The sequence below is a fragment of the Medicago sativa genome, chromosome 8 (genome assembly GCF_051527215.1).
Source record: "Medicago sativa cultivar Bolivia chromosome 8, Bolivia_mono, whole genome shotgun sequence".
NCBI lineage: Eukaryota > Viridiplantae > Streptophyta > Magnoliopsida > Fabales > Fabaceae > Medicago > Medicago sativa.
Genome location: NC_140756.1, coordinates 28,023,388 through 28,084,347, shown reverse-complemented (window position 1 = coordinate 28,084,347; position 60,960 = coordinate 28,023,388). Strand labels below are relative to the sequence as shown.

The following is a 60,960-nucleotide window of genomic DNA, read 5'->3' as shown; positions in this document are numbered from 1 at the left end:
TATAAATGTTAGACAGTCTGACATAACCCTAATCCCGCCCTTTTTGGTGGGTCTGAATAATTTTAGTGTAATCATTGAATCGGAAATCAAAATATTTAAATTTTTAATAAAATAATTTCATTTTTTTGGAATCCATAAAGAGTGTTCCAGTGCACTCGTTAACAAGACCCTACAAATCTTAATATCTTAATCTTAATATATATAAATGTTAGACAGTCTGACATAACCCTAATCCCGCCCTTTTTGGTGGGTCTGAATAATTTTAATGTAAAAAAGGTTTTCCAAGGATTTGAACCGGGCACCATATGGCTGCACTATACAAGTTTCACCACTAAGCCACCTCCATTTTGATTGAAATATTATTGCTCCTAGAATTGATATACCGTACTAAAGCATTTTTTTTTAAAGCCACAAATACCCTAGAAGTTCCTTTTCTTATAGCAATTTCATTTCATTATTAACGGTTCTTTTATTGATGATCGTTCATTATCATTATCATTATTATTATTATTATTATTATTATTATTATTATTATTATTATTATTATTATTATTATTATTATTTTCCTTTTTCTTCTCATTTTTATAGATTTAACAGTCATCGCGGTTAGGATCCATTTCTTGGTGTATGCTTACTACGTGTAGTGATATTAAAGTTGCATTTTTAAAATTGTTGATAATTTGACTGATTCATATGATAATTTTATCACTTGAAACTTCACTTTTTAGTGTAATTTTGTTGGCCTCTTTGTTTCTCATATATTATATTACTTGCAGTTATTTATTCTGACTTTTTATTTGCAAAAAATACTACACTTGATTATAACATTACTTTGTTTTCTCCCTTTGACTTTTCAAACATGTTTACTATTTTTAATTTGCTTATTTTAGTTGTTCTTTTAACATGAATGTAATTGAATATAAAGGTTGAGAAATAACAAATTCAGGAACACAGTAATATTATTTGATAAGAAAATAAAGTTAATATAGCTTAAATTGGTATAAGTTTTGCATTTTTTGTTGCTTTTTGCAGTTATTTTATAACATATTATTGAATATATAATCAGTATGATATTTATATACGAAATTCTACAAAAATCCGTGCATCCCACGGGTTTAGAGTCTAGTAATTATTATTCTCAAACCGAGGGAAGTGTTTCTCAATCATGACCCCGAGAAATTTTATCTTCAAGTCACGTGTCTTCCGGAATCCATGCGGGGTTCACACCACACGTCGAGATCATGCACACAACGCAAGTATAGATGTCAACTTCAACAACGTTAAAAATTCATCATCCCAAGTCTACTATACATGCACTAGCACCACGTGAGGTATTAATTAATGTCCACTTAATTAATTAATTTTTTATAGAATTAATTTCCACTTAATTAAGCAACATTAAAATGCTCACATCTCATAACTCTCACAAACACAAACACAAACTCACACTAAGCAAATTAAGACCAAATTAAGATGAACATGTTGTTCTTAGTCATGTTTTATTTCATATCAATTCTATTACTAAGTCTTTTTCTTCTCATCTCAATTATAACACTCACAACATTCCTAGGACAATCCATTGGAAATCCAAAATATCCACCAGTAAAAGGTACAGTTTTCCACCAACTCATCAATTTCAAAACACTCTTCCATTACTTCACAAAAATAGCTCAAACCAATCCAACATTTAGGCTTCTTGCTCCTAAGAAATCCAAGATTTACACATGTGACACACGAAATGTTGAACATATACTCAAAACCCAATTCCATAAATACTCCAAAGGAAAGTTTAACCATGATACTATATTTGATCTTTTGGGTGATGGGATTTTTGCTGTTGATGGTGCTAAATGGAGGCACCAAAGGAAACTTTCTAGTTTGGAGTTTTCTACAAGAGTTCTTAGAGATTTTAGCTGCAATGTTTTCAGAAGGAATGCTGTTAAGTTAGTTAGAGTTGTCTTGGGGTTTTCAAATGCAGGATTGGCCTTTGATATTCAAGTAAGAAATATTTTGCTCCATTACCCTCAATTTTGACTTCTACCTCCATTAATTCCATAAAATTAAAATTTGTGGACCGGAATATATATATATATATATATATATATATATATATATATATATATTTGTGGCTTACCCAAGTCTAAACCCTTATATATATATATATATATATATATATATATATATATATATATATATATATATATATATATATATATATATTTGTGGCTTACCCAAGTCTAAACCCTTATATCAATCATATATGATGACCGGAGTATAAATATTAGGTTCTTGCTAACAAGTGCCCTAAGAACATCTAAAATGAAACGCTTCATTTTTTGGTATTTAAATATGTCTCGCATGTACATTTCACTTATTTATAATTTTTGCATAGTAATAAGCGCTTGTTCTCTCCAACCCATCATTACACACAAAATTCTTAAATAAGACCCACCAATAACTTTATATCATCTATCAATAACTCTTTATCATCCTATTTCAATATTTCAATATTTAAATATATGGGCCTCACAAAGAAAGGGGGAGTCGTATATGAGACACTCTTATAATACTCCCTCCGTTCCTTTTTAAGTGTTACTTTTGGAGAATTTTTTTGTTATTTTACTATAATAACCTTATTTATTTAATATCTCATTACATATATTTCTTCTCTCCACATAGTTCAATGCAACATTAAATGTTATTTTACTAATATTACCCTTAGGGGGCGTTTGTTTCATGGTATAAAAAATCAAACCCAGGAATGATTTTCCCAGGAACAACATTCCCGGGAATAAATTCTTCGAAAAAGTGTTTGGATAGTACTTTAAATTCCCAGGAAACTTTTAATCTAAATTCTTAAAAATAAATATTATATTTTATTTACAATATATTCTCGTCAGCACAGATGTTCTAAATTTTTTTTTTGACGTAAACATAGATGTTCTAATTCTTAATATGCATATGTGATTAATTTATTTCATTCGATTATTACAAAAATATATATATATATATATATATATATATATATATATTGAAGAACACTATAAAAAATTAATAAAATAAAAATACTATATAAAAATCTTGCTTTTTATTATTTTCTTTGTGAAGATATAGGTGGCCATAAAATAAAAAAAGCACGATAATAATTAAAAAAAGAATGGAACGGTTAATATAGTAGTGGGATAGCACACAACCGCCGGGAATACAAGTTTCCAATGCTTATTAGAGGGGAATAGGATGTGAGGCTCCATGGGTAAAAAAACTTTCCTGGTAATAAGTTTTTCCTGGGAACAATTTAGTATTCCCTTGTAACAAACAAAGGAATTATTTATTCCAGCCTTTGATTCCCAGGAATATGTTTAGTATCCGTCAAACAAACGCCCCCTTATTTATTATTGTGGAGAGAGAAGTATATGTAATGAGATATTAAATAAATAAGGTTATTATAGTAAAAATAGAAATTATTGTATCAAAAGTAGCATCATTTATTGATTGTCTTGGTTTGTGTAAAATGTAAAATGTGACAATTAAAAAGGAACGGATGTAGTACCCTTTTAGATGTCTCCACAATGGGGTACCTACGAGGTACCAATGCTTAATGGCATGAGACATCCCCGTTATTGATGGTCTAAATGCATTGTTTAAGGAATCACAAAAAAAAATTGTCTTCAAAATACAAGCCAAACATTTGTAAAAGTCATAAGTGCACAATTTCTAATACAAAAGTTACTACTTTTAGATGCTTAAACAATACCTTAAGGACACTTGTTAGCATTTTCCTATATATTAACCATATATGTAGTCCACACTTTGAGATCTCAAGATCTAGATGTAAATAACATGCTGTCCATACACATATAAGAAAATAGTTTTCCCCATTATATTGTTAATTTCTAAATCAATGACTATCAACATTTTATATTGTGAAGTGGACACTAATTAATTACTGCAAGTATATAGGAAATGCCAAAAGTATGCTTTGTTATTTTACTATGGTGCAATACGGAGCAATATATGAATGCAATTTTTTTTATTTAATTTCTTTTGTAGGACATAGTAATGAAATGCACTTTGGACTCCATATTCAAAGTTGGGTTTGGAGTGGAATTGAATTGCTTAGAGAAATCAAGCAAAGAAGCAAATATCTTCATGAAGGCCTTTAATGATTCAAATGCTTTTGTATTCAAACGCTATTTGGACCCCTTGTGGAAGTTGAAAAGGGTTCTTAACTTTGGATCAGAAGCTCCCCTTAAGAAGAATATCAAAATAATTGATGATTTTGTTCATAGTCTAATTAAGACCAGAAGGGGACTTTTATCAGTGCAAAAGGATTTTGTAAGTTCCATAATTTCCATTATATGTGTGATTTGAATTGATTCTATTCCATTTAGATAATGTATTAACTCCTATGAAACACTAACACTCCTAATTTTAAGAGTGTCTACATTTTCGACACCGATACTCGACACTTTAAACACCTGTTCTAATTAAAAAATTTATTTTATTCTTTCTTTAGACACACCTCCTACATTTTTTTGACACAATTTTGGTGAGGTGTGTGCGCTCACACATACGGTCTTCATCTCCGTCTTAGCACTCATTTATTGGTTATTTCGAATTTCTATATGTGTAATTGTGCAATATTTTGGACATAAACAGTATCTACGTGTCCGTGTCATTCCATGTTTTATACAAGATAATCTCTTTGTAACAATAAAGTATGTGTTGGTTAATTTCTTATCAGAATGATAAAGAGGACATACTTTCAAGGTTTTTGCTAGAAAGTGAAAAGGACCCTTCAAATATGACAGATCAATATTTGAGGGATATAATTCTGAACTTTATGATTGCTGGAAAAGACACAAGTGCCAACACTTTGTCATGGTTCTTCTACATGCTCTGCAAGAACCCTCTTATACAAGAAAAAGTTGCACAAGAAGTGATAAATGTTACTTCTACAAGCCAAGAAAGCAACCTCAATTTAGATGAATTTGTCACAAATATTTCAGATGCTACCCTTGACAAAATGCATTATGTCCATGCAGCACTAACAGAGACATTAAGGCTATATCCTGCTGTACCAATGGTGAGTCCTAAAAAAACTGCTTGAATAAATCTATTAGGTTTATGTTCCTATTAATTAAGTTCAAGCATTTAGGGTTTTTGATCTCTTCTAATAACTATCATATCTTAATGAATGGTTTTTTGGTTGTGTGTGATACAAGTCTGGTAGGACAGCAGAAGAAGATGACATCCTTCCTGATGGATACATAGTGAATAAGGGGGAGACAGTTTATTACTTGTCCTATGCTATGGGAAGAATGCCTTACATTTGGGGGGATGATGCTGAAGAATTCCTACCTGAAAGATGGCTCAAGGATGGAATCTTTCAACCTGAATCTTCATTCAAATTCATATCTTTCCATGTTAGTGTCACTATTCTTCAATTTAGGATAAGATATCTTAATTGTTTTATACAAAAATCTTATAAGTTTCTAGTTATATTAATATCGAGGATTCAAACCCTAGATTTCCTTGTTGACACTATTTAAACGGGATATCGGTTATGTGTAGTCACAACCTCATGATGGCACGAAGTCTCTCACATTTAGGCCATCCAATCGAGATCGAACTGTCCAAATTTTAAATTCATTGTTTTAGATTTAAATAAAGTCAAAATTTACATTGAAATTTGGACTGTCTGACATCATGTTCAAATGTGACTGATTGAGTATAATCACACTGACATAATTCAAGTCGTTTTGATATGCTTAAATTACAAAATGAGCTACATACCAATACCTTTAAGTTTAAGATCAATTCTTACACTTCTAAGTGGCATTTAAATATTTTTGATATTTGCAGGCTGGTCCACGTATATGCTTAGGAAAGGACTTTGCTTATAGGCAAATGAAAATAGTGTCAATGGCACTACTTCGTTTTTTTCGGTTTAAACTGGCAAATGAAACAAATGACGTGACGTATAGAACCATGTTCACACTTCACATTGACCAGGGCCTTCCTCTCTATGCTACTCCAAGGTGTGATGTAGCTGAATAAACTTACGTATTTGGAAGTGCTTGGAATTCCTGAAATTTAACTTGCGTGTAGTTGACAATTTGCTTCTTAATTGAAGCTGATGTAACATTATGAGTTAGATATTATTAAGATTGAATGAGACTTTTTTTTTTTTTTTTTTTTTTTTTTTTTTTTTTTTTAAGGTCTAAATACAAGTTGCTACATCAATAACTAAATGGTGATTAGCTAAGAATATGACTTCTCGTAGCGATCTCATTTTTTTGTCTCCAACTAAATTCAACCTTAATGTTTTTAAAAAATGAGTTACAACATTCTACTCATCAATTATTGCTCCAAACTCATAGATGTCATTGTTTCCTTTGTTATAGTAATCTACAACATTCTTTGCATCCAACTCAAAATCCACATCTATAAGTTGTAGGTCATATACCCCATGAATGAGACGATATTGGTTTGGCTCACAATATATATTAAATAAAACTATATGATAATTTAATGCTATATGCTTAAATGCACTTTTGATACGTTATTTTGTCTAAATAAAGTTTTAATCTCCCATTTTCAAAAGTGAGTTTAAGGTCCTTATGTTTCAACTTTCAGAATTTTCCACACCACCCAATATTGAGATTTTTTTTTACGTAGCATCGTCATTAACGCGATAATGAAGTGAATTGTCTATTTTTTTTACATGACAATGATGTGGCATCATGTTTTATATTCAAGATTGAATGAGCCGAAAAAAAGAGAATATAGTTTGAAGGGACAAGGAAAAGGTTTTTGGTTAAACTTGGAATTTATTTTTTGAAAATAAAAATATGTCATACAAGGAGAATTACCAACAGGGAAGAGGTATGCTCCTAGAATTGGAGGGAGAAGACCACCAAAGAACTATTAAAAAATATTCTTAAATATATACTATTTCTGATTTCAAATGATTAAATATCTGTTATACTGATTTATTTTGAAAATAAAAAATTATAATTTATTAGGCTGAATGCTTTAACCTCGATTCATTCACTTATATGTGTGATTTTCAATGACTTCTTATTTCGTCTATTTACAAAAGAACACATTTTTACACTTTATCCAAAAGAACAAATTAATACACAAAACGTAATTTACTACTAATATTTATAAGCATTATCTACACATTAATTGTATTGTTAAATATTTTTTACTTCATTGCAATTTTGGTCCCTCTGTTTTCGCTCTTACACAGTTGTTCCACATTTTAAAAACTTGGACGATTAAATTTAGAAAAAAAAAAAGCTTTTTAAATCTAACTTTCTCTAACCTAATTGTGTCTACATCTCCACAACTACAACACTATACGACAGTTGTAGAGGGTTCAATTCCGCAAAACTTAGAGTCACCACCATCAAGAAATTGGTACCATTGGATTCTAAAGATCCGGCAGTTTGTGTATTTTCAAAATGATAAAAATGTGTCTAAAACTAAATTTTTGGAAAACAGTTGTGATTGGTTAAAAAACTGATTTATGTCGGTTACTATAAGTTTCCTTGTAATTGAATTATTATGAAGATAAACATTTGGAGTTGTTAGCAGCTTAAATGTTTCAAGGCCTTGAATACAATTTTTATTTTTATTTTACTGTTTTTTCTTTTAGAATGTAATGCATTTGAACTGATGCTACTAAAATGATGTCAAACACTCATACCTATATATCACACTTCATTCTTCGGCTTCTGCTTAATTTTTCATTTCTATTTTTGACATGATTACAATCAATAGATATGTATATGCTCAGATAGTATATGTAACATAACATGACATGTAATAGTAGCAAAACCAAAGCAAAGGTGGTAGATAACGGTGCGTTAGAAATTTTCAGAAAACTCCTACTATCACAACGTAACAATTTTGTTTTGAAAGGAACACAACATAACTTTTATATAACTCCTTTCTAAAAAAAAAAATTATATAACTCCTAATTAATTTTAAATGATGTTTGTTCAAAAAAAATTTAAATGATGGTACGTTAGAAATTTTCAGAAAACGGTTGTTCGAATATTTTGTTTTGTTTAAAAAACATAAGTAAATGATGTTTACCCTTCAAAAAAAAAGTAAATGATGTTTACAAAATAACCTTTTATTTAAAAAAAATAAAAATTGTTTGTCGAAAGTGATTTTTTATTCCAAATAGAAAAGTGATTTTATGAATTTACTAGATATAACATAAAATTTTAATAGTGGAAAACCTTCAACTATAATTACAACCAGCCTTGCTAGAAATATAATTTTTTTTTCAACCCGTCAATTTCACCAACCATAAACGCACTAGTGTGGAATTGAAACTTGTAATCACCCTCCAACAAATGACAACACTAGCGTTGTTCTTGATAAGCTTCGTCTTCTTCTCCTTCATTCTTTCAGTCGAGTCATTCGATTTTTTCGTGTTCACTCAAAAATGGCCAGTAACCTATTGTAAACCTCCAATTACTTGTAAACCAAAGCTTCCGCATAGGTTTACAATACAAGGTATGTGGCCATCTAACGCGAATTCTTCTTCTCCAAAATTTTGCAATCAAGAAAGTGTAACCGAAGAGATGGTAAGTTTATATTAAACAATTTTTTTTTGTCTCCCTTCATTAAATAAAATTATTTGTTTCCTTATATTCTTAATATTTTTCCACAGGTTGAAACATTATTGTATGAACTTGATTTTCAATGGCCCAATTTAAAAACGGGTGAAAGTAATTTAGCACTTTGGAATCGTGAATGGAGAAAACATGGAACTTGCTCAAACTTTAAGCAATATCCATATTTCGAACTTGTGGTACTAAAGAAACAAGATGTTCATCTTCTTAAGAGATTTGGATGGCATGGTATTGAGCCAAGTCAAATTAATTTATATGATACAATGTTTATTTTTAATATCACAAGTGACATTTTTAATATTACAAGACCTCAACTTATATGTAGTGGTAGTAAAATACCTGAATTAAAAGAAGTACGATTGTGTATGGATGTAGAAGGAGAGGGTTATATCGATTGTCCAGAACAATATAAAACTAAAGGTTGTGGTAAAATTTTAAGATGGCCTCTAGCATGACATGATGATGTGATGATGATAATAATAATAATATTTGCTAAATAGAAAAAAAAGAACAAAAACTCGATTTTAGTATTGCTCTTTTTTTTTTGTTGTACCTTTTAATGCTCTTATTTTTATCACAGTGGGTCAAACTGACCAGAGGATTGTTTGTCCCTAAGGGTTGTTTGTCTAAATGGTCAATTTTTATGAGTACTAACAATACATCAAGACAATGATAATTTGTAATTAAACATTATTCATTTATAAACACATTTTTTTTAATAAAATGGAATCTATCTTCAAGAGTTTTGTAAAGATATCAATTCATTGATGGTCTGTAACAATGAATTTTATATCAAAAATTCATTTTTTGAACATAATCTTCAATAAAACGGTGTTTAATTTCAATATGGTTATCTCTGAAATGTAAGATAGAATTTATAGATAAACAAATTGCAACAATATTATTTGCAACAATATTATTATAGAAGATATGAATATTTTTTTTATTTTTATAAGAAGCAGAAGATAGGAATATTACTTTTACTTAACTGATAGTCTTCAAATTTATGCTTCATCCAAAGTAACTAATGGTTTTAGTGGATTCTAGGTCAAAAAAATGCAAAGCATGGAAAAAAGAAATGACTACTGCTTTTTTCCATTAATTAGAGTTATAATTGAAAAAAGTAACTAATATTGATTCTAGGTCAAAATAAACTTCTTCACATAATAAGTGAGTCATTTGTAAAATAAAAATAAAAATTATCTTAAAATAATTGACTTATTTCACTTTTCTAAAAAGTAACTAATGGTTTTTTGTGGTTGAACGCTGCTGAGATCCAAATTGATGTTCTTGCCTCTGGTGTTGTTGATGAAGAAAAAAAGATCAAATGAAGAGGATGAGGAAGAAGGAGGGGTATTTTTGTCTTTTCGAAGTGGTCTAATAAGAGGATAGGGTAGTTTTGTCCATTCACAAGTCATTTTGCTGACTCACCCACCCAACTGACCAATCAACAGTGCCATGTAATCTGATTAATTGGGATGAGGGACTAAATTTTAAATGATTAAATTTTGCAGTGGTGAAATAAAATAATTAGCAAATTCAAGGACCAAATTTTAAATAACACCTATTTGCAGGGACTAAACATATATAAAAGCTTTTTTTTAAAATCATTAATTGTCTCGCTTTTAATGATAAATAAGTTCAATATATTAAATTATTTTTATTAATTATAATTCCGCAAGATGCCACCTTAATCGATAAAGACATTACAATATATAGTTGAATGAGTGTACAATTTTAGGATCAATACAAAAACTTTAGAGTCAATACATTACAAGCAACCTTTGACTCTGCAATAACACTAACTTCTTCCCTAAACCCGCAAGTCATCACCTTCACCATCCCATTTCCGTCCATCATGGATTTTCTATCAAATCCTTATCTTTTTGCAGCTTTGTCTGCATCTTTAACTCTTTTGATAGTTCAATTTCTGTTCAGAAAATTGAACTACAAAAGCAATAACATGAAGAAGAAGTATCATCCTGTTGCTGGCACTGTATTCAATCAGATGATGAACTTCAACAGACTTCATCATTATATGACTGATCTTGCAAGGAAGTACAAAACATACAGGCTACTTAACCCTTTCAGAAGTGAAGTTTATACTTCAGAACCAAGTAATGTTGAGTATATACTCAAAACCAATTTTGAAAACTATGGAAAGGTATATATATGTTCTTTATTAAATGGCTAGTAGATTTTCATTGATTTTTACTTTTATGGTTGATGAATGAACATTTTAGTTTTATAAATTTGTATCTTTGATTCTATAGATAAGAGTCTGGTTTATTTTTTATTTTTTTTTTTGAGAGAAGAGTCTGGTTTATTTGTTCACATGTTTGTATGAAAGAGTTGAGCTGTCACTTGTCTCAATGGTGGGGGTTGGGATTTCCTAGGGTCCAAATAATTGACTTGGATCCTCTACAGCTGCATTACGGTGCTGCAGCTTTAGGGACCGTTGGATTTAAAGTGAAAAAACTTTTTAAATCTAACCGTGCCTACATGTCCAAGACTGCAACATTATGCGGCAGCTGTAGAGGGTTCAATTTCCCGAAAATCAAAGTTACCGCCATCAAGAAATCTGTACTGTTGGATTTAAAGGATCCGATGGTTCGTGTTTAGAGTTTGTATTTTCAATCTGATTTACTAAAGTTGAAATTGAATCGTCTGATCTTGATCCAACGATGTCTAACTTTTGACTGCATTAACTTTCAGCTTTTTTTACTGCAGTGAATTTGGGTCCTCTACAATAGATTGGATTCAAGTATTTGACTTTAAAGTAGGTTTTTAATTTTTGATAAATTGTTGGATGACTTAGATCTATTGTTATGCTGACTGCTGAGGGATATGGTTTTCTGATGCCATGTGTACAAAATTTGAACAGAAAATATAATTATTAAAGAGGATTTTTCTGTTGTTCAAAATGATGGATATGTGTCTAATACTAAATTTTTGGAAAATAGTTGTGATTGGTAAAAATAACTGATTTATTTTGGTTAGTATAAGATTAATCCTTATACTGAGTTATCATGAAGATAAACATTTGGACCTTGCTAGCAGCTTAAATGTTTCAAGGCATTGAATAGAATTTTTTTTTCTACTGTTTTTCTTTTGGAATGTAATGCATTTGAACTGATACACTTAGATTTTTGTCATGATTACAATCAATAGATATGAAAAGGTACACCAAAAAGGTTTCATTCGTAGAAGGATGAAGTATGGCTTAATTGCTTAAAATTTCTATGTATGCAGGGATTGTACAACTACCAAAATTTGAAGGATTTACTAGGAGATGGAATTTTCGCCGTTGATGGCGAGAAATGGCGTGAACAAAGGAAGATATCAAGTCATGAATTCTCCACGAAGATGTTACGGGACTTCAGTACTTCAATATTCAGAAAGAATGCTGCAAAAGTTGCAAATATAGTGTCTGAAGCTGCAACTTCTAATTCTATGTTAGAAATCCAAGTGAGTAAATATATTCTTTGAAAAATACTATCTGTTCCTACCTCAAGTCCGATGCACCGACAAACAGACCTTTTATCCTCTTAGCTTCGACTGACGGTTGTTGTTTCGATACACCAGAAATTCCCATATTTGTTGGGAATCAATACTAAGGGTATAGTTTATGAACACCCAAACTCTTCTATCCACTGAGGCATTTTAGCTAAGGACAATACTTTGAGGGCGCTTACACTCATAACCAAAGCGGACAATTCCTCAGAAAAGAATTACATCGGACTTGAGGCTGGAACACTATCATATTGCCTTCTTTTATCTGATTGGCTAGCATGTAAACTAATAACTTGATCCAATAATCTATTTAGGATCTTTTAATGAAATCAACCTTGGATTCAATTTTCCAAGTTGCATTCGGAACTGAACTTAACAGCATGTGTGGATCAAGTGAGGAAGGAAAGAACTTCGCCAATGCTTTTGATACTGCAAGTGCGTTAACGCTTTATCGTTATGTTGATATCTTCTGGAAGATAAAGAAGTTTCTCAATATTGGATCAGAGGCAACATTAAGGAAAAACACTGAAGTCTTGAATGAATTTGTCGTTAAGCTAATCAACACTAGAAGTCAACAAATGAAGAATTCAAAGAGTGACTCTATTGTAAGTCTACGATATACAACTATGAAAGTTGATTTCTGATTACTAAGAATATGCATATTTATGTGTGTCGTGTAATTTTTTCTTCTCTTTACATGAACAATGTAGAGAAAGAGTGGAGATATTCTATCAAGGTTTCTGCAAGTGAAGGAATATGATACAACATACTTAAGAGATATAATTCTGAACTTTGTTATTGCTGGGAAAGACACAACGGCCGCCACACTTTCTTGGTTCATGTATATGCTATGCAAGTATCCTGCAGTACAAGAAAAAGCTTCAGAAGAAGTGAGAGAAGCAACAAACACAAAAACTGTTAGCAGCTGCAGTGAGTTTGTGTCATGTGTAACAGATGTAGCTCTTGAAAAGATGAATTATCTCCATGCAACACTCACGGAGACTCTCAGACTTTATCCTGCAGTTCCTGTGGTAAGGCTACTTTTGAATTTGATCTTACTCTCATGCTTGTATAATAGGTCAGAGATGAATCACTTAGAGTATCAATGTTATCATCAAGATTCTTTTTATGCAGGATGCGAAAATTTGCTTTGCTGATGACACATTACCAGATGGATATAGTGTAAAAAAAGGAGACATGGTGTCATACCAACCTTATGCAATGGGGAGGATGAAATTCATATGGGGTGATGATGCAGAGGAATTTAGACCTGAAAGATGGCTTGATGAAAATGGCATTTTTCAGCCAGAAAGCCCTTTCAAGTTTACGGCTTTTCAGGTTAGTAGAATTTTTCTCTAGACATGTAACATTTATTTATCATCATCTCATTACAATAAGCGGTCACATCCCTATAACTTTGTTTGGCATGCCACAACTGTGACTTTAGGCAGAAAATATGAGAGGAGTTTGGAATGTCAGAACACGTGTCTCTGACAGCTTTCCAGACTTCCTATGCAGATGGTAAGAACATGAAATACTTTCTAATTTCCGGTTCCATACATTTACCTAACCAAGCAATAATCAACAAATTTTCACACTTCCATTGCCTATAAGTATAGTCTCCTTCTTCTGGTTTTTTCCATGTCCCCAGTCAGAAACCCAAACTTTCCCTTGCCTTTCAAAATTAGACGAATGGTTTAGGCCCATTTGGCATAATTTCTTCCATTCAGCCGATAAACATTGACTTTGAGAGAATTTGAGGTTCCCTCTTGGCCATTAAAATAAACGTTGAAATCGCTGCTGGTATCACCACCAACATTGCCATCAAAGAAGCCTATGGCGCCACTGGCACCATCACCAATTCCACTTCCTGTTCCTTCGCCAGCTCATCCACATGCACCAACACCTCTGCCTCTTCCTGCCCAGTTTTGGCACAACCTGCGCCCATGCTTGCACCGTCTTCAATCATAGTGGAGTTATTATTGATGTTGTTGTGGGATGAGCTAGTGAGGGCATATTTACATGCAGAAAACAGTGGGAAAAAATCAATAATATCTTCGGATTTTCCGAAAATCATGTTATTCATACTTGTTAAAATATGCCAAGACTTGTGTGTGATATGTATGCAGTTTCCTTTGTAACAGCGTGCTTAAATTGAAGTTCGATTGAAATGCAGGCAGGTCCTCGGATATGCCTAGGAAAGGAGTTTGCTTATAGACAGATGAAGATATTCTCAGCAGTTTTATTAGGTTGTTTTCGTTTCAAATTGAATGATGAGAAGAAAAATGTGACATATAAGACAATGATAAATCTTCATATTGATGGAGGTCTTGAAATCAAAGCATTACACAGGGATTAGAATAAGATGATTCCTTGCAACAAATCAAGCTAGCAAGAATTTATGCTTATTTTACATGTGATGATGGGTGACTATATTCATCAAACATTAAAGGTGTTATTTTGTAAGGAATTGTGCTCAAAACCTTTAGCATAGCTAAAATGTAACCCTCTCATACATAATGATGAACTAGATACAATAAGATTTTGTCAAAAATTATAATTTAAATTTTGATCCTTTTCTTTATAACAAAATTGAGCTTTAAAAAACCACAATTAATAAGATCAGAATATGTTTTTTAACAAAGGGAATAATATCTTTCCAACATTTTTTTGAAGAAGAAGAAATATCTTTGCAATATTAAAAGGTGGTTCTTTACTAAATTTGAGTTGTGTGCAGTCACAGTTTTATGCAGTCATGCAATCAGCCACATTGGTGGTTGTCAAATTAAGATTGAACGATCCAAATTTCAAGCTCGATGTTTTAGATTTTTTTATTTAAATGTCTCCTCTTTTGGGGGGCTCATACTCGTTATGGATATTTTAGACTATGATCAAGCATCCCCAATGACTTGTACAATAGGAAAAAAAAAAAAGTAGCTTAAACTCTTCCCAATAGATGCTGTTGAGAAAAACAATGATATTATGAAAAAAAGTTAGCTACACAAAGAAAAGAACCAACATAACATTTGAAAATCAGATATCATGAAATCCTTATGAGGCCAGGCATGCACTTGACACCAATGAATACAGTTAGACATATGATGTACACACACATGATATTGCATAACATGTTTGCTGAAGACGAACGACACATCGTGGGTCCCAACATACGAAATAGTTAATACCTAATTTTGCAACATACTTGCAAATGAGAGCACATATTCGCAAAAAATCAATCATCAACTTCAATGGCCTCTACCTAATTTTGCAACATATTTGTAAATGAGAGCACATATTCGCAAAAAATCAATCAATCATCAACTTCAATCAGACTTTGTGGAACACACTTGGGAGTGGTTTAGAAAAAAGAAGAAAAAATTAAAATTAATTATATTTTTCATTACCATGTGTGGTTCATCATATGGTTTATCATATCTATACATTTCTCATGTTGTGTTTCTTGCTCATATTTACATATTTTTCATCATTTTTAATTTATTGTTTTGTATTTTTCATCGTCCTGTTTATTATGCCTTAGCCGCAATCTGCTAAATCTCAATGAAAAGAATGACAGAAAGAATAACTATTACATTTTCAATTGACTATGATCAAATATCTGGAGTGAAAATATTATTGGCCCAAACCTCAACCAGAAGCTTGTAAAATATTTACACTTAAGCACAACTGGTGGGAAATGCAAAAGAACCCTAAGCTAGAGCTAAATCTAAGAACCTAATATTATTGTGGTAAGAGTTGTTACATACAAGACATTTCTGAACCAAAGGAATGCAACAAAATTTCTTACAAACAGGAGTGCTGCATCCCCATCCTAACATTCCTAATTGTTATTATGCATATATGATCTGTATATCGCTTTGGAATCCAAAAGCAATGACTTTATAGGTGCCTAAGTTCATCCCTTTACCAACCAAGCTTGAGCATTTGATCCACCACTTTCAAGCTTAACTGCAAGCAATAAACAAAGGAGCTACAGCCATGGTATATAAAGTAAGAATTAATACAATATATGCTGAGGTATTGTAAGTAGTATTATTATACATTATGCAGAAAAGTGATTTCTGATTTTCACTTTGATTATTTTGAATGATACAAATGAAGGAATAAATAGAGGGGCTGTTGATCCTATACATATATGCTAGGCCTAACAATCAGTCGGAAATAATTTTCCTCATAAAAGCTATAACTAAGAAAGGAAGCACCGTATTGCACAGTCTAATGCTAGCTGTACAATTAATTATTAATTACAGGATATGAACAGAAACTGAAAAAGAACCATGTGATTCTGTCAATTATATAATTAACTACATATTATTATAGTGGATTGGAGGAATAATCATGGTATATAAAGTAAGATTTAATAAAATAATGCATAAAAACAGTGTGAATATTATTATGTTGGGTTGTATAAATAATCATAGAATACTCATTCCGAGTAAACATAGTGAATATATAAAAAATGTGATTCAACGTAAGCTACAATTGGTATTTGATAATGATCCTTACCCAGTGTAATTTAACTTACAGTTGGATCAGTGAAAATAATCAAATTTTTATCTGAAGTTGAAACCAAAAGATTTGTGTTATCCTTATTTAGAGCAAGAGCTGTAATATCTTGTCCTTCTTTCAGCTTCAATACATGGAAAACCTACATATAATAGTATAGTATAGTAGTTAGCTTAGCATTAAAAGATGCAAAGAATAATGGTAACGGCTAACACACAGCGATTCTGGAGGTTTGGAAGATTCAGAATGCAGTGATTTAAAAAGCTCAAATCTCTAAGTGTCTTCTATGATAATTCAACCAAAGAACTGAAAATAAATAGAAGTTATAAATAAACGCTAAAACGGTGGCCCGTTGCATGAGACTCTCACGGTCTCACCAAAGAGTGTAGTGCATGCAACCTACCCCCGCATGCGGAGAGGTTGTTTCTAGGATATGAACCCATGACCTCCATGTCACAAGTCAGCAAGAAACCTTACTTTTGGTCCGAGGCTCACCATCGAAATAAGATGCTACACACACACACACACACTATAGTTTTTGGTTCTTAGAAAGAATGTTTTCCTGTGGTTAGTGAAATGACAGACACGTATAAAATATCTAAAGTAAAGAAAGTTTGATGCTAGAGTTGATATAGCAGAGCAGTTTCAGGAAGGCAAAAACCAACATAGTGACTCGTAAGGTTTGAAAGAATCACAATGCATAACCATCCCTACCTCACATCCCAAAAACATGCTAGACCATGAAGAAAAAACTTCACATAACTTTTTTGAATTCAGCAATTTCATTTGTGAACTCTAATCTATATAGGGGTCTTCTATGATATTTCAACCAAAAATTAGAAAATAAAAGACTGGTTCTTGATGAAAGAATGTTTTGTAATGACATGTGAAGTGACACATGCATGCATAAAAGATCTGATTGGATGGATTTTCCAGCTACACAATGGAACAATTTCAAATGAGATAAAGGTCTGATTTATTGTGGCATTTCATTTTGAACATCTTAATACTGTACCTCCAGAGTGTGCAAATCCAAGAAGCAAATTGCTGGTGTTTGAACATTTATGATGTTGCTTTCATGAGTTTCTTCTGATTCTGAACGAATATCAACGGCAGTTTCCTTACTTGACTGCAAATTCCCACCATTGGATCTACCATTTTGTAGAGGATTAATCCCAATCAAAGCATTCCTCCCATCGTGCGAAGTTTCCATGCAACTAATGCTGGTAGAGATTGACAATTCTGTTTTAGCAATCAGAACACCATTAAGAGTAAAGGTACTGAGAGTATGCTGCAACTCATTCCAAGTCATGATAACCCCTTCGGAGGAAAGGCAAACAGAATGGGCCACCACACCATCCAGCCTTCGAAATAAACGTCCCGTTCTTATAGAGTGAAAAAGAACATCTGATGTTTCGGAGCAGGAAACTACTATTCCAAGATCTGAGCTGACACAACAACTGAGTATTTCACTTTGGTGTCCCTGAAGTACCTGTATTGGACCCTCAATACGACGTCTACGATTCTTTTCTATCAAATGAGATGAAGAGTTATTTCTAGATGACGGAGTGCCAGGCCCAGTGGAAGATTCTGATATGAAACTTGAGTTAGATGGTAGTTCTTTATGAAATCTCCAGAGTAATATTGTTGTATCTCGGGATCCTGTCACCAGGTAGTTACTATCGGATGAAAGGCCAAGGCAAGTTACTGGAGCACAGTGTGCATGGGCTGTTTCCAAGGTTACGACTCCATCAGAGGATATCACCTTAATACTATTATCCGCATGCCCACCTAATCAGAAGTCAAATTTTCAGGTTAGAAACAAAATACCTAGCCAGTACAATACGCAAATCCTGTAAATTTAGTGCATGTTTCTTACGCCGTCTATAAGCTGAAAGTAAGAAAGCATAATCCACTAAAACAGACTGTTAAGTTCCACTCACAAACAAAAAATCAACTTTTCCAAATCGGCTTCATAATTGAAATGTCTATTTATAGATCTGGCTAAAATAAATACACAGGATGCTGCAATGATTGCTTAATTTGTTTTGCTGATGCTTCAATAAATGGGTATTTTCCTGTGTCTCTTTAGGAATTATGATAGGATTTCATTCCTATTTAGATCATATCTCTCGTGTATACAAATAGTTGTGTTTTCAACCTTTTCAATATTACGAGATATATTCATATTCAATATCCTGCAAATACTCAAAGAGGTCGGAACTGTTTAAATTTAATTTTTTATATAAAAAAGGTGCAACTGTATAGATGCAATGTTACATAAAATTTTCCCGGCTTGTCTAAACTTACCAGTAATAATTTCTTGGTCACAAGTTATTGAGATGATAGCTTGGCTTCTAATTCCAGAAACACCAAACGCCAATGCTTGAGGGTATTGCCATTCTTCACCAGTCCCCGTAGGCCCTTTGAACATGCGCCTTAGTGGTCCGCCGCCAGAGCCTGATGCAGCTTTTCCACGTTGAAAGAGGAATGGAGTACCATGGCCATCAGGTGTATTGGGTTGCCACTTGTGTTGTGCAACATGAACTGCTGGTGCATTTGAATCAACAACCACAATCATATCTGAAGATGCTTGAATAGCAGCCGCAGGGAGATTGCAGTATTCAGGAGACGGAACAACATATGGTTTGACGACTTTTGGGTTGCGGAATATTGTCTTGACATGCAAAGAGATATATACATTGTCATCATAATTACATGCACTCATCATCAAATGTTTAGGAAACATAGAAGGACATTTCAAAAACACTTCATCAGCACAATGGTTTTGGACAAATCTTGAAACATAACAAGAAGCCTTTTATTTATCAAGGCGTGAAAGTGGAGTTTGATCCGAAATCCCAATCCTTGAAAAACTGAAGTGGACTTATTCCCAAAAGAAAGAAAGAAAACACAAGTGGGCTTTACAATCTAAACTGGATACCTTCCTCTAATATTTTTGTTACTAATCATAAAGGTAGTTAAAATAAATAAAAAATATTACAGAAACTAATTACTTGGTGCATCAAGTTATCAGAGTCATTCAAGGTATTACTCAAAAAAAGTTTATTTTAATGACTTTCCATTTTATTAAGTAGTAAAAAAAGTTTAAATAGACAAACTAAAAAATGATATGTAATCAGAATTACAAGCAATTAAAAATGTATACAAATATGCAAAAAGGAGTACTTAAATTCTTGCCCTCGATTAGTATTTGAAAGAATCTCTTATTATATTGCGACAATATTTCCAAAAACAAATGTCTTCAAATAACATGTGGAGTAATAATATGTGGGGTTAGGGAAGGTAGATACCCATTCCCATAGCATTTATTTTGAAACATTGTATTTTATACACACGAACACATTCAAAATTAGTGTAAACCCGTTTATAGTCCATCGAAGATACATCATCAATTTTCTGCTATTTGGAAATAGTATGTTTTCAAACAAGATTGTGGCTTGCAATGCTAAAAAAGTTAAACAAATAAAGAATTTTCAAAATACTGATGCTTATGTTTAAAACAAAAGGATAAGAAGCACCGGAAGCCTACTTAAGACGTTAGTGTCAAACTAATCCATAAAATAATTACCTGTAAGTGCAGAACTTCAGCTAACGGCATCTTCTTCATGTGAGGAACAGTCAGAAGTTGGGATGGTGTTTGACCAAAATAAGCAATTTGATCTTGTGTAGCTCGCTGTTGCACCTTTACTTGTCACGCATGTAAGAAAGTAAGAAGTTGAAAAAAAGGTAAGATACAGAGAAATATCACACACCACAAAACACGCAAGAAAAGCAACCAATCTAGCAAGGGGTGACCGGTTTATTTTTGCCTAATTGAAATGAAATATATATTTTTGGTATATAAAGAGTAGGACTGCAGTGAAAAGAGATTGAGATAAGCTTGGAGTCTCAGACACAGCAACTGAAAAGAAAAAAGCAAAGCACGCAAAGAAAATGAGAATTATTCAATCCCCATGTCTGTGAAGATGACTTCCTCAAAGCAACCATTTGCTAGACACCAGAATAATCCCAAGTGGAAAACAACCTTGACCAGCAAGTTTACGGACATAAATTTCCATATAAATGGGAGTTTTGATCAGAAGACATTAAATCCTAAATTTAAAATAGATTACAACTGCCTAGTTTTTCAATTGAGATTCTAGAATAATTTAGTTCAACTTTTGGAAAAAAAAAACCTAAATCCCACATTGAAAAGAGATAAAGCCTGAAATAAAGAGCAACCTCACCTTACAGACAGGTTTTGTAAAGATGAGTTGGGTCCAATTTAAAAACTAACAAGGTATCAAAGCCAAAAGGTTTGGACCACCCATGATATTATCCACGCACCAAGCCCAATAATGTTTGGCGTGAGACAGTCTATTGGAAACAAAAAAAAAAGTCTCACATTGAAAAGAGATAAGGTTTGTATTAGGTCTAATTCAAAACCTAATACAATCCTAACATTGCAAAATGAATTTTAATACCAAAGAAGTGGAGTTTGAAGGATTTTTTTCTTTTCCCCAAAAAGCAAAGATTTTTTTATCTCATCCTTTCCACATCTGTCTCAGTTTTTCTGCAACTTGCATTGATGACAAGGTATATTGACAAACTTAGGGATAACATCTGGTAAAAGCACTCCTGTGTTTATAAATCTTAAGATACACTTATTGGGGGGGGGGGGGGGGGGGGGGGGGGGGGGGCTTCATTTTATTAAACTTTTTAAGATGCACTAATGACACCTAGCTTCATTGTGTAAAAACACGGATTCTCTCATAGACCTTCGCTATCTTCTTTCTCCACCCATAACGTGTGATACAAAATACTAGAATTAGTATACATTCAATCCTTTAGCCAAAGAATTTAATTCACATAACTTCTGTAAAATATTCTTATTTTATGACCATTTCTCTATCTTTGGGAGTTGGGATTGTGTGTTACTCAAGCAACCAACTGAATTGAAAATATGTAGAAGAAAAGGGGACATACCGGGTCTGAAATTTTATCAATATCCACTGTCCTTTCATATGTAATATAAAAGAAAACATTATTTGCTTCAATGGCCTCTTTTCCCTGTTGCTTATACCTGTAGGGTCCAATTTATTAATACAATCAGGTGTAAATTGTTATGGAACAATCATAAAGTGAAAATTTGAAAAGGAATGTTATACATCTCTTATTGATGGTACAAAAAAAATAAAATCATGAATGAACAAGAGGAAGCCTTGAAGCCGGTGAAAGGTTGCACAACACCAAATGCAGTGGGAGGAGATACTGAGAAGTAGTAAAAAACCTACCCAAATATGAGGTCAATCCACTCATGCAAATGAGCAGATACATACTCACTCTCCAGAGCCATCCTGTGCTTATGCACAAAATCAACTGGATTCTCAGCCCAAGCAGGAAGTCTTACAGAATCTGGTAATGCAGAAGTAAATAACAAAAGAGTTACAATATACGTGTGGAATGTCTTCTGAAAAAACTATCTGTGGAAAACCTTAATGAGCATACCAAGCTTTTCCCCCAACTGTGTTGTTCCAAAATCAATTGAATTTTCATTTGTGAGGGCCTCAGGAAGGTAAAATAGCTCAGGAACCTAGTATGTTGAGATTGTAAAATGAAAAGAAAAAAAACCCTCTTAAGATGTTTCAATAAAAATATAATAATCATATAAGATATATGTTCTAATCAAATTTCAAGTCCATTAATACTTAAACTTATAAAAAGATACAGAATTTTTTATTAGAGATAATGTAATACGTTAATAAAACATTGTATAGTATTATGTAATAACAGTACTTATTATAACAGTAAAGCTTTGTATTGTTTTAGTCTTCTTTATAATATACTTCTGATATGTAATTTAGACAGATATATCCATGTCTCTCATTCTCTATTATCTCATTTTGATATCTAGAGCCAGACAAAAGGCAACTCTAATCATGAATACCTGGTTGACCTACTATCCATCATGTAAGAGCTTTATTTCAAAACCCCTGTTCAATGTCTAGTTAACAATCTCCACCACTGTCCCATTCATCAAGGTCGGGCAAATTAGTGACTGTGTGTGTTGACTTTGTTCGACAAGCCCTTCCATTGTTTGCATGGTAGTGAATTGTCCTCACATCATACATGCCCAATTAGGACATCCAATTCTCAGCAAAGTCCAGCATTTTGTGTGACAAATTATCTACCCGTAGCCCCTAAATTCATATGTCCTCGACAGATAGATTTCATCAAGGTCGGAAAAATTAGTGATTGTGTGTGTTGCTTTTGAGGAAATTATCATGCTTGGACAACAAGGCCTTTGGTGGTATCTAACAAATCTCACATTGGAAAGAGATAAGGCCTGAAAAGAATTTATAAAAAGCGTACCCCTCACCTTACAAGTCGGTTAGACCCAATCCAAAACTTAAGATGGTATAAGATCATATCCACTGGACTACACACAATGTTATGTATGCAACAAGGCCATTTGTGTAAGGGAGTGTATTGTACAAAATCCAAGTCCCGCATTGAAAAGAGATAAGGCTTGAAAAAAGGTTTAGAAAGAAAGGCATCCCACCCCTTACAATCCCGTCTGGTAAGGATAAGTTAGACCCAAACAAAAATAGAATAAGATTCATTATATGAAGAGGAGAACGCTTGAGCATCAAAAGATACAAGTCTTGGTTTTTGTGAAGTACAATTAAGCTCTAAAAGAAAGTTTTGATAGGAAAGATTTAACTGATCTGTCTCTCCTCAACATTATTGATTATTGTAATGAGTGGCTGGTATAGGATGTGGATGAAGATGGAGAATTGGGTCTTGAGAGAAGATGGATTGACTTGGGGAGGTGTTGGCGATGCAGCTTGGGCTAGTGTGAGCCATCGAGAACCGTTAGTGTTCTAGACTCACTACAGTTGGTCCTAATGAAGACGAGGAAGAGGAAGGGGTGTTGGAGGAGGAAGAACAAGTGTTTGAATCAAGTGGTGAACAAGATGATATTGATGTTGTAATTCGTAAAACTTGGAAGTGAAGATGAAGCAACATGATTGACTATATTTAAGGAATCACTTGCTATTTTGAATACTTTTAGAACTGAAATTAGTAGTGAAGTTATATTGGGTTTTGATTTTGAATGTTAGTGACAAATGATAAATCTTAATTATAATTATTAAGTATAACCACCCCTTTAATTTTTGTTTATTTTGCTATTTTTGAGCATTTATGTATACTATTGGCATTTATGTTTAGTTTGTATGATGTTTTTCTATTATCTAAAGAGTATGTACTCAGTATTTTAAGTATTAATCAATGATTTTGTAGAAGAATTTAACAATACCAATTCCTTCACATCACTCATGTCTTCAAGAACTCCATTCCAAGTAGCAGAAATATCAGAAAACATCCGATCTGCGTGATCAAATTTTCCACCTTGTAGTTTGATTTCTAGAGTAGTGAATGGTTCAACTCTAACAAGATAATACAAAACCTGTAAAAGAAAAGAATAATCATTAACTATGCCAAATTTAGCAACATAAACACACTAAAAAAATTTGGCATAGTTAAGAAAATTTGGCATAGAAATAACCAGATAAAAAGAGGAGAGAGGGGAAAAAAAAGACTTTAAAATATGGTTATGATTAATGATTGGGAATGGGGATACAAGACTCGTAATCTTAATTGAATAGAAAAACAAATCATGATAATAACCAATCATGATCATTGACTTCTAGGTTTCTGGTCTTCCTCTGCCTCTAGCAATTAGACTACCCTCCACACATGCACAACTCTCTCTCTCTCTCTCTCTCTCTCTCTCTCTCAAATGCTATCATACCTAATTGTATCCTATCTAGTATTGCATTCTCATATTTGGTACACTGACACAATAAACTTACTCTCGTATTGGCATTTTACAACCCAACATGCCAACCCATACAACATTGTTGGTCTTACTGTTGTACGATAAAACCTTCCCTTAAACGTGAGTGGTACCTTTATATAATATATAATCCCCGAGCCTATCCTCCATTTCATCCACCCGACTTGAATTTGATGGTTTACATATCCCTCAATATCTTACCAAAGATATTTAAATCGTGTAACTAGGTGTGCTTTGCCTTTTGCTAAACTTACATTTCATATTCTTTATCTTATTTTTACTCAAACGAAAGTCATATGCTTCTAAAGCTTGCCTCCAATATCTAACCTCCCTTTTGTTTCCTCTCTCGTCTCTCCATGTAGGGTAAAATGAGAGGCGCTTAAAGTTGGCCCTTGGTAGAATCCTACAGTTCTTGGAAAATCCTTTGTAGCTCCACCTTCAGTTTGAAAACTAGTCATGGCCCCTTCATACATATCCTTGATAGCTCGAAAATAGACAATCTAAACCTCTTTATTTTCTAGGGCTTTCTACAAAATCTCTCTTGGCTAACAATCGTACACGCCAAATTAATGAAAGACCGTGTGTAGATCTTTTTTATCCCTCTGATACTGGTCCGTCAAACATCATAGCAAGTACAAGTTTGCCACCCAAGAAAAAGCTTCATACAAATCAAAGCTTTTGGAGAGCACATATTTGATGAATCAAAACAAAAAGGCAAATACTCAACATCAGTAGTCCTCATGCGTCATTGTCTAGAATGCTAATAAACTTACGCTAATAAAGAAAACAATCAAGAAAAAGCTTCGTACAAATCAAGCCTTCTGGAGAGCACTGATTTAATAAATAAATTGATGAAGTAAAAACAAAAGGAAAACACTTAACATTAATTGTCCTCATGCATCATTGTCTAGAATGCTAACGAAGTACAATAATAAAGAAAATTCCAAGTTATTTTTTTGGGAAAAAAAAAAAGGAAAGAAAAAAGAGGGCAAACCCACTGTTCCTGCACTTGAGTAGTGTGACCCATAATGGAATTTGGGGATGATAGGATCATCGAAGCTATTGTATCTCTCTTGAAACTTTTTCAGGCGATCTGGGTTTAGTGCACCAACCGGCTGCATAATATCAAAAGCATTAATTGTTTGAAGAACATATAACTATTTTCCTATGAACTGATTAAAGCAACATCACGGTAACCTTAGAAAGATCCCTGTAAGAAGAAGGATTAGAAAGATCCAAGCTCTCTGAACTGTAATCAGAAAGAATCCAAGGGAAAACTGGATACTGCAAAAAAGAAATAATATTGATAAAGTAAATAATATGAACATAGGATTGAAGAGTTTAAATTTTAATGAAAGAAAGCTATATTAAGAAAGACTACCTGTGTTATATCATTATAACTACGTCCAGCCAGTGTATTGAGTTGCATTAAGTACTCAAAATTACTGATCTGCACAACAGCATCATAAAATCTATGTACATAAGCCACAAGTATTTAAATTATATTAGAAACTGAGTGTGTGATTGGCTAAATGTTAGAAAATGTTATGTCAAAAACACATTCAAGACGATCAATTATGAAAAATAGATTATGTTTAGAAATGTTGATTCAGTGACACTTTCGAGATATAGTTTTAGATTGTATTAAAAGTCACATTATGCATTCAATTGCAAAACGAGGCATGGAATGATTGAAAATGTTGTTTTGTTGAGGTAAAACAAATTATCTTTAAATAATTTTGAATAATATAAAATAATATTCTAACGTTTATATTGTAGCATTCATGGGAAAAAAAGCTGTTTTAATAAGAATAATTATTAAAAACTTCTACGGTTGCAACTAAACATATAATTAAGCAAACCAAACATAAAATAGTATCTTTGGAAGAGTTAAGACACACTTCTTACCTCCCACCTAGCCCAGCGCTCCATAAGCTGAGTTCTTTTTAAAAGTTGTTCAGGCTTCTAAAAAAATAAATTATCGTTATCTTATGTGCAAATGAAGAAAAATTTAAAATTTGCTGAAAAGATGATACCTGTGTTGCTAAATATATATTGTTTAAGTGAGGAGGTCGCGCATGAACAATTGCTCGATATGCATTTCTCCGCCCCGCACTACTCTGAAGAGGAAGTTTTGGTATAGGAAATAAGTATTAGAATTTATGTATGCAAAACTTAACAACCATCGGTCAAATAATTAGAATTTTACAATTTCAAATCCAAGAAAAATGTATTTCTCAAAACTAAAAATAAAGTAGCAAAATTTAAAAGTAATACCCCAAAGTCAAAGAAGAAGTTCATACGGTCCACCATAAATAGCTCAAGTGCACTTCTTCTAAGAAGATATCTGTAACAGGAACCAATTACTAGCAAACAACAGAAAACATTTTAATTTTTCCAAATATACACTTTGTATGGACAATAGGCACAAGGAAAATGCTTGTTTTTATGAAATATAACAAAGAAAATCCACAAAGAATGTGATTGGTTGATTACATTAATTTTATCCTTGTTTTCCTCCGAATAGGGGATTTAGTGCATGTTGAGCCTTTTATGGCCTTACACTTGTTATTTCTTACATTACATGACATAAATGGTTCGTAACAAATAGCATCTCTATAAGCACAATAACAGAAACTATCAAGCAGAAAACCTAACAAAACTAAGCATATTCACAGAAGCAACTTCTAGAGAAGGAAATTGTTAGGATTCCCAGAACAGCAAAACAGGTATAAATAACAGTAATATAAAATCTTATAGGGATACATTGATTAAATCCTAGATCAAGAAATAATAATAATAATAATAATAATAATAATAATAATAAGTGATATAAAATCTAATACTAAGAGATAATATAAGATAATCTAAGATTATAAACTGATCCTATGAAATAACTTAAGATACTCTAATATAATATCAAGACTATTATAAGACATTTTCTTAGATTCTTTTTTGAAGGACATTTTCTTAGATTCTCTAACAAACCTTAAGACGTAAATCTTCTTAATAAAAGCATAAACCAAAAAACAAAAAAAAAGGGCAACCCGGTGCACCAAAGCTCCCGCATACGCAGGGTCCGGGAAGGGGTCCCACCATTCGGTGTATTGTACGCAACCTTACCCTGTTTTTACACAAGCGACTATTTCTAGGACTTGAACCCGTGACCTTTCAGTCACATGACAACAACTTTACCAGTTGCGCCAAGGTTACCCCTCAATAAAAGCATAAACAAAGCTCAAGACATAAATCTTAACAAGCCTCAATGACATTTTAAATTTACTCTATAGAGATGATCTATATAATATAAACTTTCAATCCAACAACAGTTTAGCAATAAATATATTCGGTTAAAAGTATTGAGCAGTGTAACACTACCCAAGTCCAAGTGTTACACCGGTGTAATTTGATTCTTCCTCTCTCTTCCTCCTGCCCTTTCTTTACACACACACACATAAATAAAAATAAAATTTGAACAATTTTTTTGTTTTTTTTATTTTTATAATCCAAATATTAGAAGTATAGAAGATGAATAAATCATTAACAGCTAACCAGATGAACTCACCTCCGGCTATAAACTTGATGAAGTGATGACATCAACCAGCTACGATCCTTTCTTTGGTTCCCAACTGCAGAATCGAAATTCAAACCTTCCACAGTAGTGCTGGTCTCATTGTTATCAACTATAAAATTTATCCTCCTACTGGTTACCTACAATTAGACAATAGTGATTCACTGTAATGCAATTGCAATGCTTAAGCAAGCAACCAATTTCAAAAAATTTATGCATATTTTTCACGATGAAAATCCTAGAAAATCTGTAACTCAACTTTAAGGACCTCCATCAAATTTCCATGTATTTTGGTTCTAGGAAGCAACCAAAAACTACACAAATCATGAGTAGAAGAAGAAAGAATAACCAGAACTCTTATATCATTATCTAGAGAATTTACCAAACAAAAAATTAATTTGATTGTTTTACCCATGTCTGTTGGAAGTTTACTTATGATATTTTACAGGATTGTAGGTTGAATAAGGCCATTTTTATAGGCTTAAATATACATAGACTTGAATTGTCTTTTGCTGCATCAAAATAAGCATAGAACCTTTAAAATTGTGGGACAAAATTTAAAAAATGACGAAAATGTTTGATATTTTTCAATTTAAAGGACTAAATTGCTATTTCACAAATTTGAGGGACTAAATTGACCAGCCCTTGCAATTTCAACGAATAAAATGCCTATTTACTCATTTGGTTTGTGTAGAGTTCTAACAGACAACAAAATATGTGACAATGTGCAAGTTATACCACAGTTTGTCCATTTGGTTTTAGTGTAAATCTCATTTTCTAAAGCCACCTACGACACAACACTTGATATGGGATAATCTGATGGATTTATTGTGATATTGGGCAGCCTTGCTACATTGGTGTTCTGTTTAACTTTGGGGCATTATTATGCAATGTTCCATACAAAAAAGAGAGGTCTATAAGCCAATATTCAAGTCTGTTTAGTCCCTCAAACATTTAAAGGACTAAAATGTTTGATATTTTTCATGCAATTTACTTTAAATTTATCATTTAAAGGACTAAAGTCTGTTATATATAAGAAATATCATCAAGACTGTTTCAAATTTACTTTAAATTTGATCATCAACTTACTTGGAAGGTTCCTTGTAAAACCCGAAGTGGCTGGACCATTGATGATGGTAGCTCAAGAACAATTTTTTCATCAGGCTCACTCGGAATACTCCCAGGTGCAAAGGCTGAAGAATTCTGAACAACACCTTTATGACTTTGAAGTTGAGTAGCATTGGATTCTAAAGACATTTCTACAGTTTCTTCAGCAGCATCAGATAATCTAGGCTGATTCTCTGCAATATTATTGACCTTAGCATCCATATTCTCAGTTTCCAACTTTTTTTTCTCTTTATTAATAGTCGCTATTGAGATTGCTTCTACAGACAAAACTGGGGTCCTCTGATAATTCTTATCCCCTGAATAATCCTCATAGTTAGCTGCACAACCTAAATGATCAGATCCTTGGTAATTCCTCTTCATATATCTTCTCATTCGTGAAGAACTTTCCATAAAGTCTAGCTTCCAGAAAACCTGAACATTATAAAGTAATCATCATGGTAACATCATTCAATAAAACAATTATCTAAATAAGATTTTAATATCAGAGAGCATTTGTTGGGCAGATAAAACCTCCTTCAAAAATAGCACGTGAAGGAAAAGAAAACAGAAACAGAAAAATCAGAGCATCAGCTCAAAAAAGAAGTCAATTTTTTGCAAAACTAAAAGCCCCATAAATAAATGCCAAAATAGAAAACTCATCCTGTTTATGAATTTCAGGATTTTGTATACACCAAACAGAAATCGATACACATCTTCCTATAGTTTAATATTATATACTAATAAAAGCAAAATTATGAAAATAAAGAGTATAGAAGCTACAAAGAATGCAAGTTTGGTAAAAGCTTAGGAAGATTGTATCAGAGCATACACGGAGCGGGCTGTATAAATTATCTGCAAAAGGCCCAAAAAGACTTCTCATCTCAATTAACTGGTGAATAAGTTTGCACCATGCACGAATTCCAGTACTGATTCGATGCCGTGTTATTGAATCTTCACGAGCACGCCTGTCAACCTGGCAACAAAGAAATACTTAACAACAAACAGTATCTCAATATAATCCAAAAACCAAAGTATCAATTAGTTAACAAACCTCAGACCGTTGTATATTCCTTGCTGAGGCGAAACTGGCAACAAGAACAGCAATAAATTTATAAGACAGTGCATTAAAATCTTTCTCATATACCGACTGTGTACTAACTGGCTGCAAACACTCTGTCCATGCAACTTCCATTGCTTCAGTAATATTCCACCTCTTAACTCGCTCCATATCACTTTCATTCCTTCGCTGTGCAGATGTAGCCATTGCAACAGCACTAAGGCCTCTTCCAGAACCAATCCGTGAAAATCGCTGCCGATCACGAGCAGCTGCAAAAGCAGCTGCTTTTGTCGCAGCTTTGTTATTTGGTAGGGGTGGTGTTTGCTTGGGAACTTCTGAAGGTTTTTGAAAGCTTGAAAATGTATGAAGCCTAGCATGTTTGCGTTCTATTAATGAAGTATCACGCCTAAGCTGGACATTTGTTGAAGAAGGTGCATGACTTTCACCACCAGAAGTACCAGCTGCAATCATAGCCAATGCCATTGAAGCAGGTGGAGATGCAAAAGCAGCAGCCCATGCAGGAGATATCATAGCAAGAGCAGCCTGTATTGTTGCAGTGACAAGCAAAAAAAACCATAAGCATTCTGATTTCATTAGTTAGCATTCAGTGAAAATCCCAGTACTCACAATTGGTAGCAGAAAGTTTTGCAAAAACATGAAAGTAACAACATAGAGAGAAAACCAAACTAGTAGTAGATGAATTCCATCACATTTTAATATGGCAAGAATGAGAACAATAAATGCACAAACGCATATAGGCCACATGCCATTATGCATGTATAATACATGCACATATATCGATTTCAGTTTTTAAACATGGAAAAGCACATGCACATTAAAATACCTCAACTGGCTGGGTGTCAGCTGCCAGTACATTATCATCCACATTAAGAGGATTGAAACCATCAGCTGTTGCAAGTTCATGAATTCCAGCCAAAAGGGGTCGCCACTTTCTTAAGACAGCAGCAAATGGTGGTAAAATAGCCTCAAGGTAATCTTTACGTAGAGGCTTTTGGTCTATGCTAACAGCATGGTATACCTGGCCATATATTGTAGTACAGTAATTACGATGGTTGTGCACAAAAGAAAGATAAATGGCAAATGCTATGGATAGCACGTCGAGCAAAAGTGGAAGTTTTAGAAGATGAAAAGACTAACTTCGGAATACAGCACACAAGATGCTACCAAGACTCGTTGTCTCTTAGAATCAGAAACTGGCATGTTCAGAACAGGTGCAAGAACACTGTCGAAAACAACAAACAAATAAGACACCAATAATATATCAGGTTTAGGTGAGCAAAGATAAAGACAAAATGGACAGTCAGAATAGTAGGATTTTGAATTAATACTCCCTCTGTCCCTTTTTATAAGCACCGCTTACTTTTCTCACATATATTAAGAAAAGTGGTTAGTGAATTTAATGTGTCAATTTTATATGTAAATCTTCCTAAAATTTGATGTATTTATGGTTTTGTTAAGAGCCCACATTGGAGGAGATAAGGCCTGAAAATGTGGTTATAAGTGGGTGTAACCCTCACCTTACAAGCTGGTTTTGTAAGGATGATTTTAGGCCAAATTTAAAAGGTATAATATGGTATCATGACCTATCTGAGATCCATTGGGCCACCTGCTATCAGTTCACCGCTGTAAGGTCACACTTCAGATGTTCATTCAGATGTTCAATCTTGGCCATTAGGGGGTTGTGTTAAGAGTCGCACATTGGATGAGATAGGGCATGAAAGTGTGTTTATAGGTGGGGTAATCATCACCGTACAAGCTCGGTGTGTAAGGATGATTTAGGCCGAATATAAAAACTATAATAGTTTCAAACTCTTTTTTTTTTAGTTACATTAGTAAGTAAAAAGTTACATTTAACATATACTAACTGACCTACAGAAAAATGAGCAAATGTCAATGTAGCTGTTACTGTATGGAATTTTCCAACTTTGAAGTAAAGATCAAATCTATTCCAAGGGTAATTTATCAATCAAGGGAAAAAATTAGCTTGATGTAAGTCAGATCACGGAGGTTACTTTACCTCCACAGAAGTGCCGAGTATGGTTTCTCTCCTTCAGATACCGCATGCTCAATATTAGTCCTGATCAGCATATTTTCTTCCTTACCATCCTCTTCCCTAATTGATAGAAGAATCATCCGAAGCATGCACAAGAATGGTTGATCACTGTCTAATAACTGGTATAATGCAGTCATTCCACCCATTCCGGTGCCTGACCCTCTACCTATACCAAGACCCCCACCAAGCCCAGAATCATCTAACAACAATGATTGGAGCATTGCCACAGACTTCCTCACCAAAGGAAGCTCAATCCAGATGCCACTGGCATCTTTCTCCAAAGTAGACTTCCAAACATCCCATCCACTCCCACCACCACCAAACGATGCTGTATTTGAAGGAAGACCAACACCGTACCACAAACGACTCCTATATTTCCACCCAAGAGCTAAATCCTTAGCGCAGGATCCATATGATACAAAAGCACAAGAAACAGATTCATATGGCTCAGCAGCAGCAGCTGCAGCAAGCTTTTCTATAACTGAAGTAGAGATCTCACCATTTGCATCAGCCATTGAAGAAAGGACCTAAAATATTTTACAGAATAAATTTGACCGATGTAAAAATAAACATAAAAAAAACTATGGAGAGAGAAAGAGAGTCATAGGGGATAATAAAGTTATACTGACAACAATGCAAATAAACTAAAAGAAGGCAAAAAGAAGAGAAAAAGATGCAAAAAGATACTACTTAAATCCAAAGGGCATGCCAAAGAGTTGTAGATTTAAGGAGAAACAAGATAAAGCATTGTAAAAGACAATTTTTGAGTCATATATGCAACATATTAGTGTTTTTTATTTAGAAAACGCATATAAAGAATAGGATGGTATGCAATTCCATGAGTTTTGTAGGAGTGTGGGAAAAGCATGAGCAAATTATTCTGTTTATGACATAAGCATTTATGTATGATACTCTTAAATTTACTATATGCTCACATCGATAGAGATTCCTCCAGAATTTCTAGATGACGGTGTACGATCAGTCGTAACTTCTGTTGATTGTCCGATTACTGATCTGGAGTTACTATTGATTGGATAAAAGATAGAAAGAGGAGAAGGAGAGGCATCTGTAACACGCGAAGAAGAGGATTGTTTGCTCTGTAACCGTAAATGATCCTCAACAAGCATAAGTATCACAATAGCATTTTCTACTAAAGCCACGGACAGGTGAGCAGCATTCTCTGCCTCTGCCTTAGCATCGTCTGGAGACAAACCCTCAGCTGCAACACCAGCAGCTGCCACAGCAATAACTTGGGTCTGCAGTAAAGAAAATATGAATGTAGACATTAATGTCATTTTAATTCCACTCTTTACAACAAACAATGAGAAATATAAATAATTTCATTTGTATTTACTCTTGAACATAATGTTGAGATACAGCATAATTATTAGAATATTTGATTTATATTTACTAAAATATTATCTTCCTTGATTTTTTTATTTTTAAGGTGGAGAGATTTTGTTTTCTAAAATGAAAGGATATGCTGATAACCATAATTTACTTTAGGGAAAAAGTACATCAGTAGACAAAAAGGACAGAATTATCAATAATAATAGAAAATAATATGCACCTGGGCTTGTAATTCTCTGGCTGCAAAGTCCATCAAACCACCTAAGAGTCTTCTCTTAAATATAGGTAACGATTCTTCACGTCTTCAAGACATCAACCAAGGAAGAATGATTATATAAATCATAATGACAAAAAGTTAAATATGTCACATGAAATATTTTATCAGGACAAGGGAATATTACGGCAGTATAAAAAAATTAGAAGTCTTCCCCAAAATTCTTCATAACCCTTTTCTTAAAACCAGGATAGGATCATAGAAATTATTTTGAGAGAAAATAATTGGTTGAGGGAAAGCACAAGAGAATAATGTGGTGCATGCAAGCAAAATAATTGCATTGAGTAACCTTATTTAAAGTACCACGTGTTCATTTTAATATATATCACTTGATGTCATTTATTCAAGCCTGCCACAGACATGAATAAATGTTCCGCTATGGATTCCCTGTATATAAAAGAAGAACATTGATCCCTACTGCTTTTCATATTTCCTCATCGAATGTCTGAGACTTTTATCCAATTTTATAACTTAACAGCACCTGATCTAAATTTAGTGAAACCTAATATCAAATGTATAACTTTACAACCCGCATCAAATATCACCAATATGCAATGTATGTCCTTTGAGAAAATCTAATATATGCTTCACTTGAAACTATGAACTAGGACAAACACAGAGCTTCACAAAACTATTCAACCCAACTAAATTCATAGAAATCTAATCATTATCAAAGCTTCTGACGGCCTTATGAGAATGTTCTCATAGTATGAAATAATTTAATGTATAGTTTCGGAAACAATGCCAACCTCTACCAAGTAAGAGAAGGAATGTAATACCATGATTCATGGCTTGGTGCATAGTAGTAGAAAGGGATAAGGAAAAGGTATAAAGGTTCAAAACAGATTTACAAATTTACCTAATTCGTTGTTCTCCTGTGCTAGATCCACCAACAATTGAAAGCCATTCTGCACAATGAATTGTTGCTTCAATATCCTACATAAATTAAGCAATACAAAAAAAAAAAAATGAACGAAGCTGATAAAACCAGAAATCATGCAATCAAACAAATATGAACTAAACTAAATCAAATAATAAATAGGCAAGCTGCTAATACAATTGAACTTTCAGCATACAAATATTACACGGTGACCAAAATATTAAACAACGTTTTAGCAGTGAATTGTTGCTCCATATAGAAATTCCATGTCCAAATACTACAATTGTATGATGACATTGAAAACATGAGATACATTTTTAAAATTGATATTTTGCTAAATTCATATATAGGCATGAATACGATAGAAACTGGTATAAATCATTCGGAAAATAATGAATAAAAACATTTTAATACTTCTTTACCCTCTGGATAAAGGTTCTTAAATAGATGAAGTTGTGGTACAGTATTAAGACACACACCACTCACAATCTTGATAGAAATAGAAAAAAAGATAAAGATTTCCTATCCAAGAAATTTGAGAGTCTTGGTCTCTCTCTTCCAAGAATTAGAGAGTTTGGCCATTGATAGGAACCCGAATTAAAGAGAAACAAAGGAAATACTATTACTGATTGAAAAGAAAATATTACAGCAGATTATCCCTATATAATCCCAGAGCAAAGGCTCCTCAGAGAAGAGACATTTCTTTCTCTGCCCAAAAGCCAATAAGGTTCCTAACTGAATATTTCTGAATCCTTTCCTACAGTTGTGGCCAAATGGCCTTATTTATAATAGTAGGACATAAACTGAATGTAACTACTCCTAATCAACACAAATAACTGCATAAACTGCCTAACTGCTCCTAAATAACTGTATATTAAAATAACTAACTGCATCAGCAATTACCCTATCAATACCACCCGATACCTAACATTACCGACTGCTAGAAAAACAGTCTTGTCCTCAAGGCTGAGATAAAGAAACTGATTCTTCGGTACTAGTTTATTCTTCCAAGCAATGACATGCATACGTGGCCTTTTGTATCTTTTCCAGAACTGTAATCAGAAAATCAATAGTTTCTATAATAACCGAAAAGGCACTAATCAGGACAACGCCAAACCTCCTTAGAATTTGATGCCGAAATTGATGAAGTGCTTTTGATTGAGAAGTTCCAGTAGTTGCCATTGTCAATGCACAAAAAATCTGGAAAACATTTTAGAGTCCAACTTGTGGTGCATGTCTTTTGTATGGTGGAAGATTTTTTGTGATGAATCTGACTTTTTTGGCATCATGTAAAAAAAATTGTTGTTCCGGCAGCAGTTGAGGTTCGACCCTGCCAACTTGGTCTGCTTTTCTCACTGCCTTGTGACTGGTTCTTTTCTTTTTTTCCAACACTTATCGCTTCATTACACTTCCCCGACCCCCGCTCCTTTCTTCGTGATTTTTCTTCGTTACCTCTTTGTTCTTCTCCATTTCTGCATCAATGATCTTTTCCGACGAAGGTGAAATTTCGTTGATGTACCTTCCTTCTCCATCGTGGATGGTCTTCTTTAAGACCGGTTCATTGTGTTTTTCTGTCATCTTCCACAGTTTCGGTTCTGATTCTTGATTTCGATTTTACAGCATTTGTTTATTTGTTGAGTGCTCCATCTGCGCTCCAAATTCTCTAATCATAGCCATAGAAAATGACTTCCAGTTAGCATCTGGGTTCTCTTGGCACCAAGAATAAAACCACTACAATACTTCTTCATCATCCATACTCATGAAAACCCACTGCAACTTATCACGAGCGAATTCCATTATCTGCAAAGAACATTTCAGCCCTTGTGATCCATCCAGCAGGATCTGTCCCAGTAAATTGTGATAGTTGCTTCTTCAAAGTCCATATTTCATCCATCTCTGATAACACTGGTTTCCTCTCTCGAATCTGGTAGGTCGGACCAATTGATAGGAACCCGAATTAAAGAGAAACAAAGGAAATAGTATTACTGATTGAAAAGAAAATATTACAGAAGATTATCCCTCTGTAATTCCAGAGCAAAGGCTCCTCAGAGAAGAGACATTCCTTTCTCTTCCCAAAAACCAATAAGGTTCCTAACTGAATCCTTTGTGCGCACAGAAATTCCATGCGCTGTTTCAGCCAAGGCTTGCAACTATCTTTGCCTTTCCAAGCACTCCTGCATCGTCTTCCATATTCTGCTCCAGAATCTATCACATGGCAAGAAATCTCTCAAAACCACGCTCAAGAAACTCAGTGCATGATATTATCCTTGTCAAACCCATCAATTTTTCTGGGATTACCAGTTGATGGAAACTGGTATCTATGATTGAGAAAATTAAGGTATAAACACAATTTATTACATTCACACGTTTGACAGAAAGATAATTGAAAGATAAAGGAAAACAGTGACAGCAATTGCCCACCATGATGTTTGAGAGCTTGGTCTCTACCTTCCAAGAATTAGAGAGCTTCGTCTCTCCGAGTACCAAATTATTTCCTAACCTCCCTTTCCCAAAAACTATCCAAAACTGCCAGATTATTTCAAGCACTCGTGCTGCCTCCATTGGTCCCCTAGTATAATGTTTATTACTAAGTAGCCAAACATTATACTAACTATCTCTTGAGATGACTGTTTTACAGTCACCCTATTTAAATTCATTAATTTTTAGTCCTTACAAAAATGTGCTTTTTTTAGTCCCTAATTAATGACTAAAAACACTATTTTTGTTAAATGTAAGGGCTAAAAAAATGCTTTTAAGTCTCTAATAAATGTGCTTTACCCATGGCCACGAGCGATCCTCCCAACTCTCTTCCTGTCAGTTATCAGCATCACACTAGTAAATATTGGACATAATAGTTCCGAAGTGTCAAATTGGTACAGGATGGTAAAGCAAAATATGATTATCTTACAGTGGATATACCTAGGTCCACAGAAATAGCTCCAAATCTAAAATGTGGGTAGTCAGAAACGTTTTACTTATTGTGGCTGCTAAACTCTATAAAGCCATCAATTGGAAAGTGATATAACTGGACTGGGTCTCGTACATCAATCCTAAGTATGGAAGTACATGGGGGTCTGAGTTTTATTTCTAATTCAGTTAATTCAAATGATTACAAATCATATATCTTGAGATTCTTACATCAGCTAGAGATATGGCCCAAGTAATGCTTATAAAATTTAGGCATTCCTCATCTTACTAGCTGGTTTTGTAGAGCTGAGTTAGACCTTAAATCCAAATTCAACGATGATACCTGAGTCAGTCCTAGATCTGTTATTGGGTCAAGATCTATATTATTCCCCATACAGTTGTCCAAGATCTGGCAACGCTCCCCCCTATATGGTATTTTTATATCGAATAACTTTATATATATATATATATATATATATATATATATATATATATATATATATATATGAGTTATGTTACAAGCCACCCTTTGGTGGTGTCTTTTATCAAACCTTAAGGTGTGATTTTCACTTTTTAGTTATAACTTTGATAAAAGACACCTTCCTAAAAGTAAGTTGGTGTCTTTTCGCAAATGCTCATAGAGTAACTTGATAAAAGACACCTTCATAAAAGGTGTCTTCTATCATAACCCTATATATATATATATATATATATACACACACACACACACACATACATAAATAAGGTTCTTTTAAATCTCCTCAAGTGCAGTAATAAATCATTTGAAATATTAATGTCAAATTAAACTTTCATCTAATATTTTTCATTCAAAAGTAAAAACTATTGCATGAATAGGTTGAAGACAAAACATCATGAAAGTGCATAACCTAAATTAGGGAAGTTAATTCAAAAAAAAAATAATATCAACCTTCCATCCATCCTTTTGGCGCATTGAATTCTCTAGCATGACAATTAGAAAGTTATGTAAGAGGTCCTCTATGTCTCCAAGGCTTGTCGAGTCAGATGGTTTGCTTGGACCCAACTATCAAAGCAAATATTATAAGTAGCGTAGTTGAAGTTTGCATAATAAAATAGCTACAATATTACACCATAAAATAATAAATTTACATAAAACGTTAACATGTATTCACAAAAAATCTTTGTCTTTTCTAAACTTACATTTTGTATACTTCATTTACATACTCCTATATTGATACTACTCCCTCCGTCTCTAAATAATAGTCGTTTAAGGTTTATGCACGATTATTAAGGAAATGATTAATTGTGTTGATTTTGATGGTAAAATTAGTGTCATTTACTAAAACATCCTTATTAATTGTAGTTAGTGGAGTAGTTAAGTTGGATGAAATTTAATAAATAAGGGTATAATAATGGAAAAAAATAATAAATGCTGCATTGGTATTCTAAAGTGACAATTATTTTGAGAAAAAGAAAAATGGGTAAAGAGACAATTATTGTGAGACGAAGGGAGTATTTATTAACAGAAATAAAAGAAAGTAAAGAATGGAGAGATCAAGAAGAATTGAGATGTTTAAATTATTACCTCATAGTTTGAAATCATAATCTCAAGAATCCACTCTGGCCATTCTTCCATATTTGCTAGTCTGCCTTTGTTTTCTGGATGACTGCAAGTCAAAAATAGAAGATCCTGAAATCATACACAAACGGGGAGCTTAAAACTATGGGGCCATAAAACAAGCTTTCCAACAGAAAACATATCGATAACTGGATGTCTTAATTAATCTTAATAAATTCCATAAAGAGACATTCTATATGGTAGTGGGACAAGCATGCACTACATCCCTTGACTCTAAAACTACAAGTGCTTAAGGCCAAGACTTTCAATAGTCAAGACATCTCTTATGAGACTAGAAGGAAATGAAGAGTGTAAAGTATGAAACTTGTGATATGATACCATAATAAGTTAATTTCTTTATTTGATAAAAGAATAAAATATATATTGAAAATTGAGACAACTAAACAAACATAAAGAACAGGATAGCTTATAGCACTAAACCTTTGCATTTTTAGGGACTAAAATGTATAAGCTTCTTATAGGGGATAAAATCAACATGTTTTTTGATTTTACAAGGATAAACATATTTTACCCCTTTATTTTATCATGTAGGATTTGACAATCTAAGAAACTCCAAATGGATCTAAAAGATACAATCAAGATATTATGAGATACTTTTCTTTTATTTGAAAAAAATTGAACTGAAAAACCAATGCATAAATCAAGCAAGTGCAAAAACAAGACACTGAAGATACTAATATATTGGTGGAAATGAGATTTGTTAAGCTAATACCTGTAATGCTCTACTCTGCAGAGGCCTTGGTGCAAATGGAAGGGAACGCAAAAGCACCAATAAAAGTTGTGAATGCTCAAAGCGATGACCTGAATCATCGAAGTTCAGCCATTTCTCTGTTGAAGAAGCATTTATCTAAAACAAAAGAAAAATCATGAAATTTGATGTAATGATAAAAAATAACAAACACCTACTAGCTTTTAATGGCCAAAAACAATAACTTAAAACAAATAAATCACGGGCATGCAATGACATTAGCATATAGCAGTTTCATCAAATAATATAGATAAACAAAATCAGTTTCCATTTTCACATTAAGGCTTTGTTTGCGAGTTTGGAGGGGAAGGGAGGGGAAGGCTTGGGAAAAAAGGAATGAGCAAGTGGAAGAAATAGAGGAAAATGGGAGAGGAGGGCTTTGAGGGGTTAACTTTTCTTCATTATACAAAACCCTCCTCATTTGGAGGAACTAAAAAACTGTATTGGAGGAGGGTTTTGGGGGGTTTTGGAGGGTTAATAAGAATTCTTTAAATTTAATTTATGTTGTTATAATATTTTCAAAATTAAAAATAATGTAATCATATGCATTAATTTATTATTCTCTAAAAAACTACTCTTTTAAAAAATTTGTAAGATTTCTCTATTTTTCTTCATATTTTACTCCCCTCAAAGCCTTTCCTTTCCTTCCCCTCCAAACTCGCAAACAAAGCCTAAAATGCAAATAACTGTCACTTATATGTGTTTCTATTGATATGGAGTATAGAATAGGATTAACAGATGGAACTAATCATACCGAAGCAACCAATAAAGCCGTATAAGTATTGTTAGTCATTAGCCTGTTGGGTGCAGCTTGGAAAGCCTTCTGTAAGGAAAAAAGAAGAAGAGAAACCTTATCATCGAACATTGTACGACCTCCATCTTGCAATCCAACGCCCAAAAGGTTGCTTGTTGTATCAGGAACAGCATGAGAGCCAAACTTCAAATGCCCAGAAACTACTAAAGCCCCTAAGAGACGTATGATCCCAACAACTATGCCATCACTTTTATCAACATTATAAACATTTTTTCTAGCACTGTCAGCACTGATGGAAAGAGTAATGCCTCCCAAATTCTTAACATGAATTTCAGAGGCAGAAGTCATTCGTTCCATATTCACATCAGGAGAACCAGGATCAAGGTTGCTGCCACTATCAAAGGATTCAGAACCTTGATCATTGTCTTGTAAAATGGATTCACTTTTCACATCTGACCTTTCATCATCCTGGAATGTTTGTACGGACTCACAGCTAACATCAGTTTCATTCTGTTGAAGTCCAGGAAATTTTGAAACTGATTCCTGGACAGCAATTTCTCCGGCTTTAGCCTCCCTTTGGAGAAGAACAAGAAGAGTTTCTATCCCACCACATGCTAGGAATGCTTCTACAAATGTGTCAACTCTAGATGTATTTGGCTGAACAACCAACCTGTAGAAGAGATGCAATACCCTAGAAATCTAGAAAACGTAGTAAATAATGAGTAAAACTGTCTTTAGATAATAGATAAGTGATAGTGTTTCTAAAAAATGGATAAAAAGCACTCTATGTTCATCTTATATTTTTCTAATTTTGAAATAAACCACTAAACATGAGAATTATTTTATTCCACTTATTTCTCTCTATGCAATAACACTTGGATTATTATAGACAAAAGAATAGCTGTTGTTGCATTGAACTTCAAAAAAGATAATAAATAGAAACAAAATTCTTGTACAAAATGCACAATTAAAAAGAAAAGAAGGGAGTATGTTGAATAAAAGTATATGCAATCCTTAAACACAAGAAAACAGGAAATAAAAGATGACTCCCAATGTAAACAAGAAATGAACAATCAGAGCCTGTAGCCTCCGAATAACCTCACAACACAAGGAATTTTCTACAAAAACAACTAACTGGACATCAGAGAGAAGCAGGATGTGTCTTTTATTTGTAAATAAAATATTCTGGATTAATAAATAATAACCTTTCCTAATGTGAAAATTCAAATTGATGACATAAAGCAAAAAGTTACCAAGCAATTTGAGGCCACATAAGAACCACAGAAGCATTATACATGAATATTCTATTATTAAAAACATGTCCTTAAGAATTGTGTGTATCTATGTACTTTATGATAGCATCCTTCCTGAGAATTACTTTTGGATGCCACACACACACAGAGAGAATATAAGCATCCTATCTTACTGCATACCTGACCAGGTTGTGGACAGTCAACCATGAACCGAAGTAAACATCGGACATCATCGGAGACCAGTGAAGGAGATGCTGCTACTATTAGAAGTTCAATCACCACCAAGAGCTCGTCAACCAAAGCATTGACTTCGCCCACTGGTCTTCTTCCTCCAGTTAGGGGAACGGTATTTCCTGAATCCTTTTCAGGAACAGTCCAGTAACATCTTCTGCAGCCATCAAGAAGCATCTGAATGGCATTGGCATCTCGCATCACTGCAGACTCGGTGAAAACCATGTCAGCAAGTGATGATAGAAGCTTCTTTTGTATTCCATAACTACATAAACTCCAAAATTTTATATCAAGCAGCAGCGTGGTGAAGAGCTGCACTTTCAGCATGTGGTTGATTTTCTGAGATTGACAAAGTAAGACAACTGCTGCAACAAGTTCTTCATCACCTACACCATCATCTCTTCCAATTCCAAGTGAAGATAGAGTTTGGAGAAGATAATTTAGAACCTTAGAAATAACTTCAGGCCCTCTACAACGACCCAACTCCTCACTGTTCTTCGGATATTGAATAGCTGTGGATATAATTCGAAATATTGGAGCAGCGAGAGATGTAGTCGCCACTGACACAGAAAAATTCCCTTGATGTGGTTCAAGAGTATCCTCTTGTATATTACTTATTGCTAAGGGAAGCAAAGACAATGGGCCACCATAAGCCACAGCCCACAAAGCATCCACAGGTCGCATTCGTGTAGCAACATGGACTGGCCCAAGAACCTCAGCAGGACGTCGAAGCATTCCTGAAACATAATAAAGGAATCATAACGTGAATGGACAATAATGTAACATATTTTTAAACCGTGATGCATAAAAGAAATTTAATTGTGGTCTGGTGGTAAATATAAAGTAATCATTTTAACAAACTTGAGGTTGTAGCTTAAATACTGTCATATTTCGCACGTAAATATTTTCCAAGATCAGGTCATCTGTGATCCAACAAATAATTAGTGGTGTTGTAATTAAACATTGACAAGAAATGAAGAGAACCAACATTGGTCATGGAATCAGTTTGAATTTGGAATATTAAGAGTATTGGAAAAAGTCAAGTCTCGCATTGAAAACAGATAAGGTTTTAAAAGAGTTTAAAGTGAGTGAAATTCCTCACCTTAAAATTCGAATCATTATCACGATTTGAGTTATTATCACGATCTGTCACCTATGCATTTTCTTATTTTTCTTCCTTGTCATTTGTGTCTATTCCTAAGACTGCTGCTGAAGCTCTTATCATCCCGGGTGGAGACAGACTATGGTAGAAGGAATGTGTGCACTTCAAAGACATAGGACTTAGAACCTTGTTCCCCTTCCTATAGGGAAGTCAGTTCCTGGATGTCAAAGGATTTAAAATTAAAGTTGGTCCTGATGGTCATGTTGATCTACTTAAGGCAAGGCTAGTAGCTAAAGATGATTTCCAGGTATTTGGCTTGGATTATGGAGACACTTTTTCCCTGGTATCAATGGTATTTGTTCGCTTGTTCTCGTCGATGGTTGTTATTTGCCACTGGCCTCTTCACCGACTTGGTATTAATAATGCTTTCTTCAATAGTGATCTTGGTGAAGAAGTTTATATGGAGCAACCTAACATACTTTTTGCTCATAGGGGGGTCTTTAGAGCTAGTATGTAATCTATGAAAATCTCTATATCACCTTAAACAGTCTCCTAGACCATGGTTTAGTAGATTTAGCAGTTTTGTTCAGCAATTTGGTACGATTTAATGTGAAACTATCACACTCGTTTGCTGTCACCATTCAGCCACATGTTATATTTACTTGCTTGTGTATGTTGACAATATTGTCGTTGCAGAGAGTGACCATCATGGTATTGCTGGCTGATCATGGTCACCTTTTTCACAAAAAGATATTGGCAACCTTCAATATTTCTTAGGGATAAAGGTTGCACAATCTAATGATGGTGTTATAGATCTTGTAATTCAGTGTTGCTTTGGGTAAGCCTCCCCATTTTCAAAATTTGCCATTACAGAGCAAGGTTCCTACTATTACCTCCTACTTGTATTCACATTTCACAGACTGTAAATAAAGCATCTCATTCTTGAGTTTTCCTAACTCTATTTCAATCTGTTGCACGGGTTTTGTATTTGTTTCAATTTAATTATAGAAATTGTGGTGATTTAATAATTTGCTTTATAATTGTGTTGAAATGCTTAATTAGTATTGTTTCCATGGTATTATATGAGAATATATGGCAATGTATATAAATCGAGTTTACCTTTGCTTCACGAGTTTACCTAGAAAGAATTTGACAACCTAGCTTCTACTTAATCGTCAATTCAGTTAATATTCATTACAAACATTTTCCATTTTCAAAGCCATTGTTCTCTGCATAAAGATGAAGTTATACAGCCATCCATAAAGAAACTATTTTATTAGAAACGTTAACTACCCATTTTTATACTACCATAGATTCAACACGCTCTTCAATGCATGCACAACTAACTAAATTCCAAGTCTTAACTCCATACATGATTCTCAAAACCTGAATACTTGTTGAGTTATATATTGTTAAAATTAACAAGAAAGTTGGAATACACAGAACAGAAAAGATGAATTGCACCGGAAAGTATCCAAAGGACAGCCCTTGAGGAACTTAAAAACGTTCCAACCCAACAACAAAAATCAATCAAGCCTTTCCTCATTAGGTGAGGTAGGCTACATGAAACATTTGATACCATAAGCACTAGATGACTACATTACAACTCAGTTTTAAAAAGAAGTTCTAGTAGCATCACATAAATCTACAAACAAAACCTTTGGAAGATTATTATACAAAATTAACATAGACAAATCAGTAGCATAAAAATTTATCTATATTTATAAAATCAATGCCCATAAATTATCTGACCTGCGGCACCAGAAGGTGAAGCATCTGGACAGAAACGACCACTAAGCAAACTAGGATGATAGAGTAGGTGTATGAAACCTCCAATTTCTGCATCTAATAAAGCACTTTCCTCTGCCTTGTTCTGCATTTGGGCATTTGATGCAAGCCATGGTTGCCCAGCTGCATTGCCAAAAGAAGGCACTATATCCCCTCCTCTAGAAGCCAAGCGCCCCATCCTTTCTTGACCAATTGGTTCCTTGAATATATAAACAGGGCCCATCTCAGCAAACAAAGGGCACTGACGACGACGGCGTTGCAAACCAGCCATAGTGGGAGGAGGGTTAGTTCCTATGCAGCAAAATGAAAGGGGTTTGGAAATTTTAGGGAACTCAAAAGGACGACTTTCATATAGAGATCCATCTACATATAACCTAACTTCATTTTCTGCTTTCCCCATAGCTCCATGGTTGCCTATATGCTCAAGACCAATGAAGTACCAACACTGTGGTTTGAATGCATAAGTAAAATGCAACGCAGATCTCTTACCCTTTCCACTACCAATTTCAACAACCAAAAATTGAGCGTGAAAATAAGCCTCTATACCCAGATTATCAGAAGATAAAAAACTGAATAACCGTGGCATGTGTTCTGTCCCTTCACCAGCAAGTGCACTAGCTGCTGCAGCAGCTGACACAGCAGATGCCTTACCTGACTTGGCTGATGCAGCTGCAGCAATTGCAGCAGCAACTGTAGCTGTACTTAATGCATCAACAAATGATTCAATGTAGACCCAAGTTGCAAATGCATATCCGTCTGTAAATGGCCAGCGACTCTCACCTGGACCAAGCAAACCTGAACTTTCACCATCAAGCTCAAAAGTGCAAGCAGGCCCCATTGACTCCTTTTCATTTATTGCCTTCTCCATAGAAAGCATTAAGCGCGGAGCCCAAATTGTGGTAAGTGTTCTTGTAATGACTTGAAACCATTTACGAAGATCACTAACACTAAGAGAATGCCCAGCTAAGTATTGTATGCATCGGCACAAAGGAGTTCCATCCCACCTAATTTGCCCATTTAAGCCAACATCCACGGTAAAAATTTTGTCTGCTGTTCTTAACAGTACACTTAACAGACCAGCCGTTGAGCACATTGCCCTGTTTCTTGTACAAGCTCGTAATATGGCAAGTAGTCCCCTTACCATTCGTGTCCTTGGTGACATGACAGCATCGGAATCACCTACATAAGGTAGCCAAGGAATAAGTTCACCTGCTACAATCGCTGCACGGGAGTTTAGCATTACACTAGGAGGATTATTATCACCATCCTCTGAAAAACATTCAACACCACCCATTGTTGCAAGAAGCGAGTCTACGATTAAGAAAGACACGCTCTCCATTTCTTCACCACTCCCAAGAATTTCTACACCGCTTGCAATATTCTTCAGTTTCTCCATACCTTCGGGTTTCCCCATGATTGCAGAATCAACTAAATGCAGCAATTCCGCCGACGTATTTGGCATAGCATTTTTTTGCTTAGGTGTTTGTGGAGAATAACCAGTTGAACCAAAACCAACACCAAAATGTCCCCCTGACCCAGGGCTGTATGAAATATGATCATGCTGCATTGCGGGAACTGGCGAAGTACTACCCTCTGGTGAGTACATCCCAGATGAAATCTGAAATTTCTCTTCATTTCCACCAATGGAGTCCTGTACATTATCTGAACCAAGAGAGTGGATTGACTCCACATTCTCATTGTTCTTCTCTTGATCTTTCAACGATACTTGGTCAAACCGGTTGCCGTCCGTTACTGTTTTTCCCGACTCGATTTTATCAGCCTGTTCATCCTCAATGCCACTACCATCATTTACCTTTTCCTTCTGATGACTCTCATCTAATTGTCCTCCAACGCTATCTATCACTTCTTTATCATCCAATGCATCACCAGATATTTTTACCTCTTTTGGTTTTTCCTCTTCTTCCATTATACAATTTCCAAGAAAGTAAACAGATATTCATTCATAGTAAAATCCTCAATCCACCTACATGTAACAATAAAATTAATAATTTATCCACAACTTCAAAAACTAAAGAAATTACCAATATCAAGAGACTAGAATATATTAACATTTTCAAAAGAATTACGAGTTGTACAAGTACAACTATCCGGATTTTATCAAAAATAAAGTACAATTATCGGGACCGTTTGTTACGGATTATTAAAATAAAAACTTATTTTGATGCTCAATAATTTAGAGATTAATTTTTATAAAAAAAAAAAAAAAAAAAAAAAAACAGAAGTTATTTTGTGTTTGTTCACCAAAATGAAAATAACTTTTTTAAAATTAATCTATTATAGAAAATGATTTTTGAGATAAGCTACTCAAAAAAGTTTCTCATTTGTAACAACTTTTTAGATTATTTTGTAAGAATCCATGAATGTAACAAACTTATGAAAACTTTCAAAAGTGACTATTTAAAAAAAAAAATATTATGATTTTTTTTTACAAAGTAAGTTGTAACCTATGAAGCACCGACACATGACATAACACTGACACATATATGCCTTATATGCCTTCTATCAGAAGTGTCATGTAACAAACAGGCTCTAACTACATTAACCATAAATAAATAAATAAATAAATAAATAAATAAATAAATAAATAAATCAAAATTACAGTAAAAGAATAACATTACATTGATGCATGTATTTATTCAAATTCTGAACAAATAAAAAATAAATAAAAATGTGCCATCTGATAAAACACCTGAAAAATTCTTCAACATAGTTCGAAATCACAAAATCACCTCACAGAAGCTTCAACAGATCAAATCGACACTCGCATTTTGAGAATTTTCATGATCAACGCAGCAAAGAAGCTTTCGCCGCATAAGAAAAATGCGCGCATTTCATGCAATGAAAGAGAAATTAAACACAGTGAGAAGAAAATGGTTGAAAATGATACCTTTGTTGGGAAGATTCAAGCGTCGATTCACGTTCGATCGGGAGAAGATTTGATGTGTGAGAGAGAGGAGAGAGAGAAAGATGGTGAGTGAATGTGAGAGAGTGAGGGAAAACGAATTAGGCGCGAGAAGGAGGGTAGAATTGGAATTTTGTGAATTATAACTAACTCGTTATTTACCGCTACCGCTTCTGTGGTTATTGCTTAGTCAAAATTTGAAACTATGAGAAACTCATGGTTAGGTGAATTTGAATTCATGTTTCTTTAGCTTAGACAAATGGCAAAGTTAATCACCATATGATTCAACTCCCTTTTTGAAAAATTAAAATATGAATTTCAGGATTAATTTTTCTATGAAAAGTTTAATTAATGCAAATTTAGAGGAGAAATTTAATTGTTGAAATGATTAAACTTTCGCAACATATTGGATGGTTAGTACGGTTTAAATATTGGGTTTAATGATGGTGGGTTAACGGTCCAAAATAATTTTGCACACACAATCAATCAAATTGGTTAAACGTGTGAAGGAGTATGAAATACATTCTTCATACGTGTGAAGGAGTATAATTTGAACACTTGAAGTTATGAATATTTTTAAACATAATTTGGATGATTAATGGATGTGTGTATATTTGAACATCAAAAAATTGTTGTTACTAATGTTCAAAATTGTAGTTAATAGTATTATGTAAATGGTTGTGAGTTGTAATGTAACGCCCACTTTTAATAATTGTTATTTGAATTGATTTATTAGAATATTATGTGAAATATTATTAATATATGTTATATTGGTGAAATATATGTTAATAGTTATTAAATAGGTATTTTTCTAAGTGGGGGAGAAATATTATTATTAGTAGAAATAATTAATTATTAAGGGAAAGAGTAGGATTGTGGTGATAAGAGCAATTAGGGAAAGAATAAAATCAGTAAGTGGGAAAGAAAAACATAACGCGTACAACTGAGAAAAGAGGAGAGAAAGCAGAGAAGTCAGAGAGAACCTTAATTGGACGAAGAACGCGGCTGTTGGAATTCAGAAAACTAATCTAAGGTAAGGGTGGGATTCCTTTCACTAATAATATGTATAATTCTGATTTTTGATGATTGTGGTGTTTTGGTATTAGGGTTAGAAGGTTTTAGGTTAAATTGCTATAATATGATGAATTGTGTTGTTGATGCACGTTTCTATGTTATTTGATTTCTATACTGCCTAATTGAACCTGAAAACTTCTGTTGAAACGTATTTTGGGTAATCAGGGATTGAAAAATTGGGACTTTCGATTGAAACGTCGGTGTCAGAATGTTCTACAGACAAGTGATTCTGTGAGGTTTGGGAAATCGATTTTTTTAAGGGGTGGAAAATTGAATATTTCTGTAGATTATGATAGAGGGAAATGTCAGGAGCGTGTAGGCGAAAACGGCACTGAAATCCGCTTAACGGTTTGAATTTTATGCGCAAAATGGTGAAAACGAAAAAGACGAAGAAAAAGCTGTGCTGTCAGTCGAGCACGGCCGTGCCGTGCATGGCACGGGCCGTGCCAACGTTCTGTTCCTTCGTGCTGACAGAATTTCTGTTTCTGCTTTTTTTGTGCTTTTCCACCCATTTCTGTTTTGAATTGGCTTTTGACGTAAACATGAAAGTTGTAGACAATTAAGTTAGCTTTATAATGGCTTTGGTTTGGAGTGGAAAAGATTTGTAGATTTTGAGTTATGATAAAAATAGTCCAGATGGGTCTTCAGAAAACTTTAAGAAAACTTAGCATAACTAATCCCAAGTTAGTCCAAAAACTTATGGTTGGTTTCCCAACTTCAAACTCAAGTGTTAGGGATTTAGTTGAGATGTTTTATGGGTATTTGACTTATGTTCTATTGATCAAAACTTAATTGCTTTTGAATGATGTTTTGAACTTTGAGATGAATGTAAGTGATTTTATATATATGCTATGTTGTTGATTCCCGTTGTTGACGTTGTTGTATCATCTAATGTCAAAGTTGGGGAGGGTGTCATAATTGTTGTAGGCACATATTGTAACACCCCGTTTTCCCAACGTAAAAATTTCTTAAATAAAATCAGAGTTTTTCATCATAAAACGGAATGTCACATTTCTTAAAAAACGTAAATGGAATAATAATTTATCCTTCAAAAATATAACAACATAATCTTTAAAACTTCGCAGCGGAATAGTTTGACAACTTAAATAATCTTTGGCACAAGGGCCTCAATATAAATTTTCATAAAACTTAGTTCAACATCAATTCTTGAAAGATTCATAAAGTAATACGTAAGGAACAGAAAGTAAAGACATAATCCCATCCCGTTACGTATCAGAGCACCTAAGACACACTTGTGAGGAGTCCACTCACGACCGCAACTAATCCTGGTTACCTGCAAGTTACCCATACGAAGAGCAACATTTCCAAGCAGAGGGGTGAGATTTCTCAAACAATAATATTAAACATATAAATCATATAAAGTACATTCAACAACTTAAACATCTTATAATTCATTAATCATATCTAACAACTTAAACTTCCTTAACTAGTATCATTAATCTTCCTACTTTAGTCATAAACTATCATAACACTAATCATAAACATCTTCATATATCATCAATTACTAATCTTAAACATTATTATATAACATCAAATAATAGTCACCAACAATCATCACATAGCATCAATATCAATCATAAGCATCAACATGTAATTCACATAACATCTTATCATAAATCATATAACATCATAATCAATCATCAACATAAACATCATAATCATTCATCTTCATTCATCATAGCACTTCATTAATAACTTATCAACGTGACGTCTTGACATCTAAACAACTCGACAACTCGACAACTTGACAACTCGACAACTTCACAACTTGACAACTCGACAACTTGACATCTTAAATCATCTTAAAACTTCTTGATATGCAAATGCATGTGGTACCAATCAACAACATAAATGAGCGTAATTAGGCTCTTCAACATGTGAGCATAAAGCTGTCGGGCTTAAAGCCCCCAACGTAGTTTGAGCACAAAGGCTGCCGGGCCTAAAGCCCCCAACTTTAATGAGCACAAGGCTGCCGGGCCTAAAGCCCCCAACTTTAATGAGCACAAAGGCTGCCGGGCCTAAAGCCCCCAACTTTAATGAGCACAAGGCTGCCGGGCCTCAAGCCCCCAACTTTAATGAGTATGCAATGGACTCAATCTTCCTACAACTTGACAACTTAAACAATATCATGAACATCTATGACATCCTAACATCTTGACAACATATGGATCACATAAATAATTCATGTCATATCATAATATAACAATATCAAATGATAATAAACAACATCTTAAAACATCATATTCATCAATCATAAACAACTTCATATAACATCGTATTTAAACATCGACAATAATTCACTATGTATCTTTGTAAAAACATAATAAATTATCCACAACATATTTTCATGTCAAACCAAAGCTACTGGAAAGATATCACAAATATCAACAACTTTCATGTTTAGAACAAAGATCAATTCAAAACAGAAACATATGAACAAAACGCAAAAACATGAAACAGAGAATGTTGTCACCGTACAATTTCGCTAAGACCTCCCTGTAGTATTTTAATCATAACTCAAAGACCAAACATTATTTTCATGTAAAACCAAAGCCACTAGAAAGATAACAAAATTATCTAAAACTTTCATGTTTACGCCTAAGACCAATTCTGTACCGATCAATACCAGTTTTTATTTTAAATTCGGAAAAGTTGTGCTGAAAGTCCATAAAAATTCACTGTGACCTACATGCAGTAATTTGACCATAACTCAAGCTCTATAAATCCTATTGACGTGAGACCAACGTCATTAGAAAGCTAACATCCATACCTACAACTTTCGTGTTTACACCTAAACCCAGTTCGGAACTTAAACTTGTCAAACTGAGACAATAAAAACGCGTTTTGCACATTGACAGCAAAATCGCAGTTCAGCTGCGATTTCGCTTTGGGGAAATCTTTTCCACTTCTTATTCGATCCAATACTCTCCAAACTTGACCCTAATCATTACCCTATGATTGCCCTATCATTAGAACACTAATTATTCATCAACTTACTGTATGCAAATTCAAAGGATTCTCAAATCTATTAACAACCTATTACAATTATTAAACCCTAATTCTTAAACTCACCAACATCTCATCCAATTTCATGGTTTTAACCTCAAAACTACATCCAATAATCATCCTATGGGTTATCTAAGGACTGTATACAATTTCTACATCAATTCAACAAGTTTTCATCATCTAATCATCAAATCTCTCTCAAAACCCTAATTCTCAAATTCTCACAAACTTTCCCCAACTTGTTAGATGCAATCTAATGATTTAACAACTTAATATTAATGCAAGATAGTCTCACCCTCACCTTAGATTAATTCCTGAATCAGCGGCAGCGTTCTTCTTTCCTAAGGTCTTCTCATCTTCTCTTGACTTTTCTCTCCTCTTCTCTTCTTTCTTGTTCTCCTCTTTTCCAAAAAGCGGTTTCCGGTAAACTCTTTCTAACCTAAGCTTCTCTATTTATAATACTAAACGCTCTTCCTAAATCTATTTTGGCCCAACAACTTATTCTTCTTTCTATTCTAACCCCCTTCTTATTTCTCTTACACCTCAAAACTACTCTATTCCTCATAATCTTATTTATTTCTAAATTAAATATATCTCTCCCCCACTTAATAATAATAATACACCAATAACAAATATATCTCTAACAAATAACAAATATATTTCTACACCAAATAACAAATATATCTATAACAAATAACAAATATATTTCTACACCAAATAACAAATATATCTATAACAAATAACAAATATATTTCTACACCAAATAACAATTATATTATGCTAGTAAATACCAACATATAACATAAGAAAATATCACATAAATCATGTAAATCATACCAATCATATAAATATATTCTAAAACTAATTAAAATAATTAAATAAAAAGGAGGGCGTTACACATATGTTGTTGTTGTAGTCGTTGTTGGAGTTGTATGTTGATATACACTAGTTGAGTCCATTGCATTTAGAGTTGTGTTGTTGCATAGTTAGCGATGGGGGCTTAATGCCTGACAGGTCCTTTATGACCTTAGCGATGGGGGCTTAATGCCTGACAGGTCCTTTATGACCTTAGCGATGGGGGCTTAATGCCCGACAGGTCCAATCATGACCTTAGCGAAGGGGGCTTAATGCCCTGGTGGTACCACATGCATAATGAAGTTGTCTAAGTTGTTGTTGAGTTTGTCTAAGTTGTTGTTGAGTTTGTCTAAGTTGTTGTTGAAGTTGTAGTCGCACTGTTCAGTTGTTGTCGTTGTTGTTGCATGGTCGAGTTGTTGGTGTCGTGGTTGATAACGAAATTGTTGTTGTTGCTGTTCTTGTTGCTGAAGATGATTATGTTGATGCTGTATGTATTCTTTTATAAACATTTCAATGATGCTTGTTGTGATATGTTGTATTTTCATTAATTTGATGAATTATATATTATTATTATTGGATAAGTTTCTCACCCCTTCTGCGTATATGTTGTCTCGACCGTGGGTAATGTGCAGGTAATAAAGACTAGCTGTGTTCGTGAGTAGACTCCTCACATCGTGTCGTCTAGGATGCTCTGATACGTAACGGGATGGGGATTGTCTGATGCTTGTTTTCCTTGTTACGTATTTTATTTAATAAATGTTGAACATTTTATGAAGACTATTTGAGATGTTAAGTTGTGGCCTTTTATGCCAAAGATTTTATGTGACGTTGCGAACTAAATTTCCGCTACATTTGATTATTGAATTTTATAAAGACAGGTTGCTTAAATAAATAGTATTTCCTATTATTATATTTGTTGTTAAATGATGTATTGATGTATGTGATGCTCCGTTATGTTGATAAACTCTGATAATTTTTAATGAAATTTTTAAGTCGGGAAAACGGGGTGTTACATGTAACACAATATTATATTCATTAACACAACTCTTATTTTTATATGATTGTAAAAACAAAAAAGTTGAATTTAGGCGACGTTTACTCAATGAGTGTCTTAAATATTGGTTTACTACGAATTTATGCATAAACTTTGAAGAATTAGTTTATTTTCAAATAATTTTATTGAAGTTGTTTGTGTTAAATGAGATTGGATCTCACTTTCAGAAGTCAACTCATAAGATAGGTTGTTTACCATATATATATACATCCAACAATCCGATAATCTAAACTCATTCTACAACAACACTTCTAACTTCGTCTTCAACTCTAACAACTTCTTTAGAGACATGTAGTACGAAGCCATCAAAATCCGTTCTGCTCAAGGGATTAAGTCTATTGCTAACTCAACTTTCCTCTCCAGATACAATTCATATACACTAGAGAAAACTTCAAGAAATTGTCTAGCTCCTTCGTTGTTAACTTAACTTGGCTAAACGAGTTAGTGTTTAATCATCAAGATTTATATTAAAACGTTGTTCATAGTAAACAAGTTAGTATTTTCTCATAGTAGACAAGTTAGTATCATCCAAATTTCTTAACAAGGTCTCTAAAATGACTCCATAATATTTTATAAATACTGAATTATCGGGTTCAATCGAATTTAACACATAATTCTTTTACAACGACCAGCCAAGTCATGCAATTCAACTAGCTATTTTGGTGGCCCACTTGAGTTTTTTTTCTGGCTCCGCCTCGGCCAATAATTCAGTACCTTTACCGAGTTGATTACAGAGCCAGTTTTTAAACGGAATATTAGATTCATTCCTCGTTTGTGTCCATCTCAAATATTCTACAACAATTGAATTATGAACATAGCACCCAACAACTACAACAATTGCAAACAATATTCAATTACTAAAAAGATTAAGCAAGCACAGAACATAAACTTTAAGAATACAAGTTATGCTTATGTTTATCTATGTATAACTTAAGTATTTAGGACGTATATGTTTATCTATTCTACCTTAGTTGTGTAAGTCGTCCGGTGAAATTATGATTTTGCACAATAATGTAATAAAAAACAAAATTAAAGGACTGTATCCATCCTAATATACGTTCCCTTCTGATTGATAACTAGGATTTACAATATACAAGATCATGTATTTGCTGTCATCAATCACAAATACAAGATCTGCTGGTTTCATGTATTTTATACTTTTTAAACAAAAGACTGTATCTATAATCTACAATATAAATATTTGTGAACTGCTTAACATAACAAAGTACACAGAAGCAAAAAAGAATCATCATAAACATGATTTCAAATTGTTTCCTCAGAATACAATAATCACTGAAAATGAAAACTTCCATCCAGTTGGTGGATTTATCTAAATGTCTTGGTCTGATTTAAAAACAGTAGTCATGTAATCATATCTTCACCTGTTTGAGAGTATTCTCTACTAGCCTGATATATTGAACTTTGGTATATCAGGATAGAATGTAAACATGCTCATGAGAATACAAAAATAGAGTAGAGTAATCTATATCAATAAATTATAGCCTGCATGCTACCAATTAGTGCTAAATTAGAACTATAGTTAAATCTCAGATTGTTATAGATATTACATGTCTTAACTACTAAAATAATCTGGATTCGAATTCTTCCTATTAACGAAACAAGGTTTCAAGGTTTCAAGCTTAAGTTTTGCTTAACTAATGAAATCAATGCAGGTAGAAGTAGAGACTATGGTATTGAAATGGAAGATGCCATGGTCCAAAATCAAATATGCACATAAATAATGATCAGCACATCAAAAATTGCAAGTCTGCAAATCAGAAAATTGTTACATAGATACTAATCTTATTCTCTTTGTCCAAACCTGGTACATGTTGAAAGAGTGAATGTAGAGCAGATAAGCTGTCTCACTTGTCACGACCCAGGAGAATAGTATAGCAAAACAGTCTAATCACTTTTTACATAAGAAATCCTACCAATGATTAGTTAAGCTCTATTTATTATTAAGTCTCATGGAACCAAAGTTTGAAATACATTCTATAACTAATTCTATAACTACTGTTTAATGTTAATCAATATGTTAATCATATATTAGATAAGTTGTATGCACAAACTTTAGTATCTTTGACATATGAAGAGAATAGGAATTAATCAATCCAAGTGAGGAATTGAACAATACTGTATGGTTCACTGCAGGCACTAGAGATGTTTCCCAAAATAAGAGTAACTATAAGTTACAGAGAAGTCGAAGGGTAAAAAAACAACTTATCTAATACTCTTTCAGCATGTACCCGGATATAATCCCTTGATAAAATGCATGCACAATCACACATGATTTAATCCAACAGAATACATAAACATAGTAGAGTAAATAGACAATTTATATCAATCAATTATCTTGCACTTGCTACCAAGAACAAATAGGTTATACATCTCATTTCTCCATACAAATAAATGTTAAATAACAAAGTCACGGTGTTATGGAGTATAGAACCTCAAAATTAGAAAACCTGTTCAGCTGACATGCATACAAAACATGCAATTACTAAATAACTTAATAACGCTCTTGATAAAAAAATCTAATAACAATGTTCATGAATCTCTAGCTGAATAACTTACAGATTAGACTATTCCTACTTATAAATTGCAATGTGCGAACTAAATGACTTATCTTTCGCTTCCATTCTCTCAATCCTTTGGGTACTTACATCCAACCAGCCTAGCTCAAAATCTCTTTTTCCATAAAGAATACATGGTTCTTGTTCCCCACTGAGATACCATCACTAGAGATAAGAGGACAAGTTAAGGGTCCAACAACAGAGAATTTAGTCCACGATGCCTTGACACCGAGTTCACCCAAAACCCAAATGTGAAAATAAGGCGTCTTGTCATAACAAGTGATGTAAGAAAGAGACCCATTTAACTCCACTAATTCCCTTTTCATCAATTCATATTTTATATCAGGGTTAGCAGGGAAGGGTGTTTCAATGAATGTCTCACTGCTAAAGTCAAACGACACAATATCACAATATTATCTCCTTTGACCATCAACCAATGGCAAAATCCATTCATGTTTACCAGAGACACAAAACCTGGGTAAAAATCAGGCATATCATCAACCCCATCAAGTTTCCTCCAATAATTACTTTTGAGACTATAAATCTCCCAGAAAGGCTCAACTTCAAAGCAATCAACCACCCGAATCACCTTAAAATCATCTCTAACACAATCATAACCAAATCCACAAGGAGGAAGATTAGTCTCGATGTTTCCATGTGGTTGAATGCTAGGAGGAAGGACCTTAAATTCCGCGGAAAAAGGATTCCACAAAACAATTTTATATAGTGTCAAGGCCTCTATAGAGACAAAGAGTGCCGTTAAGAGAAGCAGAACCCAAAATGTGAATACTAAGAGGAAAAGGAATGCGAAAAGGAATGCAAATGTCATCATCCACTTGAAAAGGAGGAGGTCAATCTAAACTGACCCTTTTCTCAAACTTTTCACCTGAAAGGATGTAAAGTGATTCCTGACTGAGAAAACCCGATGACTTTTTCTTTAGTAGGAGACGAGTTTCTTCGTTGTCGTCATCGTGATGTTTGGGTATGAAGAAATTGGTACCAAACATGTACATGAAATTAGGGTTTTGGAATAAAAGAGACCATGATTTTTGAGCACAAGTGAAGCGAGTGAGAGATTTGATAGGCAATTTTGAGAGAATGGAAAAAGCAATGTCGTCGTGTATGTGACTACTTTGAGAAGTATTACTAACCTTTGTCGTCTCTGTTGTTGAAGCAGCAGCCGCCATGAATGAGGTGAAGACTGAAGAGTAAAGCAGCTCGGTGAAGGGAGTGAAAGAACACAGCGCTGAGTGAGAGAGGGAGATATTCAACACTTTTTCACTACTTTTTTTTAAGAAATTTTTTATCGATGGTTTACGCCTGTAATTTGGACAAGTTTCGGTTTATCCTCTTGTAAAAAAAATTAGATTCCAACCTGTAAAATAAGATTCTTTGATTTTAGACCCTAACCCATGTGACGTACAGAATTGCTGACGTGGCGAGCTGACTGACATGCTGACTGTGCATATCTGATTATGTGGCGTGCTGACTGTATAATTAATTTTGTTTTTCATATTTTTTAAAGCTACACATGGCATTTGTGCCTATTTTTAAAAAAAAAAATAAAAAAAAATCAGGATTTTTTTTATTACGAAAAATATTTTCCAAGTTTTTTAGAAATTTTGAAATATATATTTTTCGAAAATTCCAAAATTTATAATTTATGAAAAATATATATTTCAAATTTTTTTAATTTTCCATAATTTTTTAAAATTATTTTCAAAAATTTTGGAATATTTTTTAATATTTAAAAATTGAAGATAAAAAAAAACTGGAAATTTTTTTAATATTTAAATTTATTCTTATCTATTTGGGGACATTTTTGAAAAGAAACGGTCAATCCGAAAGATCTGAAATGGGTTGTTTTCTTTATATATATATATATATATATATATATATATATATATATATTTCCAAAAAAATTCCTAAACTTACTATATTTTGAAACTTTTAAAAAAATTTAAAAATTATTCGAAAAAAATAATATAAGCTAATTTTTGAATGTTGGTAAAAAAAATTAATATTTTTTCTGAATTTTTTATTTTTTGAAAAAATCCAATTTTTTTTTGTTTTAATTTTTTTCTTATTTTCAATTTGAAAATTAATTTTCAGTATTTTTATCTTTTTAAAAATAATTTTTTAAACCATTACACACATGTCAGGTTTTAAAAAAATAAAAATTAAAATAACTACACAGTGGTGTGCCACGTCAATGTCCATTACACACGTGTCAGGTTTTAAAAAAATAAAATAATTACACAGTGGCGTGCCACGTCAGCGTCTCGATGGGGTCAGGGGTGTTTTGTGGAGAATCTTTATATTATAGGGTTGGAATCTAAACTTTTTTTACAGGAGACAAACCGAAACTCATCCAAATTACGGGGGTAAAGACATATTAACCCTTTTATAAATTATAACCGGGTTAATTACATAAAAGATATTGGTTAAAGTGTTAAAATTAGTAAGTTTGTATTAAAAGTGGTGTACTTATTAAGAAGACAGGTCAAAATTTATATTTTCAAAGCAAAGTTTCTATAAAAGGATTCTTTAATCCTTATGATACTGGTTAGCAAGACCCTTAAATAAATATTCCCTCCGTCCCTATATCTAAACACGCATTTGACTTTATTTTTGTCCCTAAATGTAAACCCTTTTTCAAATTACTAGATGCATTTATTATTTTTTTTCCTAAACATACCCTAATTAATACTACTAACTTATCTTGAAATATGAAACGTCAAATTTAATACACATACAAACAAAGGATAATTTGGTAACATTAACATACAAAATAGACACATTAATTACATACAGGGATGGAGGGAGTAGTTGATATGTCCACATTAGTTTAGCTCAGCGGACAAAAACATTGCATATCATTTGAAAAGGTCAAGGTTCGATCTTCGTGTAACACCCCGTTTTTCCAACGTAAAAATTTCATAACAATTATCAGAGTTTTTTTATCACAAAACGGAATGTCACATTTCTTAAAAATCATAAATGGAATAAATTAATATTTATCCTTCGAAATTCAATCAACAATTAATTAATACTTTGCAGCGGAATTATTCATCATCTAAAATAGTCTTTGGCACGAAGGCTTCATCATAAAAGTCTCATAAATAGTCTAAAACATAATAATTAGTTCAAATCCAACAACTTCATTATAAATCTCTTAAAACAATACGTAAGGAACATAAAACAATGTCAAAATTCCCATCCCGTTACGTATCAGAGCACCTAAGACACACTTGTGAGGAGTCCACTCACGACCGCAACTAATCTTGGTTACCTGCAAGTTACCCATATGAAGAGCAACATTTTCAAGCAGAAGGGGTGAGATTTCTCAAACAATAATATTAAGCTCATAAATCATAAATTACATTTAACAATATAAACATCTTATAATTTAACAATTATAATCAAATACATAGACATCATCATTTCATCTTAGCAATATATCATCATATAGCAGTCACAATCATCGTCACATATCATCATACTAAAAGGCATCACAAAGTAATTCGTTAAAACATCACAACTTAACAACTTGACTTAACAATACATCTAGACTCGACTATGCAACTCTTAACGTCTTAAACCATCTTTGATCATCATGAAAATGCAAATGCATGTGGTACCAATCTAGGGCATAATCCCTCATCGTCGTTGAGCAAAAGCTCCTAGGGCATACGCCCTCATCGTTGTTGAGCAAAAGCTCATAGGGCATAAGCCCTCATCGTCGTTAAGCATAAATATACTCCTAGGGCATAAGCCCTCATCGTCGTTGAGCAAAAGCTCCTAAGGCATAAGCCCTCATCGTCGTTGAGCAAAAGCTCCTAGGGCATAAACCCTCATCGTCGTTGAGCAAAAGCTCCTAGGGCATAAGCCCTCGTCGTCGTTGAGCAAAAGCTCTTAGGGCATAAGCCCTCATCTTTAAATGAGTATGCATGGACTCGACATCTTACGTCTTAGAAACTTCATGAACATCTTACAACTCTTTGACTTAGACTGACATTTACATATTAAATAAGATCAACGGCAACATATGCAGCACTTATAAAGTCATTTCATATCAGCATCATAACATAACAGTATCAAATGATAATAATAGCATCTTAAGCATCACATCAACATAAGCATCATAAATAACACATATAGTGCATATATAACAATCGC

General features: G+C 33.5%; 3 protein-coding genes and 2 pseudogenes across 6 annotated transcripts; 3 read left to right on the top strand and 2 right to left on the bottom strand.

The window, feature by feature from the left end:
* Positions 1-1,416: 1,416 nt before the first annotated feature.
* Positions 1,417-6,190, top strand: LOC146898088 (cytochrome P450 704C1-like). The gene is made up of 5 exons (XM_085735577.1): positions 1,417-1,998; positions 4,051-4,335; positions 4,745-5,086; positions 5,226-5,426; positions 5,866-6,190. Exons 1-5 carry the CDS (start codon positions 1,474-1,476, stop codon positions 6,058-6,060), a joined length of 1,548 nt encoding a protein of 515 aa, XP_085591703.1. The 5' UTR covers positions 1,417-1,473; the 3' UTR covers positions 6,061-6,190.
* A 4,212-nt stretch (positions 6,191-10,402) lies between these two features.
* LOC146898087 (cytochrome P450 704C1-like) lies at positions 10,403-14,736 on the top strand. Its single transcript, XM_085733122.1, has 6 exons — positions 10,403-10,821; positions 11,910-12,125; positions 12,485-12,775; positions 12,881-13,201; positions 13,305-13,508; positions 14,347-14,736. Exons 1-6 carry the CDS (start codon positions 10,516-10,518, stop codon positions 14,527-14,529), a joined length of 1,521 nt encoding a protein of 506 aa, XP_085589248.1. The 5' UTR covers positions 10,403-10,515; the 3' UTR covers positions 14,530-14,736.
* A 993-nt stretch (positions 14,737-15,729) lies between these two features.
* Positions 15,730-48,319, bottom strand: LOC146898086 (BEACH domain-containing protein C2-like). Of its 4 annotated transcripts, none has more exons than XR_015021332.1 (32): positions 48,181-48,319; positions 45,237-47,256; positions 42,332-43,119; positions 40,899-41,597; positions 40,109-40,243; positions 39,343-39,447; positions 38,707-38,820; positions 34,851-34,927; positions 33,938-34,019; positions 33,303-33,623; positions 32,332-32,894; positions 31,452-31,536; positions 31,138-31,332; positions 30,288-30,836; positions 30,066-30,209; positions 29,219-29,668; positions 28,124-28,269; positions 26,836-26,905; positions 26,595-26,678; positions 26,467-26,523; positions 25,940-26,008; positions 25,756-25,842; positions 25,557-25,673; positions 24,019-24,168; positions 22,206-22,290; positions 21,992-22,112; positions 21,684-21,780; positions 20,287-20,405; positions 19,005-19,371; positions 17,710-18,485; positions 16,695-16,836; positions 15,730-16,136 (listed from the first exon to the last, which is right to left on the bottom strand). XR_015021332.1 is itself a non-coding variant. In XM_085732131.1 (32 exons), the coding sequence occupies exons 2-31, from the start codon at positions 47,197-47,199 to the stop codon at positions 16,705-16,707; spliced, it is 8,742 nt and encodes a 2,913-aa protein (XP_085588257.1). In that variant the 5' UTR covers positions 47,200-47,256; positions 48,181-48,319; the 3' UTR covers positions 15,730-16,136; positions 16,695-16,704. The 4 variants fall into 4 exon arrangements, 3 of the variants coding, with proteins under 3 accessions (XP_085588257.1, XP_085588255.1, XP_085588256.1); XM_085732131.1 differs by having other exon boundaries at positions 20,287-20,400; XM_085732129.1 differs by having other exon boundaries at positions 16,714-16,836; positions 20,287-20,400.
* Positions 48,320-56,548: 8,229 nt separating this feature from the next.
* Positions 56,549-58,039, bottom strand: LOC146898085 (putative F-box protein At3g16210; annotated as a pseudogene).
* A 51-nt stretch (positions 58,040-58,090) lies between these two features.
* LOC146898084 (uncharacterized) overlaps positions 58,091-60,960 on the top strand; it is a 5,467-nt pseudogene continuing 2,597 nt past the window's right edge.

What these genes read in the sequence shown, in the direction of transcription:
- LOC146898088 (XM_085735577.1), top strand. Translation starts at nt 1,474, where the DNA reads ATGAACATGTTGTTCTTAGTCATGTTTTATTTCATATCAATTCTATTA. An exon ending in TATATCCTGCTGTACCAATG is followed by an intron (nt 5,087 to 5,225) that starts GTGAGTCCTAAA and finishes GTGTGATACAAG; the next exon opens with TCTGGTAGGACAGCAGAAGA. An exon ending in TCAAATTCATATCTTTCCAT is followed by an intron (nt 5,427 to 5,865) that starts GTTAGTGTCACT and finishes TGATATTTGCAG; the next exon opens with GCTGGTCCACGTATATGCTT.
- LOC146898087 (XM_085733122.1), top strand. Translation starts at nt 10,516, where the DNA reads ATGGATTTTCTATCAAATCCTTATCTTTTTGCAGCTTTGTCTGCATCT. An exon ending in ATTTTGAAAACTATGGAAAG is followed by an intron (nt 10,822 to 11,909) that starts GTATATATATGT and finishes CTATGTATGCAG; the next exon opens with GGATTGTACAACTACCAAAA. An exon ending in ATTCTATGTTAGAAATCCAA is followed by an intron (nt 12,126 to 12,484) that starts GTGAGTAAATAT and finishes TAATCTATTTAG; the next exon opens with GATCTTTTAATGAAATCAAC.
- LOC146898086 (XM_085732129.1), bottom strand. Translation starts at nt 47,199, where the DNA reads ATGGAAGAAGAGGAAAAACCAAAAGAGGTAAAAATATCTGGTGATGCA. An exon ending in AGCGCTGGGCTAGGTGGGAG is followed by an intron (nt 26,009 to 26,466) that starts GTAAGAAGTGTG and finishes GCTGTTGTGCAG; the next exon opens with ATCAGTAATTTTGAGTACTT. An exon ending in ACAGTTGGGGGAAAAGCTTG is followed by an intron (nt 22,113 to 22,205) that starts GTATGCTCATTA and finishes CTGCATTACCAG; the next exon opens with ATTCTGTAAGACTTCCTGCT.